The sequence below is a fragment of the Gopherus evgoodei genome, chromosome 18 (genome assembly GCF_007399415.2).
Source record: "Gopherus evgoodei ecotype Sinaloan lineage chromosome 18, rGopEvg1_v1.p, whole genome shotgun sequence".
Lineage (NCBI taxonomy): Eukaryota > Metazoa > Chordata > Testudines > Testudinidae > Gopherus > Gopherus evgoodei.
This window is the reverse complement of record NC_044339.1, coordinates 8,328,629-8,396,356: the sequence shown is the minus strand read 5'-3', so window position 1 is coordinate 8,396,356 and position 67,728 is coordinate 8,328,629. Positions and strand designations below refer to the sequence as shown.

General features: G+C 46.2%; 2 protein-coding genes across 2 annotated transcripts; one reads left to right on the top strand and one right to left on the bottom strand.

The window, feature by feature from the left end:
- Nucleotides 1–17,991: 17,991 nt before the first annotated feature.
- LOC115636918 (group IIF secretory phospholipase A2-like) lies at nucleotides 17,992–22,923 on the bottom strand. Its single transcript, XM_030537636.1, has 4 exons — nucleotides 22,872–22,923; nucleotides 20,389–20,533; nucleotides 19,125–19,231; nucleotides 17,992–18,140 (listed from the first exon to the last, which is right to left on the bottom strand). The coding sequence occupies exons 1-4, from the start codon at nucleotides 22,909–22,911 to the stop codon at nucleotides 17,992–17,994; spliced, it is 441 nt and encodes a 146-aa protein (XP_030393496.1). The 5' UTR covers nucleotides 22,912–22,923.
- A 15,774-nt stretch (nucleotides 22,924–38,697) lies between these two features.
- On the top strand, nucleotides 38,698–67,251 carry LOC115637056. The gene is made up of 13 exons (XM_030537893.1): nucleotides 38,698–39,075; nucleotides 39,208–39,298; nucleotides 41,664–41,716; nucleotides 44,066–44,210; nucleotides 46,590–46,696; nucleotides 48,519–48,696; nucleotides 50,943–51,040; nucleotides 53,391–53,447; nucleotides 57,061–57,205; nucleotides 58,492–58,598; nucleotides 60,500–60,635; nucleotides 66,156–66,329; nucleotides 67,113–67,251. Exons 2-13 carry the CDS (start codon nucleotides 39,255–39,257, stop codon nucleotides 67,159–67,161), a joined length of 1,293 nt encoding a protein of 430 aa, XP_030393753.1. The 5' UTR covers nucleotides 38,698–39,075; nucleotides 39,208–39,254; the 3' UTR covers nucleotides 67,162–67,251.
- Nucleotides 67,252–67,728: the final 477 nt, after the last annotated feature.

The following is a 67,728-nucleotide window of genomic DNA, read 5'->3' as shown; positions in this document are numbered from 1 at the left end:
AGCACCTGGCGCGCATCTCGGGTTGCCAGGCATCTGGTTTGAGTCGGTCAAAGGGACCCTGGCGGCTCAATCAGCACCAGTGACCAGGCCCCTCCAAGGCCGGTTGGTGGCACCGTGGGGCTAAGGCAGGTTGCCTGCCGGCCCTGGCACCCCGCGGCTCCCAGAAGCCGCTGGCACGTCTGGCTCCTAGGCACAGAAGCCGCCACTGGGCTCTGCGTGCTGCCCCCGCCCCAAGCGCCAGTTCGGCAGCGCCTGTTGGCTGGGAACTGCGGCCAGTGGGAGCTGTGGAGGCACCGCCTGCATGGTGCCTAGAAGCTGGACGTGTGGGCCGCTGCTGGGAGCTGCCTGACGTAAGGGTTGCCTGGAGCCTGCACACCGAACCCCTTCCTATGCCTCAACTCCTTGCCCCAGCCTTGAGCCCCCTTCCACACTCTGCACACCCCAACCCCCTGCCCTGAACCCCCCCACCCCAACTCCATCCCAGAGCCTGCACCCCAATCCCTTTCCTCAGCCCTGAGTCCCCTCCTGTATCCCAAACATCTCATCCCTGGCCCCACCCCAGAGCCCATACCCCCCAGATGGAGCCCTCACCCCCTCCTGCACTGCAACCCCCTGTCCCAACTCAGAGCCCCCTCCTGCACTCTGAACCCCTCATTTCTGGCCCATACCCCCCAGATAGAGCCCTTACCCCCTCCTGCACTCCAACCCCCTGCTCCAGCCCAGTGAAAGAGAGGGTGGGGCAGAGCAAGTGATGGAGGGAGAGGGGTGGAGTGGGCAGGGCCTCAGAGAAGGGATGAGGCTGGGGGAGTGGGGTAAGGGTGTTATTATCTGGAAACTGTTTCCCCTCCGTCATTATTTGGGTTTCAGATGGGTATGGTTTGAGATGCAGGTCGTGGGAACTGGAATTGAAACAAAGTGTTCTTTGGGGACCTGTTGCTCCCTCTAGAGCAGTGGTCTCCAACCATTTTGAATTTAAGGGCAACCCAGGATCTACCCCATCCCTTCCCCAAAGTCCTTCCCTGCTCACTCAGTCCCTCCCCCTCCGTCGCTCATTCTCCCCCACACTCACTCACTTTCACTGGGCTGAGGCAGGGGCTTGGGGTGCAGGAGGGGATGCAGGCTCTGGGCTGGGGCCAAGGGGTTCTCAGTGTGGGAGGAGGCTCTGGGCTGAGCCTAGGGCAGGGGTTGGAGTAGAGGGGGTTTGGGGTGCTGGCTCTGGGAAGGGGCTCAGGGTTGGAGTGCGGCCTCCCGCCGAGCAGCACACGAAGATCCCTCCTTGTGGGGGTGTGCTGGACGCTTATAGGAGCAGCATGGGGCCGCGGCAGGTGGGGATCCTGCCTTAGCAGCAACCCTGCTACATCCCTGGAGATCACGATTGACTGGTAGAGTCCCCATGATCGACCAGTCCATCGCGATCGACGGCTTGGTGAGCACTGCTCTACTGGAAGCAGGAGGGCTTTGGTTGGATTAAAGTTGTGCGGGGTTTATGCACCTTGTTTTGACTCATTCTGTTGGCTACCCCGATGCTAGAATATATAAATAAGTGCTTACCCGACAGATCTCACACTACGCAGGCAGGAGTAAAATTATTTGGGGCCACAAAACAAATCTACTATGCTAGGCATCATGTCAGAATGATGGGTTTGTTCCATCATTGGAATGCTGCATCACAACTCAGTGATGTTGTTAATGCATCTTCACCAGGTTGGACTTTGATGTGTGGTTTGTTGTGATGGCACCAGCTCCGTTGTCAGTTTTGGGAGAGCAGCGGGATTATCTTTCAGAACCTGCTGCTTTTTGAAATATGCGGTGCAAAGAAGGATATGTCACTTAAAAAAAATAGATGTTTCTGCTCTGCAGTAGGATTCTGTTTAAAGTTCACAGATTTGCACAATGGCCAGGGTTGAAAATGTAGTGCCACCTATGCAGAGGGTAAAAAGGTCTGAAAAATCAATCACCAAAAAGTAAGAAGGGAAGGAGAGACCAAAGAGAAACCTAGAGGAAAAGAAGAACTAAATAAGGAACCTGTTTCTAAAGAAGATGGATAGAGAAATCCAGGAAATCAGATGTGGGAGGACAGACAAATCAGGAACGCACATGTTTGTATCAGAGTTATTGGGCTTGATTCTCCATTGCCTTTTAACTTGTGTCATTATTGACACCTAGGAAAAGGGAGTGTGAGATACTTCAGAACCAGGATGGGAGCATTTTACAGTCAGTTTAAAGCAACTCTTGCCACAAGTTGCAAGGCAGTGGGGAATTGGGACCACTAACAAAGCTTCGTCCTGAAAGCACAAGTCACCACCACAAAACAACCAAAAGTAAGCACAGATCTAAAGAAAATAATGCACAAGACCAACTAAGGAAAAGAAATAGCATTTGATCTAGATCTAGATTGCAAAAGAATTGTCAGGGGTCCAAAGTAAAAGGATCTTCTAAGACGGAAAAAATACATTTTTTTAAGTTTATCGTCAGGATTGGCATAATAAATATTGATTTTGCTCCGAGGCTGTATAACATCTCTAAATGTTCTGAATTATTTTTAAGTCTTAAGTTTGGACCTCCATAAAAGAACAGCCCTTTTTAGAATTGTGGAAGCCTCGTTCTTTGTGTTTGAATGTAATATATAGCCAAGTTCTCCTATGTTAAATATTGTGCCAGGACCTCAGCTAATGTAAATTGTCATAGCTCCATTGAAGCAAAAGGCGCTATGCCGACTTGTACTACCTGAGGATCTGGCCCATTAACTTTGAAATCTGAACTGAGATTTAAAAATCTCTAACTATGAAAGTAATATGTAGAGTAGTAACAAGGTAATATTAAATTCAGAATGCTTATCTCAGACTTTAGTGAAAAAGTTAAATTTGTTTAAAAAAATTGTTTTAAGTGACTGTTTATATAGATCACTCCCTCCTTAACCATGATAATAGAAGAGATCAAGGATACTCCAGGGGAAAAAGAAGTAAAATATTCAAACAAACAAATGAGGAACACATAGCAGTGTAAAGACAAATGGTAGTGTTTTGGCTTTGGTTATGAAATCGTATGTTTTGCTATCAAGAATTAACACACAATGGGCCAAACTGAAGTCAGTGAAGTTTTACAGCACGGTTGAATTTGGCCATCTGTTACTTTCTTATTCATCTACAAAGATTTCACATTACAGAGCGGGTTTATTCTATGAGACCATGTTCTGCTGCGGCTTGCTATGAGTAACCCTCATTCCTTGTATCCTGTGCAGAAAGAATAGAACCCCTCGGCATTACCACAATGCTGTTGTTTTGCTTTCCAATACGACAAGGAAAATGTTTTCAATCTCAAATGAAATCTTTTCATTTACATTAAAAACAATTGAAAACACGTGTATTCATCTGAGGCCCAAACCTGAAGTTCTCGCTCAGGACCAGGTTCTCAGCTCCATTTACACCAGCTCAGGATATGGTGTTCAGTTTTCACTCAGTTTCTGGGGAGGATTTACTAAGATAAACTCCCACTGAAGTCAATGGGAGTTTTACCTGAGCACGGTCTGTGTAAATATCAAAGAGTTAGTTCTGCCACTCTTAGTTATCTTGAATAATCTCTTATTTATACAAGTAGTCCCCTGGACTTCATTGGGACCGTCCACAGTGAAAGGCAGGGCTTTGGAGCTGAGCTCTGGCTCCGCTCCAGCTCCAGGCAAAAACCTGCTGCTCCGCACTCCAGCTCCAGGCTCCGCTCCAAAGCCCTGTAAGCTATTACCTGGTGCAGAGAAGGGTATCAGAATAAGGACCTCAGGGTTAGGGCTTAATTCTCCTTTCATTCATACCAGTTTTATACTGGTGTAATTATATTGAGTTTGATTAGGTTATTCTTGACTTACATCTGTGTCACTGAAAAGAATCAAGCTCGACCCTTTTAAAAAAAAAACTTTTAAAAACTTCAGCACACCTTCAATTTTGAGACCTGGAGGTACTTGTCTGTGTCTCTTTAACCTTCTTCATGTCTGGTAATGCAGTCAGCAGGTTGTTTGATCAGCTAGCTGTGTTTTGCATCCTCCACTTGTTCTGTAAGGGTGGGTATGACTGTGCGGTGTATGTTTTTAAGGTTGTGTCTTTTTACTGTTGCTCAGGCTATACAAATGATACCCAACTCAATACATTTTACAGCTGCGCTGCAGAAAGAAGCATCTGCTCGATATTATTGACATTTTTATATCTATGCAGTTTCTTTTTTCTTTGTAAATGTTTCATGTTAACCAAATGCTTTATCCATAAACAAACATACATCTCTGAATTAAAAGATAACCGGCTCTCCTAATAAGGAGCAACAAATAGGTAGAGAAGAGAAATACAGATAAACTATCCAACCAGTGTAAGAAGGTCAAGGTGTATTGGCACACGAACATAAATGAGGAAATATTGCTTAACAACAAACAGATTACAATAATGTGTCAGATCAAAGCATCTCAGAATGCTTGTCATATTCAAATTTACTGATCTTCCTTGAGCAGGCATCTTCACTTTGACATGTCTGGCACGCAGATGTTTAGGTTTAACACCACTTCCTGCTTGCTGTGTTGAAAGGATCTTTTATCAGTTGTCAATGCAATAATAAACTGCCCCAAATATTATTTAAACTCCAGGCTAATGGTTCAGCGCAGATACACCATTGAAGAGAAGGTTCGACTTTGTTTGCTCTCTGTTTTCAGGTCCATCACAGAGATGAATAGCCTGTTGATATTTGCTGTGTTCATTGCCTGCTGTGAATATAAGAAAGTCTTTCAAACTGGAACATACAATGAGGTCATTTAGGAGCTCCCCAAATACCTGTAGTCCCTGTGCTTCACCTTACAAAATTCATATCAGGTTTTCTTTTTAAGGTGAAGTTATCATTCTTCTTCTTAATACTTAGTGGTATAGTCTTCTCTACACCTTGGGAAGTAGGTGGTGTTATTGCCATTTTTATGGATGAGGATACCGAGGCGAAGGTTAACGGCTTGATTTAAACAACTGCTGAACACCCATAGCTCCTTTTAAATTCCGTGGGAGATGTGGGTGTGAAAACCCTTCTTAAAATCTGGCCCCATGTGACTTTTCCAAGGTCACTGGCGATTTCAGTGTCTGAATTCCTGGGTCTCTGTCCTGTGCACAGATCTCTGGGTTATGCCTTTCTTGAAGGGCTGCAAAGCTTTTGCTAAAAGCTTTGTGAAGAACCTAAAGATGAGTACAGTTAATTTTAAAGGGAAAGCAGTAAATTCCATTTCACTGCTGATTCCTATGTTTAGGGTTCTGTGTTTTCACTACAACAGTTGCTAATACCACAAGCACCTAATCCAGAGCAAGGAGCTGTTACTTTGTGTGCCATCAGCATCTACAACACCAATGCCAATGTAGAATCATGAATGCAGATCCTGGCAGGTGAGTAAAGAGGAAACTGATTTACAAAGATTCCGTTTGAGCTTGTGTTTATTGGTAACTTCCCAGACTACACATACATTTTGCTATTGCTCTGGGATTTTAAATTATTTTTGTTAAGCTTTGCAATTTACCTATATCTTTTCTGCTTAATCATTTTGAACGTTGGTCCTAGTCCTATAAAGGGAACATTTCCTTCCCTTCCAGTGAATTTAATGTTTCCCTTTGTTCTTTTGCAGATGTCAGCATGGCACATGGGAGTGCTTTGGAGTTTAACAAAATGATTAAAGCTGCTACTGGGAAATGTGCCATGTTTTCCTATTACAGATGTTACTGTGGATTAGGTGGAAAGGAAACTGCACTAGATGTTACTGAAAGGAGCAGCATAATTCTGTCTAGCTACAGAAAACACTTTTCAGGGCAAGAGCCAGCTACTACCTGTCTGGGGTCGGGAAGAAATTTCCCTTATGGGCAGGTTATTTTGTAATTGTCCTTTATGGGTTTTTTGTACCTTCCTCTGAAATATCTGGTATTGATCACTGTCTGAAGCCTCTATTCTTCACAATCACATTCAAGGGCACAAGCTTAACTCTGACTTTAGCAAATTTAAGATACTCTACTGGGAAGCGTGCTGTCACTTTAAAAGCCTACCCAAAAAGGTGGGGGGTAAGAGGGTAAAGTGTCTAACTTTACCTGAGGGACTGGATGTGTGCATCATGGGTACTTGTATGCTGGCACTGAAAGAAGGTTTATTGTGCAGACAACAAGTATATAACTGTATTTGGGTATAGTGAGGTTTGGGTGGTAAGGCATGTGAATCGTGGTTGTCTTGGGCATTAATTTTGCTTTACCTAATGGTGGCCTTTTCCCTATGAGACTTACTTAACTTTTTACTCCAGTTTAGGGTTGAGTTAGGGGGAGAAGGTGTGAGATGACAAAAGTAAAATACCCCAATTCTCATATATAATGCAGTGTAGAGAAAAATTTGAAACTTTGTGACACAGGCCTGATTTTTGTATGTTTCTCCCTCAAGGTGCTGCTATATCCCTGACTGCTGTTAAAGCAAACAAAGAGAAAAGAAGTTTAAGCCTGTACTGACAAAATAGAAGTTCAGCGTCAGTGATGGAAAAATCATCAGCAGTGAGTACTTTTCTGCTGCAGAGACAAATTGCATTGCAGTTTTTTTGTTGCCCTGAAGTCTATCTGCATTTTATCTTTGTATTAATGTTAGAAGGGGCCTGGAAAAGCCAAAAGAATGAAAATTGTTCGAAGGGCTGAGCTAATGTAGCTACTTACAGTATGTGACCAAGGGTAGAAAGAAATGTCAGCGCTCTGTGGTGATGCTACTACAAAAACATCCTAGCATACAGTAATGCCAGAGGGTCAATTCTTTGCCCCAGCGATGTGCAGTAAGATCAGGATATAAATTCCATCCCAAGTTTAAGATAATATCTCTCTCTTGATAGCTTGTATTTGGCCGTATTGCATACTGGGATGTTTTTGCAGCAGCATTCCCACATAGAAAGCTGTTTTTTCTCTTCTTTGTAAGCTGGGTCACATACTGTAAGTAGCTTGGTCTAGATCAGTGGTTCCCAAACTTTAACAGCCTGTGAACCCCTTTCAATAAAATGTCAAGTCTTGCGAACCCCATCCTAAAAATGAATATTTCTAGGTATTTTCTCCTTTACCTGAGTATGACTTATAAAAGCAGTGATCTTGGAAATGTAAAATTTGTTTTCATAACATGCTTGTTACACACTATTATTATTTATCATTACAGTATTTTTATTACATTATGAAAATGGCAACATTCTTCTCACTTTCGTAGCTTGTGTCACTTTGAATAAGCCTGTTATAAGACATGGCTCCTATGTTTCACCAAGGAGTATCAGATGAGAAACAGCATGAAGATATTTAAGAAGCCAACTCAAAGAATTCCTCCTGCACAAGCATTCAGGGCTTGAGCAGTCCAGGCAAACAATGCATGTTACAACAAAGCTTAAACTTGTTCTTCATAATATTTTTAAAAACTGCAAAAAATATCCACCTCCCTTTCCGTTTCTTATAAGGAGTCTTGAAGTTTAAATCTCCTCAGTGTGATAGATATGCTTGCTTTGATCTGCTTAGCTGGTGGTCCCTTGCTGCTCAGAGTACCTAGGGAAGCTCTGTCTGCCGTTAGGGAACTTTTCCCTGAGAACCCTCTGTAAGGGGGTTCACGAACCCCACTTTGGGAAACACTGGTCTAGATAGATAATTTCTAGGTAATATTAAGTGATAGGCAGACTGAAACATACACGGGGTAATACATACTCATGCATACTCATCACTGTGGGGGAATAACATAATAATAATAGTGGAAAATAGTATACAAGGGGCCAAATTCATCCCTCTGATAATTCCATTAACTCCTGCAGATTTGCAGGATTTAGTTGGCGCATTGGCTGGTGTTTTCAGTACTGTTTGTACAAATACTTTGTAAGAATTTCTCCTCTCAGCATTCAGCACTGTCTCCACCCACTAACTAAATCAGCACATTAAAGCAGGTACAGAATTGTGCTTGTTAAACTTTTCTAGCATGTAACCTACTGAATAGTCCATTGTTTTTCTTTTAATCTTTCTAAGAATTCACACCTCCGAGTGATCAAACCTTTATAGCTATCATTATCTTTTCTGTGGCTCATACACAAGGCCTTCAGTTGAAACCACACCTGCTGTGCTGAGTGGCAAGCAAGAAATTCCACCCTGTGGTGGATGCCTAAGTAACTAGCACAGGTAAAGATAAGGAATGTACACAGTAGGGTGACCAGATGTCCCGATTTTATAGGGACAATCTCGATATTTGGGGCTTTGTCTTGTATACGTGCCAATTACCCCACCCCCACCCCCATCCCGATTTTTCACACTTGCTGTCTGGTCACTCTAGTACACAGTGAAACAGCAACGTAAAAACCTTCAGCATGTCAACCATGCTGCACACTGTCAAATCTTGTAGTGTACCTACAAATCGAACTGATTGGGCAAAGACTCCACTTCAACCCCACTTCTGTTCGCTCTGTGACTATAAGACTACTCTGTGGGCTCATTCTCCTCTCACATTGGTGCAAACCCACAATGAGGTCAAAATCGATTCCTGTGTTGGTGGATGGCTTTATGCACTGTTAGACTTCACAAGGAGACCTGTATGTTATTTGGGGTCCATTGTACTCCTCTTGCTTGAGGGTCAAGATCCACTGGGATGCTTGAGCTGAGGGCAGGGCTGGCTTTAGGATGTGCGGAGCCCAATTCGAACAGTTTTGACGAGGCCCCAGCAGGGATGACAAAAAAAAAAATACCCATGTAAAAAAAACACGTGGGGCTTGTACTTACTGGGTGCTCCGAGTCTTTGGCGGCACTTCGGCAGCAGGTCCTTCAATCACTCCGAGTCTTCGGCGGCACTAAAGGACCCGCTGCTGAAGTGCCGCTGAAGACCCGGAGCGCCGCCAGGTGAGTAAAAATTAAAATGGCACCTCTAGCCGGGGAAGGGATTCTCACTGGGCGCGGGGCCCTCTTAGGCGTGGGGCCCAATTCGGGGGAACTGGTGGAATAGGCCTAAAACCGGCCCTGGCTGAGGGGGTATAGATTTGCATGTCAGGAGGCTGGCAGTATGGTGTTCATGGTGACTCTGGAACTAAGCCACCCATCCACCCACCCCCATGCAGCAGAGTCTATGTTTGATGACCTTTCAGGCACTTTGCAAAGATCAGCTGTTTCCCCAGGCATTTCCTCAGGGGGTTGCTTGGGTGGGCAAGGCATTTTTCCTTCTCCATGGAAGTGGGAGGAGAGGTTGTCAATTACCAGTGTGTCGGTGATTCTGACCATTGATGTGTCCTTACATTGTTTTATTCAACCTGCCAAGAAATGCTGTCCGCCAGTGAATACCCTCTGAGCCCCTACGGGCGCTACTGGCTCTGCACACCCCACAGGGGACACCTGTGTGAGGGCTGCTTGGGCTGGGTGACATTCAGGGTGGGAGGGGACATAGGACATGGGGTTCTCATGCCCTAGTGACTCTGACTCATAGGGACCATTGCCACTGGGTTTATGTTTAGTACAAGGGCTCAAACTGGCCCCAGCAGCTCTGAAGTTGGCAGGGCACAGGGCACGTCTCCTTCAGCCCTGTCTCAGCCCTTGTACCAGCACACGGATGAGCTTTGGCCAAGCAGAGGGGCACACACTGAAATCCAAAACATACATAAATTATCCATAAAATAGTACAGGGCAGATAGTGAAGACACTGAAAAGGGAATAAGGGTGATAAGGACTCTCTGAACATTTAATTGGAGGCAAAAACTTGTATTAATTAGAAAAGAGATTAATGATTATACTTAGTACTCCTGATCTAAAGATCTCAAATTCCTTTCCAAACATTAACTAATTCAATGTCATGGCAACTCTTCCCCCTCCATCCACTACAGAAGTGTATATGTAGCTAACACTAATACATGTTTATTAATACAGCTGGATTTATCGAAGTACAGACTTGACAGGCAAGTGACTTGGCCAAGGTCACAGAGCAAGTCAGTGGCAGAACCAGGGCTCAGATTCTCTATTGCCCTGAGCCTTGTGCAGTCATTGCACTTACTCTGCCCTGCTGTGAACAAGGGTTCAAGGTGCAGGGTACTGGAGGATCAGACCCCAGGAGTCCTGACCCAATAACTCCTACAGTTAAAAATGCTTTTACGATTCAGAGAGGCATTGCAAAGGAAAGAATTAGAGCGGGAGTGGATGCAGCACATCTTCCCTTGAATAACAGTCCTAAGCACAAGAGGCCAAGCGCTGCACATACGGGGCAGTCAGGGAGTGGAGGAGAAATACCTTTACATGGGTTGTAAATGATGTGTGCAATAGACTAGCAAAGGCAGCAGTGGGTTGTAGGTGGGAATGTATTAAAAAAGGAGCAAGATAAACGCTACTTAGTAAAGTGACACCATACGTGATGGTTCCAACTCTATATGACAGAGAGCTACCTAGCTAAGAGTAGATCAGGACGTCTACCTTCCATCTGCAAATAGTACTGTGTTGTGCCAATAATCCATTAAATGTCAGATTTGCTCCACACTTACCAATCTCAGTTAACAGAACCTGCTGCCCCCTCGTACAAGGCTGTAGGTGTTTTCCATTCACAGTTCCAGGCAATTCACTGTGTGATATGCCTGTGGTCAGAGAGGAACAAATTAAGAAACACAGTAAAAGAACTGAAAAAGAACACCATGGCTTAACGACCATATTAAAAGAAGCAGTGAAAGATAAAAAGACTTCCTTTAAAAAGTGGAAGTCAAATCCTAGTGAGGCAAATAGAAAGGAGCATAAACAGTGCCAAATTAAGTGCAAGAGTGTAATAAGAAAAGCCAAAGAGGAGTTTGAAGAACGGCTAGCCAAAAACTCCAAAGGTAATAACAAAATGTTTTTTAAGTACATCAGAAACAGGAAGCCTGCTGAACAACCAATAGGGCCCCTTGAAGATCGAGATACGAAAGGAGCGCTTAAAGATGATAAAGTCATTGCGGAGAAACTAAATGGATTCTTTGCTTCAGTCTTCACGGCTGAGGATCTTAGGGAGATTCCCAAACCAGAGCCGGCTTTTGTAGGTGACAAATCTGAGGAACTGTCACAGACTGAGGTGTAACTAGAGGAGGTTTTGGAATTAATTGATAAACTCAACATTAACAAGTCTCCGGGACGAGATGGCATTCACCCAAGAGTTCTGAAAGAACTCAAATGTAAAGTTGCGGAACTATTAATGAAGATTTGTAACCTGTCCTTTAAATCGGCTTCAGTACCCAATGACTGGAAGGTAGCTAATATAACGCCAATATTTTAAAAGGGCTCTAGAGGTGATCCTAGCAATTACAGATGAGTAAGTCTAACGTCGGTACCGGGCAAATTAGTCGAAACAATAGTTAAGAATAAAATTGTCAGACACATAGAAAAACATAAACTGTTGAGCAATAGTCAACATGATTTCTGTAAAGGAAAATCGTGTCTTACTAATTTATTAGAGTTCTTTGAAAGGGTCAACAAACATGTGGATAGGGGGGTCCAGTGGATATAGTATACTTAGATTTCCAGAAAGCCTTTGACAAGGTCCCTCACCAAAGGCTGTTATGTAAATTAAGCTGTCATGGTATAAAAGGGAAGGTCCTTTCATGGATTGAGAACTGGTTAAAAGACAGGGAACAAAGGGTAGGAATTAATGGTAACTTCTCAGAATGGAGAGGGGTAACTAGTGGTGTTCCCCAAGGGTCAGTCCTAGGACCAGTCCTATTCAATTTATTCATAAATGATCTGGAGAAAGGAGTAAACAGTGAGGTGGCAAAGTTTGCAGATGATGCTAAACTGCTCAAGATAGTTAAGACCAAAGCAGACTGCGAAGAACTTCAAAAAGATCTCACAAAACTAAGTGATTGGGCAACAAAATGGCAAATGAAATTTAATGCGGATAAATGTAAAGTAATGCACATTGGAAAAAATAACCCCAACTATACATACAATATGATGGAGGCTAATTTAGCTACAACTAGTCAGAAAAAGATCTTGGAGTCATCGTGGACAGTTCTCTGAAGATGTCCACGCAGTGGGCAGAGGCGGTCAGAGGCATTGCAAAAGAGCAAACAGGATGTTAGGAATCATTGAAAAGGGGATAGAGAATAACACTGAGAATAGATTATTGCCCTTATATAAATCCATGTTACGCCCACATCTTGAATACTGTGTACAGATGTGGTCTCCTCACCTCAAAAAAGATATACTGGCACCAGAAAAGGTTCAGAAAAGGGCAACTAAAATGATTAGAGGTTTGGAGAGGGTCCCATATGAGGAAAGATTAAAGAGGCTAGGACTCTTCATCTTGGAAAAGAGGAGACTAAGGGGAGATATGATAGAGGTATATAAAATCATGAGTGATGTGGAGAAAGTGGATAAGGAAAAGTTATTTACTTATTCCCATAATACAAGAACTAGTGGTCACCAAATTAAATTAATAGGCAGTAGGTTTAAAACAAATAAAAGGAAGTTCTTCCTCACGCAGCGCACAGTCAACTTGTGGAACTCCTTACCTGAGGAGGTTGTGAAGGCTAGGACTATAACAACGTTTAAAAGAGAACTAGATATATTCATGGTGGTTAAGTCCATAAATGGCTATTAGCCACGATGGGTAAGGAAGGGTGTCCCTAGCCTCTGTCTGTTTATCAGAGGATGGGGGTGGATGGCAGGAGAGAGATCACTTGATCATTGCCTGTTAGGTTCACTCCTTCTGGGGCACCTGGCATTGGCCACTGTCGGTAGACAGATACTGGGCTAGATGGACCTTTGGTCTGACCTGGTACGGCCATTCTTATGTTCTTATGAACTGTTACAAGTTCCTAGGTTACCAGGGCAGGATCTACCAGGGACTGGAACTCCTTCTAACTGAGATGCCTCTGTGACCCTCTAGATGTCCATCACAAGGTACATTTGGAGCTGCTGAGATAAGGAAGCATCCCCTATCCCCTAGGGCTGAACTCTCTGTGGGGACATTTGCCAGCCTGTAGCTGGAAGCCTGGTACTGATCACAAAATTGTACATTAACAAAGATAATGGCAATATTGGAAAAGTCTCTAAACGTCATTATCTGTCTGTCCCCTCTAGGCAGTGACCAGAGCCAGTGCAGGAGAGTGGTCTATTTATGCCACAGGAGCACAGCCCTCTGCTTCCAGAAGATCCTGGTTATTTATAGTAAGTCCTGCCAGTTCTATTCAAACAGGCAATGCAAAGGAAGCAAAGCCAGCTGTTAAGCAGGGCTGCCCCTCCCTTAGGGGTTGCAGTTGTTGATTGGCTGCACTCATTTTTAAGGGAGAAATCAAACAAGAAATCCCTGATGCAGAACCCTGAGCCTTTGGAGCAATCCACTCAGCTGCATCCTAAAGCCTTATCCGGGGACCATATATCAATATTCAGAGGGTGAGGGTAGCACATCCATTGGCATGAGATCATAGGTATGTGTACAAGGATGATCACTTTGTTAGCAATCCTGTAGGCCAGTGGTTCTCAAGCTAGGGCCACTGCTTGTTCAGGGAAAGCCCCTGGTGGGCTGGGCCGCTTTGTTTACCTGTCATGTCCTCAGGTTCGGCGGATCCCAGCTCCCACTGGCTGCTGTTCACTACTCCAGGCCAATGGGAGCTGCAGGAAGCAGCATGGGCTGAGGGATATGCTGGCCACCCTTCCTTACAGATGGGAGCTGAGGCACAGAAAGACTAAGGAGCAGATTTTTAACGGTACTTGGGCACCTCACTCCTATTGAAATCAATGGGAGTTAGAAATCTAAACACTCAGCCCTAAGTGACATGTCCAGACTTGCACAGGAGGCTTGTGGCAGAGCTGGGAATTGAATCAAGGGTTTGAGCTAGGGTCCTAACCAGTGGATGGATTAGTCTTCCTCTCCTCCAGCACAGATCCCTCACTTTAGTTACCAGTCCCTGCATTTCTCAAAACCCTCATTATAAAACCTGCAGGCCCCACAGTCCCGCTGCTTACAAGTTATTCTTTGTGGAGCCAGGCAGCAGGAGGGCACAGTCGCTTATAACTGTTCAAAAATTACAAAGTTTAATTATTACAAGAAAACAGAGTGCAATGAGTGTACGTAATGTATTATATTCAGTCATGCCGATCACTGCAGTGATAGGGACCAACCGAGAATGAGTCCACAAACTTCCAATGATTTTCATTGACATTAATGGAAGTTAGGAGCCTACATATCATTGTTTATCTAGGCTTTACAATCTAAATAGACAAAGTAGATACAGGGTAGGTGTGATGGGGCATCTGCCCCACACTGGCAAATAAAGGGTTAACATGGAGTCTGAGGGCCCAACTAGCCTATTCAGTGCCACCTGGAAGAGAAATAGCTAATTAAGGATTAGACCCAGCTGGGGAGAACCAGACTGGGTGGGCCTGTAAGGGAAGGCCTGCAGGGCCAAGGGTGAGACTGCAGCAGGGAGCTTATACCCTGTGACAGGCCCTGAAAGGAGAAGGGGTCTAGGCAGCTGCCAGAGAAGCTAGGAGTCACTTGGAGAAAGTTCTTAGCACAGACAAGCTGCGTGGAGAGCTGAAACTGCAGGGAGAGAGGGCTGGTGAGTACAGCTCCATGACAGACACCTGCAAGCAGGTGAAGGTGGGAAGTAGTCCAGGGAGCCAGTGAGGGTTCATAAGAAATAGACCCTAGCTGCTTCTCAGAAGAATCCTGGATAGGAACTCCCAGGAAAACATTCTCCTACACTCCCCCACCCCCCATGGGAGAGCTGACGTAAGCTATGGGACAGGCCACAAGGACCAGTGAGCCCAGACAGGGGCTGAAGGCCTGCTAAGTGGTCACTGCGTCTCGGGGTTTTTGTTTGAACTTCTTTTAGTTAAGGGGCCTGTGCTGAAAGGCGACCTGGCTGGAGGGCTGGAACATGGAAGATACTGACTGGAGTAGAACTGAACCAGCAATGAGTAGGGAGTGCTAGAACCAAAGACCTGGCCATGCCCTCACCTGACACCAGGAGGTGCTGTGTCAGTGACTGGCAGTGGATTACAGCAGGAAAGCCATGTGGTGGTGGCACATGTCATGTTAGCTCCAGGGTGGTCAGGGTTTTGTTTTGTTTTCCTTTGTGGGGGGAAGTGGGCTTTCATTGGGAGGGGATTGTTAACTGGAAAGTTAAGAGCCAGGAGAGTAGAGCGAAGCAGGGGAGAAAAGGGAGGTGAGAGAGGTCTGAGGGGCAGGTGTGGAGTGAGGCTGAGGTGAAGAGACTGGAATGGGGGTGGGAGGAGGTTCATGTAAACAGCCAATTGTGCATGGCAGAGAAAATCTGTTAAAAACTGAAGAATGTGTTTTCTGTATCTGCAGGTCCCTGTGTGACCTGCTTTCTGCAGCTGTTCTGCTGCCTTGTGTACTCATCCCAAACTCAAGACACAAATCTTTATTCCATGCTGTCACGGACTCACAGATCATGCCCACTCTTGGCCCTGTGCAGTCCGTGGGTGGGGTGCCCCTTTCAATGAGACAGCCCTTCTTGAGGGTCTACTCTCTCTCAGGAATTAGGACCCTCAACCTCCTGGAGCTGCACCTTTCTGAGCCTTAGCACGTTTGTCTCTTGCCGTGGGTCCCCTTAGGGAGTCCACTCGTTCTGGACCTCCGGGGCCTCCACTCCCCAAAAGGGATGATGTAACCTTGTTCTCTAGACTGGAGTGACTCTCAGCCAGCCTAAAACAGAGTTTATTGAGCATTGAACACAGCACAGGAAACTCTCAGGGCCTCAGGCCCAGCCTCCGTCAGCACAGAACATTCCAGTCTCCCCTGCATCCAGGTGGGCTCTGCCTGCTCTTCTTCTCTAGCTCAGAGCCCTCCTTGCTTCCCAGCTGGGCATCTGATGTCACCGGCCGCAAGCCCCGCCTCAGTCCATTTTCTTTGCTCCAGGTAAACAGGGTCACCTGGGCCTACTCTCCCCTCTTCTTTCCTCTGGCCCTCTCTGGCTGGAACCAGCTGGTTAGGTCACCAGGGTCCTCTCTTCACAGCCCATTGTCCTCCCACTGGCGAGAACCGGCTGTGGCTCATGAGCTGGACCTCTGGGTCACCAAGTTGCCAGGTCACCAGTTGCTGAGGTATCTGTCCTCCAGGCCATTGGCTGGGGTCCCAAGTTCCCTCTCTGGTCCTCTGTAACAACAAACTCCCTCTCCCTTCACCTCGTTAAACCAGTAACACCCAGGGAAACTGAGTCTCATCCCCTCTGCATGCAAACCATTGGAAAAACATGGAAAAAACAAGAAAATCCCCCACTTTGTCACACACGCCATCGGTACCTTATGACAGCAGGATAAGGTCAAAATCCACCTTCCATTCTAGCCTCCCTCTACCTCATTTATCAGTTGCTCAGAACTTCCTCAAATACCTTTCTTTAGGGCTGAAATTTCCATACTTGAACTCTCACCAGAGGTGAATTTCTGAAACTCCTTTGAGGGCCTGATATTTTCCATGCTTCTTCTCAACTGAGTGGTCACAAACAACAAGTAGAGTGGGGGTGGGCAAACTATGGGCTGGATCTGGCCCACCAGCCATTTTAATCTGTCCCTTGAGCTCCTTCTGGGGAGCAGGGTATGGGGCTTGCCCCGCTCTGGTGCTCCAGCTGGGGAGAGCGTTTGAGGATGCTCTATGTGGATCACAGAAGCAGCGGCATGGCCCCACTCCTGTTTCTATGTGTAGGGGCAGCCAGGGGGCTCTGCTCTGCATGCTGCCCCTGACCAAGTGCCACCCCTGCATCTCCCGTTGGTTGGGAACCACAGCCAATGGGCGCTTCAGAGGCAGTGCCTGCAGGCGGGACAGCATGCAGAGCCACCTGGCCATGCCTCCATGTAGGAGCCGGACAAGGGACATGCTGCTGCTTCCAGGAGCTGCTTGAGGTAAACACTGCCCGGAGCCTGCACTCCTGAGACTCCCCCCTGCCCCAGCCCTGATCCCCCTCTCACCCTCCAAACTCCTCGATCCCAGCCTGGAGCACCCTCGTGCGCCCCAAACCTCTCATCCCCAGCCCTCACTTCCCCACACCCCAAACCCCTGCCCTGCTCCCTCTTATGCCCTCCGAACTCTGTCCCAGCCTGGCTCTCCCTCCTGCACCCCACAGCCCTCATCCCTAGCCCCACCCCAGAGCCTGCAACCCGAGCTGGAGCCTGCACCCCTTCCTGCACCCCAACCCCTTGCTCCAGCGCTGATTCCCCTCCTGCCCTCCAAACCCCTCGGTCCCAGCCCAGAGCACTGTCCTACACCCCAAACTACTCATCCCCAGCCCTCTCCCCCCACCCCCTCGAGCCCACATCCCCAGCCGGAGCCTTCACCATCCTCCACCCCAGCATGAAGTCCCCTCCCACACCCTGAACTCATTTCTGGTCCCACCCTGGATCCCACACCCCCAGCCAGAGCTCTCACCCCCTCCTGCACCCCAACCCCAATTTTGTGAGCATTCATGGCCCACCGTACAATTTCTATTTCCAGATGTGGCCCTTGGGCCAAAAAGTTTGTCCATTCCTGAAGTTGAGCACTTAGCACAAAGGGGAGGTAATCTGGTGTAGGTGCTAATGCAACATGAGGGCTAGCCTGTGATTTTAGGCTACATGTCTGTGCAAGGTAGGAAGGAGGAGTAAATGCTGATTTACAGCAGCTGAGGATCTGGCCTACAATTTAAATTGGCTTGGTAATATGTGTGTCTGTCTGTCTGTCCGTCCCCCTTTTTGAGAGCCCAAGAGGAAAAGAGAGTACAGCACCGCAGAATAGTCCTCATGGTGCTGCTCCTCATAGGATTTAACTGGGTGAATGGCTCACTAATATCCTGCTTCAGCAACTTCATGTCCCTAGCTACTGACACCTCCACAGACAGGGTGCGTAAAAGCCAGCACCTTCTATTGCTTTAACTGTCCCCAGGGAAGAGATTGCGTCACTTGGTAGCTTGGTGGTCTCTTTGAGGGGTTGAGGAAGGGGCTAGAGTACTTTGGAAAGAGGAAAGATCTGTGCTTTGCAATCTGTTGTGTAGCCAGATGGCGAGTAAAACTTTATTTAGCAACTGGGGGTAGATCCTTTGCAGAAGAAATTGAAGTAATAACGGTATCCTTTGTTATAGCTGCTTGCTTCCTTTCTGAAACACAGGACTGCTGTCCGGTCGCAGTCACACGCCTGCTTTGCACAGGTGGAGTTATTTGTATTCCCTGCAGGAACAAAAGCATTTATCACTCTACAACTCTCGTGCGGTAGCTAAAAGGCAAGGAACCCACTCAGAGGCCAGGCGCCGAGCAGCTTGTTCCTTCTCTGACCTTCACCACTCCAGATGCATGGATGAGGTGTAGCAAAAGAGGAACGAGGCAGCCCTGTTGCTGTAACACTGCCAGGAATGTTGCGACACTGCAGTTGGCATGACAGCAGCTGGGAACACTGCAGTGGTGCCATTGGCACTGGATTTGCTGCTTCGTTGCCAGCTTAGGTGCCTTTCCAAATCAGCAGAGTGCAGCTGATTCTCCCCTGCCTCATGTAGCCCACTGGTGAGTGTGTTACAGGCTCCTGCTCTGTACCAATCCCCAGAGGCTATGTGTTGTTACTGCCCCAGCTGCAGAGCTTTAGCAGCTCATGCATCTCACTCAGGAGGTCTCCAGCTCAGTTCCCAGTGTGTTGGCCAAGATGGCAGCTCTGATGGTAGCAGTCACGCCCACTTGGGCTTTATGGGTATAAAATGCTAGAAAATCAGAATGGCAACATTTTATAAAATGTATTTCATAGGTGTAAATACAGTGACCGATGAGGCCCAGTGGCTCTGGCACTGCAGCACTGGAACGGAAAGGCACTGCCGATCCATCACAGCTGCCTGCCCTGGAACTGGCAGTCAGTCAGTCACAGCTCAGAGGTCCTTAACAGTCGTCCTTTCCACTTGCTCTGCAAGATGTCACCCTAATTGCCTTGGAGGTTGTGAGAAGAAGTAGGTGAGGAGGAACCAGAAGGACCTGAAGTACTGTCCTCTCTCCCAAAGCTAGCTATCCTGTAGATGCTATTTTTTTCCCCAAAAAAACCCCTCTGACCATTTCTGGTTAGGACACATTTGTTCCAATGTCATTGTAAAAGGTTCAAGCAAGAGAACAAGGTCCCAGGTAAATCACCAGAGTATCCGTGGCCATTTTAGCCATGCAGAAAATGCTACTCACAGCACATAACGTCTTCGTCGATGATGGAGTATTGATAATAATCAAAAAATGGGTGACAGCTCTGGTTGGTTAACTCCTTATAGCAGCAATCATGGGCATGACAGCACCTTCAGGAAGACAGAAACACAGGAGTAGGGTGGAAAATGTGACTAGGTGAAGTAACGGCCAACGTCACCACTACTAGAGGGGAGAGTGTGAGTGAGCTTCCCAAGGAACAGAGTTTGGGCTTGGTTTGGAAAAACACCCAGGAGCTCACATGTTTATCCCAAGTGATGTTCTTAGCGCTGCTCCGTGCCTCAAATCCAACTCCTGTCCAAAGCTGGGTGAAACTTTTTGAACAAAACTTTTTTTTCAGCAAAAAATGCAGATGTGGGTTGACTGGAGCATTTTTGTGAATTTGTGTTGAATTTGCTGGATAGTTTTGGTTGGGGGTGGAGTCTTCAAAACTATTTAGGAAAAATTGCAACATTTCACTTCAAAATGAACTGTTCTCATTTTTGATTCATAACTGTTTTAAAATGTCCTTCCATTTTAATTTAAAAAACCCTAACATGCCAAAAATCAAATCTAAACAAAACATTTAGTTCAACCTAAAACAACTTTTTGATTTGCCAAAACATTAAAGTTTGTTCTGGAGGTGGTTGGTTGGTTTGTGGCGGGAGACTGAAACGAAAAATCCTTTAGATTGAAAACTCCCTGGGGCAGGGCCTGTCTCTGTTCTGTGTATGTACAGCTCCTAGCACAAAAGAGCCTATCCCGAACCAGGACCCCATGTGGTATAATACAAATAAATACTACACCTCTACCCTGATGTAACGCTGTCCTCGGGGGCCAAAAAATCTTACTGCATTATAGGTGAAACCGTGTTATATCGAACTTGTTTTAATCTGCCTGAGTGCGCAGCCCTGCCCCTCCAGAGCGCTGCTTTACTGTGTTATATCCGAATTTGTGTTATATCGGGTCGCGTTATATCGAGGTAGAGGTGTATTACTACTAATCACACAGTTCTACTGGCCCTTTTAAGATTCTGGGGATGAATCACCCCAGCGTGCCTTGACTACAGAGGAGTTTTCATTCTCACATAAGCTGGAGAGTTGAGGCGCTCAGCCCCAGAGTGCTAAAGGGCTTAGTGCCGTTACAATCCTAGGATTTAGTTGCCCAGCTAACTAAATCAATGCATTGCTAAAATCAGTATTGATACTAGTAATAATATTAATGGCTGCTAGTACTGATACCAGCAGCATTGACATGAACCAAAGCTTACCAGTCTGTCTTATCCAGAGGCTGCCCTCTCCCACCCAGTCCACAGTGGCATCCATACCCATTGTAGGAAATGAGGGCACTTTTCCCAGTAATTCTCCGGATCATGAATTTGAAATTGAGGAGGCTGCTGTGGATCATGGTCAAAACTGCAAAAGAGCAGAAAGGGCTTTTCAGGACTTTCCAAGGAGATGTTTTGCTTTCAAGGAGAATCATTTCTCTGATCCCTCATCTAACGTACGGAGAGAGGTCAAAATCACTGAGTATTTAGTGACTAAGTGAGGATTGTACTGCTGCTGCTTGCACATTAGCTATAACCCAGCACAGGGAGGAAGGGTAGTCTAGGGGTCAAACCACTGCCAGGGAATCAGGTAGGGTGACCAGATAGCAAGTGTGAAAAATCGGGATGGGGGTGGGCAGGTAATAGGAGCCCATATTTAAAAAAAAAAAGCCCTGAATATCAGGACTGGCCCTATAAAATCAGGACATCTGGTCACCCTAGAATCAGGAGATATAGGTTCAATTCCTGCTCTGCTACAGATTCCATGTGTGACCTTGAGCAAGTCACTTAGGGCTGAATGTGCAAAAGAAGATAGGTGCCCAAACCCCAGTTCCACGACCACTGTAATGCACAAAACTCCTGCTGAAATCCTGTAGGTGCCTAAAGTGTCTGTCTTTGTATTTATTTATTTATTTATTTTGGTTTGGGGGTTTTCTTATTTTTGCAGTACAAGTTCCCTCAGCTCCTGTGTTTGTCTCTGAGCATGTACACTGCTGCTTCCCCGGGGAGTCTAGATGCTTATCTCCCGCCTAAGCCCCAGAGCGATTCACAAACCAGGGGCATTCAGCCACCTCATTGGCACAGGGGCCTGATCTAGTAGGGATGCTCAGAGGTCTCCTCCTAGATCAGGCCTCTTGGGCAAGTTCATACAAAATAGGGGGAGGGAGCAGGGCACAGGATGACAACAATGTCCCTTGAACTTTTAGCCCAGTGGCAGGGGCGGCTCTAGGCATTTTGCTGCCCCAAGCACAGCAGGCAGGCTGCCTTCAACGGCTTGCCTGCGGGAGGTCCAAGGTCCCGCAAATTCAGCGGCAGCCTGCGGGAGATCCGCCGAAGCTGTGGGACCAGCAGACCCTCTGAAGCCGCGGCACCAGCAGACCCTCTGCAGGCAAGCCGCCGAAGGCAGCCTGCCTGCCGCCCTCGCAGCGACTGGCAGAGCGCCCCCTGTGGCTTGCCACCCCAAGCACGCGCTTGGCGTGCTGGTGCCTGGAGCCGCCCCAGCCCAGTGGTTAGGGTGCTCACCTCGGATATGAGAGACCTTGGTTCAAGTCCCCCCCTGCCTGAGGGGGAGAAGGGATTTGAACAGGGAGTTCTCTAACCATTGGGCTATGGCATATTCTGATGTGGGGAAATCCCTCAATCTCTTCTGTTGAATCTGTTACACTGTGGATAACTAGAGTCAATGGTGCATGGGGGATCCTGGTCTCCCACATTCTGGGTGAATGCCCTTATCCCTGTGAGCGAGGTGGAGCTTAGCACACACCCCCTGGTCGGCACCTCCCATTGGCTACCTTAGTTGGCTCCCTGCTGATCATGCTGGGTTTGTGGTTTGGGGTCACAGGCGCCCATCTCTCCCCACTCATTGCAGAAGAGCGTAGGAGCCTAACTCAGGCTTTGTGTATTGCAGTGGTTTCTCCCAGGTACCTAACGCCTCTCGTGCATTCAAACCTTAATCTCTCTGTGTCGGTTCCCTGTCTGTATTAGGGTAGTCATAGCTCTTTCCTTCCTCACGTGGGTTCTGGGAGGATAAAGATTTGGATGCCAGTGTAAGAGAGGCTATATAAGTAGGTCATCTGCCCTGGCGCTGTTTTTTGCCTGTCACTGAAATAGTCTCATGATCTCAACCAGGCCAGTCGAGGCAGCTTGGAAGCTAACTGCAGCTGTGACTCAAACTGATTCCCATAGGTATATCGGGGGGCTGAGCTGTGAACAGATGGGTTTGTTTTGAGGGGCTGTGATGCCCTGTGCTGCACACAGTACAAACAAGCTAGCCCCATCTGCCACGACACAGTTCCAAGGCATCTGATGACGATGTGACCCTCTCCTAGCAAAAAGGAGCATCTATAGTGATAGGCACCAGTGTGGAGGGGAAGAGGAAAGCGTAATGATAGACCACGTCCTGGAAGGTGGCACTGACCCTTAACCCCAGCAGAGAGGCTCAGCAGTATTGTTTCTTCTGCAATTCTTTATAAAGATGGGCCAGAACCTCTGTTCTGAACAGCCCTGCATTGTGAGCAGATTTTGTAAGCCTAATGCAGAGCTACAGTTCACTAATGGGCCCAACCCAGGACTAACTTCAAAATATGATCTCACAGCTTGTGGCTTGAGCCGCTCTGTAGCTTCTTGGCAAGATGGTGGCCACTTTGCTGAGGGATGCCAGTTGGCCTGCCCTCGGGGGATGGGGGTATGGGGTTTCTGGTACTCACTGCTGGCTGCCAGTATTGCCATTAGGAAGAGTTTCCACATGTCCGTGCAGAACCTGAGGAAGAAATAGACTCAGGGGTCATGTCTGGAGCCAAGTGAAATGTTTCGTGTTTCAGATGAGGAGCTTATTTAAAAAAATAATAATACCATTGGGGGTAATGAACTATTTGAAAGTTAGAGAAAAGTATTGATTGAACAAAAAATTGAGGGAAAAAGGGAGCTAGAATTTTTGGAAATGTAGCTGGATTGACTAATTATTTTGGGGTTTTTTTATTTGACCCAAAATGATGACTTTTTTTTTCCAGTTTGCTAGCCCAAATGGGGGGGAGGGGGAATCAATTATTCACTCAGCTCTAATCATGTCACAGGTACGGCCCAATGTCCAGTGGCAGCTCCAGAACAACCCACTGTCTGCAAACCAAAGGCATTGCATGGGTTCCTGGAATAATTCCAGACCAAGACCTCAAACACACCCAGTAACGGAGGGAGTGTGAGCATGCCCCTCGTTACCCAGAGGTGGTGTCCTTTCCTTTATACAGACCTGATGCCTGAGGGATGAATCTCCCATAGCCCCTGCTGCAGCCAGAAAGCTACCTGACATAAGGGGATCCTTAGCTGATGCATCAGCTGGCTGTAACTGGGATGATTCAGAGCATCCTTGGAGTTCATTAGTTCTTTCCCCCTCCACCCTGGAATTCACTGTGATTGTGATGCTTGGAGTGTTCACACAGCTTAGGGTCCATGTGTGGAACTCGCTGCTACTGGAGATGAGTAAGAGAAATGTTGAGAATGGATTGTTAAAAGGTCTGGGTAACTTTATGACCATAGTTACACCTGCAACTATCAGGTTTCAGAGTGGCAGCTGTGTTAGTCTGTATCAGCAAAAACAACGAGGAGTCCTTGTGGCACCTTAGAGACTAACATATTTATCTGGGCATAAGCTTTTGTGGGCTACTATGAAAGTAAGCTAAGGGTAACAATCGTGTTTCAGGGTGTACCGTGCTTTCTAGCAGGGCTCAAGATAATATAGCAATGGACAACATAGCACAACTGGCCATAATAAACCTTCGAGGGGGAGAATCACCTTTCATTGGGAGGGTGAAAGTCTGACTCTAGGCCAGCACAGTCTGACCCAATACGAGAATGCCTGTTTTTTTTACCCAGTAACCCCAAAGCAACAGCTCAGGGTGGCAATGAAGCTGGATCTCCCATGCCATTCATTACGTCAGTGATGAAGTGTCACAGTAAACATTCCAATGCCCAGTCCCATCTGCATTCCAGCCACCCCCACTCCCACCCTCTCCAGGACTCAATTTCCCCTCCTTTCCGGTACTCCCTCCTCATGACACTCCACACACCTCAGTCCCTCATTACAATCATGCCTGTAATTCTCTGTCCATGTCTCTAGCCATTGTTTCCTCTTCATTCCAGCTACCCTTGTCTCCATTATTCCCCTCACCTTTCCAAAACCTCTTGTTCCTGTTCCATTCTGAACCCATCATTCCAATAGCCTCCCGCAGTGAGAGAGAGAGAGAGAGAGAGAGAGAGAGAGAGTGTGTGTGTGTGAGTGTGTGTGTGTGTGTGAGAGAGAGAGAGAGAGAGAGAGAGAGAGACATGATGGTTTGCTCTAACATGAGTTAGAGGCTTGTGAACCTGGACACGCTGCAGAACCTATGGATGGACTGTTGCTCCACTGACATCAGTGCAGCCAGCATTTCGTTCCATGTTTTCTTGGGCATTTAGGACCTGATCCAAAGCCCATTCAAGTCAAAGGAAAGACTCCAATTGGGACTTGATTTCAAGGGTAAAGTTGTTTGGGTTTTTTGGTTTTTTTTAATCTTGATGCTGGCTGTAATTAGCTATTTTTCATGGTCTGTTCTATTGCACCGTATTATCTTGGCAAATGTATTTATCGGCTCCAGGGCTTTGATTGGCACTTTGCAGTTAGACATCAAATACCAATAAAAAAAGGTCTTTTGAGCAGGAGTGCCAAAGAATTAATGTATGGAGCAAAGCTGGAGAAATCTGCCTTTCTAATGGTTTTATATATTTGTAAAAAAAGGAGAGAGAGAGAGAGAGAGAATGCCATCTGGGAACGCCACATGTACAGCAAGAGATCATCTTACCTGCTGGCAGATCCCTCTTGGCTGGAGAAATCGGGCAGAAGAGCCCAAGAGGACACCTCTGGCAGCTACAGAGGCTGGAGTTATGGGGCAGCTGCTGCTAAGAGGTGGGGACCTTCCCTTTGAGGGAGTCAGGAGCTATGGCTGAGATGCACCTTATGCTTGGCTGGTGTATCACTCAGCCCATATCTGCATTCTTTGGTTGATTTCTCAAATAAGGTTATTGCCCAGTCACATGAAGGGAAGACGATCCCATCTCAGGGCTTCTCGCCAGCCACCCGTTTTTCTGGTTTGTTAAAGGTCACTTTTCAGACGTATAAAACAACGGTGCATTAAAGCGAAAGAGCAGCTGGGCAGTTTTGCTTATCTTGCCACAGCAGGTCAGGGGATCACATTTTGGTTACGTTCTTCGATTCTGTTGGGCTATGTAAGGATTAAGTAAAGGCCTGGGTAGCCACTTGCATGGTATTAGGGAGTGAAGGCACAGGCAAGCACTATTTCTCCGCTTGATTAATAAGTTGCCATCCTTTTCCCTTCCCTTCTGCTTATTAAGAATTGATAAGCATTGCAGTTGTATAAGGAATGTGGGGGTCTAAAGGATACTCTTCGTATGAAGCAGTGTTATCTCCCCTCTCCCTTCCTTTCCCAGCTACATAAACGAGCTCGGGGTCATGTTCCCTTCCTCCCTCCCCTGTGAACTGCTGATTTAAGGGAATTTGTGGCACAATTACTGCAAAGAAATGTTTTTTCAAGGTAAAAATGTCTGTATAATATGCGTAATGCCATAAACAGTACATAGGGGCGGGTACATACTAACTTAAATAAAAGGCGTGTGCTGTAACTAATTCAGTGCTTACTCGACAATTGGGTCGAGGGGAACAAGTATCGCAATGAAGAAGTCCCTCTATTCAATCCGCCTCTGGGTCAGCGGCTCCTCTAACAGATTCCCCACTCCATAGCTTCCTCCTCCTCCTTGTGGGGCCAGAAAGGCTCATTTGCCATAAATGTCACCAGGACTCATGAATGCTTGGTGTTCAGCAGTGGAAGTGAGTCTCTTGAAGGCTGAAATGCCAAGTCAAAAAAAAACAAAACTATTTTATCTTTGCTTTTTTCTTCTCCTATAGCAACTGTGGAGGGCCAGAGAGTTTCTTCTGTTTTGTTTTTCTATTTCATCAGAAATTCCAGGGCCTGACTTAGCTTGTGGATCACTGGAGGCCCTGAAATGGGACATTACATCTAGAGTCAGCCTAGGATTAAGTTTCTCCTCCCCACTCAAATTGGCACTGAGAGGGCTGCAAAGTCAGGTGTCAGCTTCCAGCTGTGATGCCATATTTCAGGTCCTCCTCAGATTGGTATAGTCCTCCAGGGAAAAATAAGTCCGCACCTACTATTTCTTGTGTAAAAAATCGACCATCCCGGATAAATTTTTTGAGGCTGCCTATAGGTATCTTAAGGCTCCAATTCTGCAAACACTTACATGTGCTTTACTTTGCTACTAAAGTGAGGTGTCCCTTTGAAATTGATGAAACCACTCATAAAGTTAAGCACTTGCATGATTAGGGCCTAAAGAGAGAGAGAATTAGGAAATGTCTCAGCCTCCCCTAACCAGGTCAATCTCTGATTTAGTACCTATTTGCCATGGCTCTCAAAGGGCTAGATGTAGGGTGACCAGATGGCAAGTATAAAAAATCAGGATGGGGGTGGAAGGGTAATAGGTGCCTATATAAGAAAAAGCCCCCAAAATTGAGACTGTCCCTGTAAAATCAGGACATCTGGTCACCCTAGCTAGATGCGCAGCCCTTTCTCGTGGTGTTGATCATTTCCTCATGTGAGTAAGGGCTCATCAAACACCCGATCCAGCCCCCATTGAAGTCCATGGCAATCTTTCCAGCCATTTCAGTGGGAGTTGTACTGAGGCCTGGCATAAGAGAGAGTTGCATAATCCAGCCCTGCTAAATCATCCAGGAGTTGAACATCCAAAAAGCCTTGTGGTCTTTCCATCATTCTTTTAACAGGATCTTCTATGGCATTAAAGAACTTTACAGCATTTTGGTTTTCAGCATAATCTCTCTTCACACCAACAAAACAGAGCTTTGAGCTGTCTTCTTAATGCTGCAGAGAACTAGTTTCAGAGTCATTATTACACAACGCCCTCATAATTTTTCCCCTGCCAACTGGATTTTGTGAGTAAAGCTATTGGGCCAAATTAATTCCCAGAGTGACCCAAATGCAATCACACCATAGATAGTGTGATGGGGTATATACCCCATCCTAGTTTGAAAAAGGTTAATGTGGGTCTGAGAAGCCAATTAACCCACCTGATTGCACCTGGAGGGTTGGCCAGCCCCAACTGGGAGAGGAGCTGAGCGGTTGCTATAAAAGCAGGAAATCTGGCTCGCATTGTTAAATTAGAAACTGAAATACAAACAAGTATGAGGCACACAGGTTTTGCGATAGCAGTCTTTCTAGCTATTGAGAGGGTGTATGATGATATGCTATGGAGGGAAGGCTTGTTCTACAAAGTAGATGCACTAGAGATAAGAGGAAGAATGTGTGGGACCATGCTGGTTGGAGGTGGGAAAGTTACATCCAATACATATAATATTAAAAACCATACAGGCAACAGTTATCAGCCTGGCCTTATTTAATACTATGACAAATGATCTCCCCAAACAAGTAGTGAGGTAGGTGTTGCGCTGTTTGCAGATGACTGTGCTCTTTGGGTTAGGAGCAGAAATATTGAAGTGGCAGAAAAGAGAATCAGCAAAGTGTTACAAGAGACCTCTGATTGCAGACCTGCATGGGGCTTCAGGTTCTCCATTGCTAATGCCAAAGGATTGGTCTTTACAAAAAGGAAAGTTAAAAAGGAATGTAAACTACATCTGTGTGGAGAACAAATAGACACTGTTAAAAGGTTTGAATTTCTGGGGGACATTTGATACTAAATTATTTGAGGAAGATCATATAGACCAAGTTAAAGATAAATGTACAGGAAGGATTAACCTGTTTAAAAGTCTTCCTGGGGCTATCTGTGTGGTGGATAACAAAATAAGGCTCTGTATACAATCAGCAATGATCAGATCAGGTTCCAGAGGGGTAGTAGCCATGTTCATCTGTATCAGCAAAAACAATGAGGAGTCCTTGTGGCACCTTAGAGACTAACACATTTATTTGGGCATAAGCTTTCGTGGGCTAAAACCCACTTCATCAGATGCATGAAGTGGAAAATACAGTAGGGAGGTATAAATACGCAGCATATGAAAGGATCGGAGTTGCCTTGCCAAGTGTGTGGGGGGGGTCAGTGCTAACGAGCCAATTCAATTAAGGTGGAAGTGGGCTGTTCTTAACAGTTGACAGGAAGGGGTGGAAATCACTTTTGTAGTGCTAATGAGGCCAGTGTAATCCAGGTGGCCCATTTCAAACCCTTGACAAGAAGGTGTGAGTATCAGCCGGGGGAAATTCATTTTTGTGGCTGCCAAGCTTTTAGGTCAGCATCAAAATCAGAACTTAAAAAATTAAATTTAATACAAGCCCAGGCACTATAAATTGTGTATGTGTGTTTATTGCAGTGCCTATAAATGCATTACAAATAACTTGTATTTCCCTAAAAGTCATATTATGAATGAAACTACTGGACCTAGTTGGAGAACACTTCAGCCTCCCTGGCCACTCAATTACAGACCTAAAAGTCACAATATTACAACAAAAAAACTTCAAAAACAGGCTCCAAGAGACTGATGAATTGGAATTAATTTGCAAATTGAACACCATTTAATTAGGTTTGAATAAAAACTGGGAGTGGATGGGCCATTACACAAAGTAAAACTATTTCCCCATGCTTATCTTCCCCCCCCCCCCCACCCCCCGCACCCACAGTTCCTTATATTTCCTTGTCAAGTGCTGGAAATGGGCCATTTTTATTACTATTACAAACAGTTATTTTTCTCTCCTGCTGGCAACAGCTCACCTTAACTGATCACTCTCCTTATAATGTGTATGGTAACACCCATTGTTTCATGTTCCCTCTGTGTGTGTGTGTGTATCTCTATATATATCTTCCTTCTGTATTTTCCACTACATGCATCCGATGAAGTGAGCTGTAGCCCACAAAAGCTTATGCTACAATAAATTTGTTAGTCTCTAAGGTGCCACAAGTACTCCTGTTCTTTTTACTACTAGACCTAACTTTCTGGGCCAAAGTTAATGGGAATTACAATGATGAAAGTGCCAAGCACATATATTGTTGGGAATTTGATAGGTGAATTATAGCACACTGTGTTAGAACTCCCCTTGCCATTTGAGTTAATGTGCATGCAGAAATTGAAAGATAAGGAAAAGTTAAATGAAGTCAGAACTTTTAGTCATGGGAACATTAGTTATGGATGGAAAGTTGCATGCCCAAAGGTGAAAACAGATTTATTTTATAAACTTCAGGGTGAAAAAAAATGGTAGATACTAAAACTGAAGCGTGCCAGTATATAGATGACAAGTGGAGTTGGTTTTGTCAAATACAGAGAGACGGATCCAAATGAGAAAAAACGGAGGCGACACATTTTATATACCAACATTGGGAAAAAGTTTATCTAAAATAATATCAGATTTTGTAGCTGTTATGACAGCCTAACTAGTCACAATAATGCAGGCATTAAATTGGGTCTGGGATGTACACCCAATAACAGTAGTCATTTAAAAAAAACAAACAGATCTCAGTCTCAGGCCTTATGGCAATAAAAAGGGGTGTCTTCGTATGCAGAAATGATTTAATCAATGAAATTATATTTCTTAGAACAGAGTGACTACAGCTGGGGACACGTAGCATTAACTTGGATCCCAGTGCATACTGGGATATCAGGGAACAAAATGATGGACAAAGCAGCTAAAAATGTTGTAAGAAATGAAGGCATTGACATAGAAATATCCTGAGTAAGCAGGAATTTAAAACCCTAATATAGAAAAATCTAAAAGAGGAATGACAAAAACTTCGGATTGCCAAAAAGGAAGAAGGTGTGTGAGGGTGTTTTTGTTTTGTTTTTCTTTTTTAATTGTGTCCTAGGCTTGACGATAGCAACATACTTTTGGGCCTGATAGGGAAAAGTGAAATGACTTTGTTTAGAGAACTGACTGTTTGCTGCTTAAACAAAAATATTTTTAGAATAAGTAGACACACAGAAGGCCTATGTGAGCTCTGTAAGCAATAGAAGAAGCAATCAAATGCCTTTTATAGGTATGTGAGGAGTTGGATAACGAAATGGGAAAAGCTTTCTGAGGAATAATTCAAATGTCTTAAGGTAACAAAAGTTATGTTATTTAGTAAAAATATCCAGGAAGTGGGGTATTTTTAGAAAGGCATTCCTAAGTTACCTGAAGGATTCAAGACACAGTGAGAGAATATGAACCGCTAGGAATGATACCTAGTGGCATTTATAGGTTATTCAGTTAAGTCTGCTTTGCCCAGAAATCTGCACAGCAATGAAAAAGCCCTCCAGTCCGAGCCCTGCAAACCCAAGTTGGCTGACATGGACCAGCAGCAGGTTTTTTTCTTTGCTGTGTAGACATCTTCTTATGTTTCTAATGCTGTCCAGCTGGCCTGATGTAAAACAAAAATGAGGGCTGAGAATGTGAGCCTGGGTCAGAGGATTTTCTGATATCTAATTCATCCTGTGAATCCATCCTGTGAGCAACACAAGTCTTCAGAAGGCTTGTGTGTAGTGAGCACTGTCTTTTGTTCTGTGTCCTCAGATAAACCCAGACTCAGAGTGTTTAATTCAGGGAAAGTCTACATTCACATAGTCAGGGCTGGAATTTCCCAGGGGAACAGGGAAATAATGCTGCTTTAGAGTGAACAGCAGGAAAAAGAGCCAACACAGGAGAACCTAACCTGAAGATTGGGGAAGTTTCCAAGTGCTGAAACCTACTTCAATGTGGGAACATCCCCAACCCAGGGAGATGAGGGAATACCTTCTGCTTGAGGCTAGGCAAAGCACCCATGGTTCTATAGCAAAGTGCCCAATCCAGCTCCCACTGGGAGTCTTTCCTTTGACCTCACTGGAAGTTGGATGGGGCCCTAGCATGACTTTCTAAAACATACTCGACCTCAAGTGACTGGGGTCAGTGCAGGAGGTACTGAGTGAGGTTCTGTGGCCTGTGTCATGCAGGAGGGAAGGTCATAACAGTTGCTTCTGACCTTTAAAATCCATATTGGTGTAATGGTAACCCCTCCCAGGCAAGTGAATGGAGCCAAAGAGAGAACATGAAGAAGTGGGAATGGGAAGTGAGTTTGGAGGCCCTTAGCTGGCACTTCTAGTTCGAAATCTGGTTCAGTTAAAGGTTGACCTTCAATGCACTTGCTGTCCAGATGCTTCGGCATACTGCAGGGAATTCTTCAACTGCAGGGCAGTGGCCCACGGATGGTGTCAGAAATGGCCATCCAGATACACATGTAATCATGGGGCCCGATTTATTCATGTCTCTGAGTGAGATGATAGTTTTGTGCTTGGCTAAGAATAAGTTGGCACTCTGTGGATGAGTCGCCTGCAGGATTTGGCTTTTCCATAAATGGGCCACAGGAAATCCTTCAGGCTCCAGGGCTTTCTGACTGTTTGCCCAGAGGAAAGGGAGAGGAGAGGAGAGATGGGAAGAATAAAGCTTCAGTGGAGCTCTGCCCATTTAAACCAGCCGAGGCTCTGGCCCCCAATGTAATTAACATTTCAGGCCATTACCCCAGGGTAAATTTGAAAAAAAGGAAGCTTTATTTATATGCACACAGAGAAACCCCCCTGCTTCCCCCACTTCACGTCTGCTTAGCTCCTCCTACTCCTTGAAAAAACAAGAGAAATCCTTGTGGCATCTCATAGACTAACAAATATATTTGGGCATAAGCTTTCATGGGCTAGAACCCACTTCATCAGATGCATGGAGTGAAAAATACAGTAGGAAGATATATATGGCATGGTAAAGCTGCATTCATGGTATCAAGGGTGTGGCAGGCTGAATGGTAGAGATGTTGGAATTTGAAATGTTTCACTGAAGCACACAGCATCAGGAGCCTGGGATCTGCATCGCATTCTCCAATAGGCTTTGCTAGTTTTGTTGGTGCGCGACTCGGGCTTTCTTGAAACTGGCCCCAGCTGCTCAGCCCAGTGATTCTCACTGGGGGTACGCAGAGGTCTTCCAGGGTGATAACAGCTCATCTAGCTATTTGCCTAGTTTTACAACAGGCTACTAGTGAAGTCAGTCCAATACACACAATGACTTGTATATACTGCTCTATATACTATACACTGAAATGTAAGTGCAATATTTATATTCCAGTTGATTTATTTTAATTATATGGTAAAAATGAGAGAGTCAGCAATTTTTCAGTAACCGGGTGCCGTGATACTTCTATATTTTTATGTCTGATTTTTGTCAGCAAGTCATGTTAAAGTGAGGGGAAACTTGTGGGTGAGCCAGACAAATCAGACTCCTGAAAGGGGCAGAATTGTCTGGAAAGCTTGAGAGCCCCTGGCCTAGCCTATGCCAGGGCTCAAGGCAGTGCAGATCTGCCCTGAGATGGAAGTTGTAACCACTTCCCTGCTAGCCTGGCGTGTTTCTGCCGTGCCAACCAAAAGCTCAGTGCAGCACAGAAGCTGGGCCCATGTGTAAGATGAAAACCTGCGTCTTTAAAACCACTGATCGTCTGTCACCAGTCTCGCAAGGAGCAGGAAGAAGCCCCCTCTGCTGGGGCCCGTGGCTCTCTGAAACAACAGCCTCTCTGTGCAAAGTCATTCAGTGGGAACTGATACCCCGAGAGGCTTCAGCAGATAAGGAGCACATGGAAAATGAGTGTCATTGTGCAGAATCCCTGATGTGACAGCCCCCGGGGGAAGACATTCTCCTGGCAGCCTTAATTGGCTGCTCAAGAGTGTTCAGCCGGGTCAAAGCCTGATATGATAATAAACACATTAATAACGGTACAGCGGAAAACCTTCAGGAGATCTCCCTTGGGGAGAAAGAGAGTCCTAGCAATACCAGGTTAAAAAAAACACCTGCCCTGGTGTTCATGGAATTTGCATGGGGTGAATTTCACCCAACAGAGATCCAGCCCACAGGTCCCAAGGGATCACTGAGCTGGCTGGGATAGACCAGGGTGCTGTGTGCTCTGGCTCTACCCTCTCCCACCCCTAGAGGAGTGGGTGGGGGGCATAAAACCAGCCATACTGTGGCCACATCCATACCGCAAACTTACATCAGTATAACTACATCGCTCAGGGGTGTGAAATATCCACACCCCATAGTGACAAAATGATACGCTCCTGACCCTCAGCTTAGACAGCGCTATGTCAGCAGGAGAGCTTCACAGAGGTGGATTGTCTCCGCTGATGAGAGACACTCTCCCATAGGCGAAGCAGCTGCAGCAGTGTGACTGAGCCACTGCAGCACTATAGACAAGGCCGAGAACTCTCTGCAGCCCCTTCAGAGCTGGTGAAAGGTCCCTTGGACCTTATGTTGGGTTAGAACCCCCAACCCCTGCTAACTCCCTATACTGGAAATTGCCTCTAGGGCTAACTCACCTCCACTTGCAGAAAGTAGAATGGGATCTTAACCCCATTCAGTCATTAAAGGACTTCATTTTACATCTCAACCAAAGGCCAGCTTCTCTGGCAGCACAGAACCCTGCACCCCAGGTGGGACACTGGGTTTGTGGTACCTCAGAGGGGAGAGCATCACCTACCTAACCACTGTTCTCGGAAAGTCTCAGTGGCTGAGCTCTGAACCCTTCTTAGCTTGGCTCGTGTGCCACACTCACAGCATACAGTAAGGTATAGTTGCAGGCTTGTGACCTTTTTTAACTATAGGGCTGTTGACCCATTCTGCATTTGGAGTGGACTGCTGGGACTCTGTTCTGCTCCTTTGGGGCAGGGGGATTTACATGATTTCTGATGATTAAGTTTAGAGTTGTTCTTTGGTAAGGAAGGCTGATCTTACGGTGGAGGCACTGAACTGGGACTCAGGAGATCTGGCTTCAGTCCCCCAGTGCACAGACTCAGTGTGACTTTGGGGAAAATATTGATGGTCTTAAATGGGGGCTGAGCACTCTTGAAAATCTGGAGCTGAATGTCTGTGACTCCGTTTCCCAGCTGGATCATGGGGCTGACAATACTTCCCTTGTCTATTTAGGGGCAGAAATAGTCTCTTACTATATGTTTGTACAGCACCTAGCGCAATGGATCCCTGCTCTTACTACTGTAAACAATAGTAGTATGCACAGAGCTTTTCGGGTCTGGGTGCTTAAGCATTAATATGTATTTGTGTCATAATAAGTTGGCTAGAGGCCACATTTCTCCTCACCCACCACACTTATCTGAGCCGTCATGGGGCATTTTGTCTGCCTTCAGTTTACCTTCCAGCACAGGAAAAGGGAAGTCTGCACTTCTGATAATGCAGGGGAAACTCCTGTAGCCCAACGTACCGTGCGGCTATGGAGTTCTATAAATATTTCTGTAAATCTGAGAACTATCCTGCTTGGCTGTAACCACACAGAGAATGGGAAGTGTTTTCCTGACCTGCCAATACTACAAATCACACGCCTTTGCCTGCTCAGCCATTGGAGCCCAATTACCCAAGACTACAGCTCTGTGTACCTAGAAGGCTTCTGCTAGTAGCACCTGTGTCTGCTGTGTAAAGATTTCAGCCTAAAGGTTTACAGAGCGCAGCTCTTACCTGTACAGGGATACTTAAAAACAAGTTTTTAGTCACTGGAGGTGAATGCATAGTGTCACCACAAAGCAAATGACCTACATAAACCTCACTTAATCCCTGTGGGTTTAGACTACAAGCTTTTGGGGAAAGGACTGTCCATTAGGGTCTATTTAGGCCTTTGTGCTGGGCAGGGCCACCAATGGAGGCGGGGACAAAGGGGGCAATTGCCCAGGGGTCTGGGCCCTTTTAAATTGCCAGGGCGGGCCGCAGGGCTCCTAGGCACATGTGGGGTGGTATCAGCAGTGACAAAGACAGTGGGTGGGCATGTGGAAGCCCTGGCCGTGCCAGAAGAGCACTTCCAGCAGCACAGCAAGCAGCTCGCTGGGCACCAATGACCCACTTGCTAATTTATACTGTACTGAAGGTTAGCAAAATGCCCCCTTATTTACACAGGTATGTTTGCTTTTAGATAAAGCAGCCTTGGATGTGTTTCATTTAAACATGGTGGTTTGATTAGATTATGAACTAGTTTAGAAAAGCATGTGCCATTGTAAGACAGCATCAGTTCTCTCAGTCCTGCTACATCATACTGAACGATTGGGAGAAGCAGCATACTGGGAGACGTAGGGCCTGATTCTTCTCTTACTGATGTTGGCATAGAAAATCCGTCAAAGTCAATGGAGTTTCAGACATGTAAAATCAATTCCGCGCTGGTGAGGCCACACCTGGAGTATTGTGTCCAGTTTTCATCATCCTACCACAGAAGGGATGTGGACAAATTGGAGAGAGTCCAGTGGAGGGCAATGAAAATGAACAGGAGGCTGGGGCACATGACTTACAGGGGGAGGCTGAGAGAACTGGAGTTATTTAGTCTACAGAAGAGAAGAGTGATGGGGGATTTGATAGCAGCCTTCCCCTACTTGAAGGGGGAGTTCCAAAGAGGAAGGAGCTTGGCTGTTCTCAGTGGTGGCAGATGACAGAACAAGGAACAATGGTCTCAAGTTGCAGTGGGGGAGGTCTAGATTGGATTTTGGGAAACACTGTTTCACTAGGAGAGTGGTGAAGCACTGGAATTGGTTACCTAGGGAGATGGTTGAATCTCCATCCTTAGAGGTTTTTAAGGCCGGCTTGACAAAGCCCTGGTTGGGATGATTTAGCTGGGGTTGGTCCTGCTTTGAGCAGGGGGTTGGACTAGATGACCTCCTGAGGTCTCTTCCAACCCTGATATTCTATGATTCTAAGAGGACAATCAGACTCCTAATGTGGTAGCAAATGGGAGACTGTCACTCTCCAAAATAGTGGAGATTTGGGCTGATGATCAGAGAGTCTAAAGAGTCTGCAAGATTTAATTAGAGTTCTAAGCGTTCCCTTAGCTAATTCTTCTCAGATCTAATATACGTATTTTTGCTTTTGCTTGCTTTATTAAAATAATCCTGAAGAGCTAGCGAGCATGTGCATATGTTCTGCATGTGTGCACCTGCACTCGTACAAGGTAGAAGGGAAAGGAGGGCTAACGACATTAAACAAGAGTAGAGATTTGCTGAATCATATCCAAAGTTCCCAACATTCAAGTGGTTCAGAGTTGCTGTCCTTTAACAGGCGCATCTATAAGTGCCATAATATTGAAATGACGCATTCACCTTATTTTTAGGCTGGCTCTCATGGCACTGAAGGTGAACTATGTCGGTCAGCCTGCATGTTTGCATCTCCCTTCTGAAAATGTTCACTGGATACTTAAGGACTTGTCTTGCATGTGCCCTATCACAGCCCCCTTTCTGCTGTTCAACTCACTCAAACAACAATCATTTTCTGGCATTTCCTTTTGATTGCACTAACATGGCCAGTAGGCAATGTCACTATAAATTAAACACACTGGGCCAGATTCTCCTGGCCACTTTGCTCTGTGTAAGTGGTATGATGTGGCCAGTGGAGAATCCTCTGCCAGAGGTGGCTCTGCTGTCTCCTGTAGAGGTATTCCCCTCACACAGGTGAAAGGGCAGGAGGGGTGTATGTTACGGGAGTGGGGTGGGTGGAATAGGGAGCAGAGACAGCATGGAAGAGCTTAGCTCCATTACACACCATTTTCCACTATAAATTAGAATGGCTCCTGTGCAGCTCTAGCTTGTGCTAAGGTTAAGTGGCTGAGGATCAGAGAGCTGCACTAGCTGCCTGAAACCCCCTTTCTAGACTTCATACAAGTGGAGCTCAGGAAGGGTGGAGAATCTGCCCCAGTGGGCCTAATTCTGATCTCGTTAATATCCACGTAACTCAATGGACTTAGGTGGAGTCACTCCTGATTTATATCAGTGACCATGAGATCAGAATTAAATATAGGTGCCTCCAGCAACATAAGGAACTTGTTTTATCAATAGACCACCAAAAATTGTCAGAGTACCAGAAGCCCAGGCCCTCAAGGAGGATGTTCTGCCACCAGCCATTGAGAGTTTAACCCAGCAGCTGACAGTGGGCCTGTGTGAAGGGACAGGCCCCCACTCTGGTATAGAAGAAGCTAACTACCTCCTCTGGGCCTGTTCCATGCTTTCTAGGGGGCCTGTTGACTGTTTGGCCCTGAGGATTGCTGTCACCGGGCCTAGTGCTAGGCACTGATCTCAACTGGAGCTTCAAGTTGTTAGGATAATGAACAATAAATATATAGAGGAAGAAGGGTTTCTCCACTGATGAGTAGGTTGGGGTGCCTCGTCATTTCCATCAGGGAGGGAAAGTGATACTGAGGTGTTTGTAGCAGCAGATGGAGGACTAGATGCTTTGGTGAGAGAGGGAGAAAGCTGAGAAGGTCTCTGCAGTGGATGTAGATAGAGTGGGCCTTGTTACTAGTTGCTGTTCAAAGTGAATTCTTCTGCAGCCTGAAATTAGAGCTTCAGACCCTAGGAAAAACATCAGAGAGGATACTGTGACAGACTCCACCTCTGTATTCAATCCCTACACGCATCATCATGACCTGTGGACAAACTATGCCTCGGGAGGCATCATTTGAAAACTCCTAATTTGCTGGTCATTGTTGTCTGGTAAAATATGCCTGGCACTGGCAATACCATATGTGAAGTTATAAAATTCCGCAATGTGATGTTAGGAACACACGGCCCTGCCCAGGCAACAGTCAAGTCCATCCTAAACAAAGGAAGAAATATGTGCTTGCTTTAATTTGCATTTGAGCAGTAAATGTCCTCATCAAGCATAGAGGGAAAACAAAGGAAGTTCAAACAGGTGGGAAAAAAGCCAGCAGGGAATATCCTTCCCCATAGACTTGTTGTCTCCTGGGTCTGAGCTAGAAATGTTTTTCAAGAAGGGGACTGAAACTTTAGAAAGGAAGGAGAAACACACAAGGCCCCTCTGTCGGTCTCTCTCCTCCTGCCCACATCATCCTTTGCACCTGAGAAGACACAAGGAAACAGGTGTTAGACTCTGGGTGAGGGTTCCTGGACTAAGAGTTTGGTCAGGAATTTGCTGGAGTATGTGGTGAGACACTTTGCTTTGCAACTAAGATAGCTTCTTAGGTAGATACTCTTGAGCACTTTATTTTTCTTCTATCCATTTCTGACTTTTATGCCTCATTACTTGTATTCACTTAAAAGACCTGGCCTGTTCGTGCATCAAAGGATCTTTAGACTTTTCCATGTCTTACCGTTTATCCATCAGATGGCCAATGCAGAGAGGAACTGCTTAATAACCTTCAGTCAAAGTCAACAGATGTTGGCTGTGAAATGTATAGGCAGTCTAGATGATTGCACGGTCACAAACTCTAGCAAGCAAAGCGGATAAGAGAGAAATCAAATTTCATGCTTCAGGGCATAAGCTGGTAAAGACAAGAATCAGGAAGGAATTCTACCACTCTTCCTTCTGAAAACACCATATCGCAGTGCACAAGTGCCACGTGATTTAGGGATGGGGTAAGGGAACTGGGGCAGGAGGAGGAGCCTGACGTTACTAGCAAGATGGCTATTCATTATCTACCCTTCTCAGGCTCAGCTTCGTGCATCTTCAGGAGTCTAATAACAACTGCCTTTCAAGCCATTGGCTGGACTCTGACATCAGTTGGTGTTGGCTTAGGCTTTAGATGAACTCAGAATTATGTATGTTATCATCCATGATGTCTGATTACTGATTATCTACAATCAGTTTGCAGCATGGCCTCCTCAGTGGCCCAAGCCTGCATGGGAAACTCCCTTTGTGCCTTGAAATGGAGAAGACTAGAAACATTGTTTGACAGAGAAGCCACACAACAGAAGTTTTGTGAAGTCTGAATATTCGATAACGAGGTCAGCACGGATGCGGTCAAGGAGTTCCCAAAGGGGAGGGACAGACGTCTGTGTAAGATAAATCTGTCACTATCTGAGATTAGGACTCACCCTGAGCTACAGAGACTTTCCCAAGCCCAGAAAAGGTGAGTAGAGACCGATCACTGATATTTTTATCATTATTGTGTCCAGTAGTTAAAACATGCAAGAGGCTGTGTCGGATATTGGGAGACATGTGAATCATTACTGGCACTGAATCAGATCCATCCCTGATGCAGGCCAGCTGAAGCTCAGTGGGGATTACACCAGGAATGCATCTGATCTGATGTATCCAGCATGTGGAAATGGACAAAAGAGCAGGATTAACAGGTTAGCAGGGCTCCTGTTCCAGTGAATGCACTTGCTGGGTGTGTACCCGGAGACTCCATCTGGGGCCCTTGGGATCCACAGTGAGCATTACTAGCAGGTTGTCAGGGGGCACGTGACTACACCACACGTCTCCTCCGGGCTGAGGAGCAGCAGCAGAGCCAGGACCACCAGGGCAGCAGTGAGTGAGCGCCTTGGGGAGCCTCTCCTGGCAGCTGGGCTCCGAGGGTAGAAGCCGGCTCAAGAGGGCATCGCTGGCTGGTGCTGGGCTCCTTCAAGGAAGAGGCAAGAGCGCGTCAGGGCACAGCTCAGAGCTGTGCCGCCCACCCTGCTTGGGGCGCGTTCAGCTGTGCAGAGGCAGCCCGGCTTGGGGAGCAGGGCAGGGAGGGCTGCCAGGCAGACAGACAGCACCCCAGCTCCCACAGCTTGGAGAGCTGGGGGCCCAAGTGAGCCAGACAGCTCCTACCAGCTTCCAATCCACCAACTCCTGGCAGAAGGCAGTGGTTTTCAGATCATCGGGTGCACCCTGTCTTAGGGGGATGTGCCCTACAGTTCAAAAACCTCTGTGCTAAATGGAAGGCAGAAATCTAGGGGGGGTGCATGCTGCCCCATTTTCCTGGCCCCATGGCTTTGCACCCTGGGCAGCTGCCCTCCTTCCGGCCCTGGTCCTGGCTGCAAACAACAGAGTGGGGAAGGCGCGAAAGTGAGGTATGAACATTGCCCTTTTCCTGCTCAAAGGCAGAGCAGAAGAGAGAGAGCTTGGGCAAGAAGTCTCCCTGATGAACCCCCCATTGTTCCTGAGCAGTAGGTCCTATCCCTCATTTGCAGGTAAGCGTTTTTGCACTACAGCGCGCCATTTGGCATGGTGCCGCATTGTTCTTTAAGCAAAGCTGGGTACAAGGTGCCAGGTCATCGCAGGATACCGGCTACTTCTCTCAGAGAGTTTCAGTCCAGAAGAGAACTACCAGCTCCTCTAGTCTGACCTGTACAGCAGAGGCCACTAAACACCACGCAGCCTCCCCCACACCACACCCAGCAACTAGAACTAGACAAAAGTAAAACAGCTTTTATGAGATTAAACTATTATGCGCCACAGGCAGATAGCAGGAGGGCCTGAGATGCACCAATGCCCGAGGCTCCTGCAGTACAAGGAATGGTTTTAGTGAGTGAAATCTGGATGATGGTGACCCACACCCACTCCTTTATTTCAGTGCTCTCTGTCCCTTGCTTTCCTCTCCTGTCTCCATCTCCCATTGCTTTCCTGCCCTCCCCGTTCCTTTTCAATTTCTCCCATTCGATCCACAAACCAATACAGATTAGCTGGGGATCTTTTGTCTATAGAGGAACTGACAATGCTTTTACGCTGGCAGGGTCTGTTGTGAACATTTGCAGCCTGTGACCCTGACTGAGCCTTCACTCTCCTAGTCCTCAGATCTACAAAGTGTTTTGTGCCCCAGGATGAAACAAAAGCTGCATGCGGGAGAAAGGAAGAGAAACCATTTATGGTAAAAAGGCCCCCACAGTGAATAGGATCCCTCACTCTGAGAGCAGAAATGAACGTCCTTGCTCGTGCCACCAGTGGAGTCCCACTGGAGTCACTAGTGCCCGGGTGCATGAAGCAGGGGAATTGTGTCACAATCCTAAAGGGGCATCAGTCTCTTTGCTCTAGTGTTGGCTTTCTACCAGCTGATACAACCGTGCACAGTGACCGGAAGGGGGACAATATAGAAAGTCTGCACAATATTAAAATCAGTGGATGAAAGTCAGCCCTATGCAGAGAGCCCACCAGATGTCCATGCACCACTTAAGACCAGAGAGGACTTCAGTGATGTATTAGCTTCCTGCAATGTGCCTACACTGCCTCTAGGGCCAAGCCTCCCACCAGCACAGATAGACTTGCGAGTTTGCGTGCTTAAAACTAGCAGTGTGGATGGTGAGGCTCTGGTAGAGAGTTGGGCTAACTCCCCGAGCTCAGGGACAGGTGGCTGGGTGGGCTGGAGCCCAAAACGCAACATCTGCATTGATATTGTTAGCACGCTAGCACAAGCCTGTCTACCCAGGCTGGAAGGATCACTCCCAGCTGCATTGTAGGCATACCCCTGGGGTCCTGCTGCACACGGTTGGATTTCACCCATCCTGGTTTAGGCTTTGAAGCTAAATCTCCATTTCCCAATATAATCTCTGCTCCTTGTGACCAGGGATCTCATGCTCCATTAATTCAAACAGTCGGAAAGCCTTGCTTCTGCTCTCTCCTCAGCTGCTTTCGAGGCAATGACTTATCCAGGTTGCCCATACCTGGATGTTAATATGTGTCATTGAGTTCTTTGTCTGAATGGAAGATCAGGGTGTTTTGGGTTTCTTCTTCCAGGCCCTGCATGAAGATGAAGAATCTCTTAGTATTTGCTGTGCTCTTTGCTTATGGTAAGTGCAATACAGTCACTGATTTCACTTACAGGTGTAAATCTACTGATGTCAGTAGAATTATAGCAGTGTTAAACCAATGAATCAGACCCAGGCCCACTCATTCTCTAACTTTTTCCAATTAATGGGGGTGGGGGGAGAGACTGGCTTGGCCTGCGGGCTGAAAACTTGCTACAAAACCTGCCTCCAAATTCTGCACATCTGGATCTACTTCTCTTTCCCGTTGCATCAGTATAATACAGGGAGAATTTGACCCACAAGCCAAGATCCATGGGTCTGATTGCCATGTCAAGCAAGGGAACGCACAACTGGGTCCATGGAGAAGATCCACAAGAGATCTACAAAGTCCGTAAATGGGAGTGTGGCCCCAACCAATTGTGGGAGAAGTCAGTGCAAAAGTCCTCAGGCTCCCTATTATAAGTTACTACAGAAAATAGATCACAAGTCGATGCTACCATGAGCGGAATTAACTCTGTGTCAGCAAAAGCCTGCATGTCATGAGGATGAGAGAGAAAGTAGAGTTGATCGATGCATTTCAAATTTTGAAATTTGTAGCAAAATTAGGGAAAATAGTAATGAAACTTCTGCATTATTGTGGGAAGAGGTGGTTTTTAAACTGCCTATAGAGCTGGTTGGAATGTTTTAAAAGCCTGAACCATTCTGAAATTTAGAAAAATGCCAAAAGTCTAATTGTTTTAAAATGAAAGGGGAGGAAGTTTGATTCCCCCACCCCAATGTCTTAAAAGCAGCTGTACTATGGCCCTGCCAGTAGCTGCGTAACCACGCAGAGGTCATCTGAACATGGGGGGGGGGCTCTTCTGAAACTGAGAGAGGCCTGAGAAAGTTTGCAGCACCTTCCCATGCCCCACACCACCTTATTAATGGTACTGCCATGTGAGTAGCAGCGCTACCGTCAGTATCTTCCCCAACACAGGATCCATCCCTTCCATTGGTGTTTCTATATGTGCCCTCTGCCAGCTAATACACTTTTTGCCTTCTAATGACTCAGTGGCATGATATATAAGACCTTTTGCAGCTAGGATTTCCAGTATGGGCCTGAAGATCTGAATTTTTCCTGCAAGTCTCTTCTGCATATGTCCCATTCTTATTACAGAGTTGTTACCATGGAGCACATGGATTTATGAGGAGAGGCTGAGGGAACTGGGCTTATTTAGTCTGCAGAAGAGAAGAATGATTGGGGATTTGATAGCTGCTTTCAACTACCTGAAAGGGGGTTCCAAAGAGGAGGGATCTAGACTGTTCTCAGTGGTACCAGATGATAGAACAAGGAGTAATGGTCTCAAGTTGAAGTAGGGGAGGTTTAGGTTGGATATTAGGGAAAAAAAATTCACTAGAAGGGTAGTGAAACACTGGAATGGGTTACCCCTAGAGAGGTGGTGAAATCTCCTTCCTTAGAGGTTTTTAAGGTCAGGCTTGACAAAGCTCTGGCTGGGATGATTTAGTTGGGAATTGGTCCTGCTTTGAGCAGGGGGTTGGACTAGATACCTCCTGAGGTCCCTTCTAACTCTGATATTGTATGATTCTATACCAACATACTACTCCCAGGGCATAGGGATTTGCCTGCCTTTACAGGACTATTCTTGTGCAGTGCTAATCTCTGGGATGATCACGAATAGCTGTAGAGAATGCAATTTGAGTTATAGTGTCAGGAGCCCACTGATCATCTTATTAGTCTTCAGCCTAGACCCAAGCATGTGGGTTGCAGCCAATATAAACTTTCACGTGATGTGGAAACAGTTTGTGCAATACAGACCAGCAGCTAGAGCTGATAAAGGACGAGGAGGGGAAGATGATGAGTAAGGGCTGCATCTGAGAGTGATAGAGGGAGCTGACATACGTGTTAATGACAGATATTAGAGAGATACATCCAGTCACGTAATATCTCTCCCCATCAGCCTTTCTGTCCACATAACTGTACCCCTCACGTGTGTAATGAGATGAAAAGAGCCACGGCTTTTGATTCCTCTCTTGCTTACAGTGGTTGTGGAATTCTATTGAAGACAATGGAGCTCCTCCACATTGACTCTGTTATAAGGAAGAGAGGGGTGGGGCCCAATTGTCTAATATGAATCTAAAAACAGTTTTAGATGTGAGGAGAATCAGTCCTGATGATCGGGTGACCAGAAAAATTGGGATAGGGCTGGGAGGCAATAGGCACCTATATAAGACAAAGCCCCGAACACTGGGACTGTCCTATAAAATTGGGACATCTGGTCACCCTACCTGATGAGCTCACAAAGCAGCTTCATAAAGGAACAGGAATGAGTGTCATTTCTTTTTGGGAATACCTCCTCTCCCAGTGTTGGATACCCTTTGGCTGTTTTCCAGGCACAGTTATAACACACGGGAGTCTCTGGGAGCTTCAAAAGATGATTAAGCAAGTCACTGGGAAAAATGCCTTATGGAATTATTCCAAATACGGCTGCTACTGCGGATCAGGAGGTAAAGGGACGCCAAAGGATGGCACTGATCGGTAAGTTGCTGTCTTAAAAAGTCTGCCAGGAACATCAGTTGGGATAACACTTGCAAAAGGGCCTAAAGGCCAGATTTTCAAAGGCATTTAGGTTCCTGCAGATGTGCACCTAGTGGAATTTTCACAAGCACCTAGGTGTCTAACTCCCCTTGAAATCAATAGCATTTAAGCATATGGGTAGCTAGTGGGATTTTCAGAAGTGCCTATCTGCGTCTTTAAAAAGAACAGGAGTACTTGTGACACCTTGTAGAGTAACAAATTTATTTGAGCAGAAGCTGCAGCCCACTTCATCGGATGCATAGAATGGAACATATAGTAAGGAGAGATATATATACACATACAGAGAACATAAAAAGGTGGGAGTTGCCCTACCAGCTCTAAGAGGCTAATTAATTAAGATGAGCAATTATCAGCAGGAGAGAAAAAAAACTTTTGTAGTGATAATCAAGATGGCCCATTTCAGATAGTTTGACAAGAAGGTGTGAGGATACTTAACATGGGAAATAAATTCAATGTGTGTAATGGCTCAGCTTCTTTAGGCACCTAAATACTTTAGAAAATCTGGCCTCAGGGCTGAACTCACTTTTGAAAATCTGGTCCCAGGGCCAAACTCACTTTTGAAAATAGAACATAGGCTCCTGAGTCATTTAAGCACATCTGAAAATGTTACCCCAAGTCTGTATTTACCCAAGATGTTCTCCATCAAGTAAGGCCAGCAGGCCAGGTACTCAGCTTGTGTAAACTGGCATGGCTCTCTCAAAGTCGCTGGAAGTATGTCAGTCTATACCCAATGCATTTGCAAAAGAGAGATGGATTTGAGTTATTAAGGAGGCAGGATTCATAAAGAGAGGTTCTTCCACCAGCTCATCCAAGGAAGATAGCTGAATCTACCTGCCCATATTTCCTAGAATGGGGTGTCCCCATGTGTTGGAGTTAGGAGGGAGGCTACCACCTTCCTTTGGGCTTAAATGCAAGAGCATTTTTTCCCTTCTGGGATCGAAGAATTAAGGAATCAGAACCATATCACTCCATTGGGCTTTTTAAGAGACGCTTCTCATTGGTTTCAGATATTTCTGTTTTAAGGATGAATGGCACAATAAAGCCCCTAAGAAACGTACCTCTGGAAAAGGCCTGTTGGATCACATGGGCACACTCTAAGGACCCGTGCATAGCTGTTCACTATTTTAAATTTATTTGCACACTATCCCATGTCATTTTAAATGTCTCAAGCAATGGGGCTTCTACCCTGGGTGGACTGACGGAGAATAGAGCATGGGGCACCGTTTTCATCCCTCACCAGGGAATGAAGAATTAAGGCCATGAGCATTAGGAAAAATCAGGCTACAACTGCCCCCTCCTTCCCCCCTGTTGAAAGTTATTTTACATGCTGAGGTCAGAGTCCCTTGAGCTGACAGCTGGCTGTTCCTACCAGACCTTCCTAACACAAGAGCATCCTGTGCTGGAGCTTAGAGACAAAGCTTGAAATCTGCTCAGTGGCCTGTCTGAAGAACAATAAAGAAAGCAAACTTGATATCTGTGCTTTCTCTCAGGTGCTCAGTTTAGTTACCCCCACCCCACTCCACCCCCTCCACCCAACATATCATGTAGATAGATGGGAAACAAGTTGAGAGCCTAAACCTGTTAATGTCAGTGGTATTACTCCTGATTTACTCCAGTGTAAGAAGAGAATCTGGCCCATAGTGTCAAAATGTGTCTCTCTCTTTTACATGCACTGGAAAAGTGTTGTGGGAAATTGACCACACGGTTGATTTTGGATCAGACAGCCTGAGGCTCCTTTATTTCATATAAGCATATATGCAGGGAGAGTCAGCATGGCCCCACGCAAGAGGCAAACTGCTCTGCTTTCTACAAATCTTACCAAGCTTATAAAGGTTAAAACCGCAAAACATAGCACGCTCGTTACACATTTTAATTTGGGATACAACGCTAATCACAAGCAAGCTGACCAATTACTTTTCCATTTATGGTTTTTCCTGTTATTGCCATTTCTAGTCAAGTTTGTGGTTTGACTGTTCTAACACCCTTTTTCTTGCGGTCTGGCTATGCAAGGACAGCTGTTGCAATTTGGCATGTCCCGGGGCTTTCTGTCCTACCTCCTGGTTCCCCCCTTTTCCCAATTTCAGTTCCTCTTTTTTAGGGCCCTGACCACATCTTTCTGCCCCCACATGCCCTTTGTACAGAAAAGCAAGTCTAGCTGAAGCTCTAAAATTTCATAGCTTTGCTCATAGGCCTTAGGCCTTGGCGGGGGGGGGGGGGGGATCACTTTTCCCTGACAGTGTCAAAGGGGATTTTTTTTTTTGCTCTTGTTTTACACCTACGTGTACGTGTCTCTTTGCTGAGTTCTTCCTTCTCCCCAAGGTGCTGTCAGTTGCATGACTGCTGCTATGAGAGGCTCGAGGATCATGGATGTAATGCCAAATTGAACATCTACAGCTACTTCTACCTGAGTGAAAGGATATACTGCGGTGAGTTGGCTCCTGGACAAAAAGATGGTGATTCAGTTTTGTTTTTTCTCCTAAATCAGCAAATTGCTTTGCTACTTGGCTTTTAAAATCTGTATCCCGAGCCCAGTCCACCAGGGTTTTTGTTCTTATAAATAAGGAACAGGACAAGAGAGCCAGAGTCACTGGCTGGCTGAACCTCAGGATGCAGGCCCCAAATCAAGCAAACACTTAAATCCCAACAACAGAAAAGAGGCAGAAGGGGGGAAAACCAATAGAAATTTCATTTGCTTCCCACCGCGAGAAGGGTGGAGAGAGGAAAAATCAATGGGACGAATTCAGAGGGGAGTCTCATTGGAACTGGAGTAAAATTGGAGTGATGCAGCGGTGAATGATGCTCCGTTTCGTTTAGAAGAAGCATAAGCTAGTGTAATGCCATCTGGGATTCCCTAACACTCGTTTAGATTCATGCCCACTTTTTTATCATATAACTTATACACTCACCTGAATCTGACCCAGTAACTTTACTGAATCACTATCAGAGATGGGAACTTGCACAAGGGATTAATGACTAGAACAGATGCTATTCCCTTTGGGTATGTCTGCACTGTGAGTCCTAGGGCCTGAGGCTACAGACTTGGGCCTGTGCTACAATGCTAAAAATAGCTGTTTGGGCTTGGGTTCTGAAACCCACCCCAATTCTGGGCTTCAGGGGCCAAGCTCCAGCCCGAGCCTGAACATCTACACAGCTACTTCTAGTGCTGGCCACAGCGCACGCCTCACAAGCCCAAGGCTGTAGATCCAGGCTCCAAGACTCGCTGCCATGGGTTTTCTTTGCCATGCAGGAATCCCCTAATGTGCTTAAAACTCAGTCCTCTGAGTGAGCCACTTAGGAACAACAAGGAATCAATACTGATAGATCGTGAACAGTCTATGGTTGAGTTGAAGAGGGAAGAACACTGACATTCTAATGGGCTTCCTTTATGTGGAAAGGGCAAGTAGGCTACGAGGCTAGGCACTTTCTTAACCCCCAGAATAGAATATGCGATCAAAGGAGAGCCCTGTTACCCATTTTATTATTGCATGTTTGTATTACGATAACAACCAGAGGCCAGGCAATTTAGAGACGGAACCTGGTTTTTACAATGTGGAGGAAACCTGCTGGCTGGCTGAAGGTTTGAACACAGCTGGCTTGCCCGTGTTCTGGAAGTGGAGCTACCTCTGCGTGTCATGATAGTTTGCTGCTTTATCAGTCACATCCCTGTGCATGCGTCTCAATCCACTAAACTAGGATGCTGGGCTGAGGGCTACTCCCTAGGGACTTGTCTAACTGGGAAATTCCATTGCGTTAGAGCACACCCCTGTGGAATCAAGGTAATTGAGATGATGTTAAACGCAACAGTCCCTGTCTACGGTGAGTACTATGCCATGTTTAACGCTGCATCCGATACCGTCCTGCCACAAGTTATAACATGATGGAGTTTCACATTTGTAGACCGGCTCCTAGGTGTCAGCATGTGCTATCTTGGGGTATGACTCCACTGCCATCACAGGATGAGATTGTAGCTCATGTAGACATACCCGAGCTAGCAGTTATCTAGCTAGCACCGGTAGTGATAACAGTGAAGTCACAGCAGTGCAGGCTGCCCTGCAAGTAATTAGAGTTCTTGGGTTGGCCTATGCTGAAATGACACTATCATGGTTTCACTTTTTCAGGATCCCAACTAGCTAGATTAAAGCTATCTTGAGTATGTCACATCCTGGGATTACAGTGTAGACATACTCTTATATGGCCCCGTCACGGTCTCTGCAGCCAGCGTTGCCAGCCTCTCTTCTTCTCCCCAAGGCCCTCCTCTCAAACACGCATCCTGTTACTGTTTGTCGGCAGACTTGAGGAGCTGGTGCAAAACGGAGAGCTGCCGGTGTGACAGTGACTTTGTGCTCTGCTTGAAGAAACACGTAAGCAGCTACAAGACAGGTTATCGCTTCTATCGAAAGAGCCTCTGTGGAGGTGAGGCACCCAGGTGTTAAAAAGTTGTACAGATGCTTTGCCTGCCATATCAACGTACTCTATATTTGCACAAGGTATAAGCAATGAAATGTGATTGTTTTATTATAATGTCTGTTTATTACATACACACATTTCTAGATATACAACTTTGCATGGACTGTTTAATGTATTTCATAATGTTTTTGCTTGGATCATTTTATAACTTTGATCCCATTTATATGTAGCAACATTTTTTGCTGTATTTTTTTTAAAAATTGAAATTAAAAAAACAAGCAATCACGTGTCTGAACTGGGATTGGTGAATGGAATGATTTCATGATTTTGTTACTGCTTTTGACAGGATAGAAATCTCAAGAACTGCTTCTGAATAGCCAACATGATCCACCGTAAACCATGTCATGAATTAGGGACTTAATGAGAGGGACTTTATTCTACTCTGGTTTAATTATGTTATTAATCAGGAGTAACTTTCTGCAAGTCTATGGAGATACACTGTGCCAAATTGTCCTCTGTTACACGAGGGCAAATCTGGAGTAAATTAGATGAAGTATTTTGTATTTACATACGTGTAAATGGTAGGAGAATTTATCCCACTGCAGTTAAAACAGTAAAATCAGGTCACTTCATTAGTTGCTTTCTTATTTACATATATGTTCCCCTTTTGCAATGCTGGACAGTGTCATCCTAGCTGAAACTTCCAATCTCAGCTGCTCTGGTGCCATGTGGTTTCATGCCTAGTTTCAATACAAAACACAAACTTTTCCAGAGAGGTATATTGCCCCACCATGCAGTTTTTGTATTAGCCAGGTCTTGAAAGATTTAGAGTATTTCGGTTAGGTGAGGTTGGAGGGGGGTGGAGAGGTTGCTTAGTATTAAAAAGCATGTGAGTTGGAAGAGTAGCATAACAACTCACTTGGGAGACTAGGTTTTCTGCCAGATCATTGGAAAAGAGGGGAATTCTCTCCCTAGTGCATAACTGTCCGGCCATCCAGAGTATTATGAAATTCAGCTGTGTGTGCTAACAGGCTTCCTGGAGAGCAGGAGATCAGGATATAAAAGGTAAGTGGGTGACCAACGCGATCCAGAAGCTACTCCAGCTGTGGAGACGTTCCCAAGCCCAGTGCAGGTGAGAATTACTGATCGTCTTCACTGTCCTTATTCTTGCAATATTTTATTTAGCTTAGCAGTTCTCAAACTTTAGCAACCTGATGACCCTCATTTTGATTTAAAAATTTTCAAGGACCCCTCAAGCCTACCACTCAGCCCCAGGCCCCACCCCTCCTCTACCCCTTCCCCCAAGGCCCCACTCCTGCCCCATCTCTTTCTGCCCCCGCTCCACTCATTAAGAAACCAGCAGGATTATTTGAAGATACTCCTGATTTCAATCAGGAAGTTGTGTTGACAACACTTGTGAGGTATGGCTTTGATGAACTCTGGCTAGATAAGCAGCTTCTGTTTGCTCTGTGCTTCACAGAAGGTGAGTTTTGAAGGTGAGCAAGCACAAACTCCCAGAGAATTTGTGAAAGAAGAGATTCCCTTCTGAGAGATGTGATTTAACCAGAGCAGTGAAATGATACTGCTGGGAAGAGCTAAGGTGAACTATTTAACACAGCATTATATAGAGATGTTCTGGAACCAAAGTCCTTCATGAAACACATCAGAGGATGTGGAGAAATGCTTTGTTAAGACCAGAGAACTTCAGATGGATGTTACTGAACAGCAATAAAGCTGTTGGCCGGGAAACTTCAACCAGAGAAGGAACTTGGGGTTGTGCAAAGTTAATCAAAGAGGTTACAAGACCACAGAGCCATGTATGGCAAAACAAGGGAGTTCGGGGCAGCTGTACATCAGTTGCCTAAACCCTTGAAATTTTGAAAGCAGAACTTAGACTTTAAGTGTAAGAGTCTTGAGACATCTGTCAGCTCTGGTACTAAAGCCACAGTAACCATGTGCAGTTACAACTGTGACATTGCCAATGCAAGGCCCTGTTTTCTCTGTTGGAATGTTCAAAGGCAGCGCCACCTCTACTCTGATTGGTCCCATTTTCAAAAAACAATGCTGACCAATCAAATTACAGTCCAGAGAGTATGTCCAAACGTGGACCCCCCACATCAGAATGGAATAAATAAGCCTAATCATCAGTCTGCTTCCCGTATCAGAGGGGTAGCCCTGTTAGTCTGGATCTGTAAAAGCAGCAAAGAGTCCTGTGGCACCTTATAGACTAACAGACGTTTTGGAGCATGACCTTTCGTAGGTGAATACCCGCTTCGTCAGATGCAGTCTGTTTCCCCATAGCCAACAACTCTTGGAGAAGTACACTGGATCCGTAGGCTGGCTGCTGAGGACTTTCTGTACAGGTAACAAACTACGACTTGTCATAGATAAAAGGCAGAGTTAATCATATTTTTAAGACAGTAGTGTTAGTAGAACAAGCCTTACAATACTACTGGCTGAGGACCACTGGCCTGCAGTGTGAAGGAGGTTAGGCTAGATTATCATAGTGCTCCCTTCTTGTGTTAAAATCTGTGAATACTACCTCATGTTAAAACAGGCCACCAATGACCTGGAGAGTTCACCTACAGTGCCTCCATATGACAAGTAACAAGGACTTTTATATGTACGTTTCTTTTCAGTCAAGTGGCCATTTGCCATATTCTAGGTTAAATGTGTGAGTTACAAAGTTTGTAAATAGCTTGGTTATATGGTGCCATTCAGGGGCACTGGAACAATTTGTATAGTGTGGGGGCTGCAAGCCATTGAACCAAACTGTAAACCCTCTATATGATGGAAACCACTTCAAGCCACAGAATGCGGCTGCATCCCCAGCACCCCTAGTTCCAGCACCTCTGGCATGTCTTGATCCCATTAAATTCAAGGAAAGTTTTGCCACTGATTTCAATGGGGTGAGTGTCTGGGCCTTGATCCATTGTGTAGTTGTGTGTCAATAACAAATTTCATCCTAGCTTTATTGTGATTTGATCTTTTTGTTATATTTTAACTCCCTGAGCCAGATCCTCAGATGGTGTCAATCAGCATTGCTCCATTGACTTCAGTAGAATTGCACTGATCTACACCAGCTAAGGATATGGCCCCCTGCATTAGATTCATTCATTTGAACGCTATAAAGGCCATGTGACTTCTATCATATGAGCATATATATTTTACTCCCAGTGAGTACTGATTTCACTGCAAATTCATGAGAAACTCAGCATGGGTAACTGGCTAATTACAGTTGCTTAGACCTTGTGTATTTTATACTGTATCTATGTTTTCAAAGGGCCTCCACCCCCGTTAACAAGGGGCCTCACACCCAGCAGTGGAACCATTGATAAAACCTGTGTAACCCTTCTGCCAGGGCCGGGTTCAATATCTATGGGTTCCTCTTCAGGAATACCACACAGAACCGGCTTGATCCCCCACCTAGTAACCTGGGAAAATTACACACCACCCCTGGGTGCCTTTGAGCAGCGATCCTTCCCCTTTCACAAGCACAGAGTCTGAGTGTAGAAAAGAAACTTTTAATGAAAGGAGGCAAGTCACCCAACATTAATTGGGGAAAATGGCACAAGCAGGATTCATAATCCTAAAACTGTGAGCAGGATGCCCACCCCAGAGTGCATGGGGCAGTCTTCTGCCTCATGTTCTTGAGTTCTACAACCAAAAGTTACTTTTCTGTGCTTCCTTCTGCTCCATCACCACACCACACCCCACTCACGGAGATTGTCCTTGGTCAGTGAGGCCCCAGGGTTCAGCTGTGAGCTCATCTCCCTCCTGGGGAAGAACACACCTTGTTTGCTCCCCCATCTGAGCACTTGCTCTGGTTGGCCGCCCCGCCAGCCACTTGTTCCACTCCCGCTGGCCAACTATCAGTTACCTTCTGCTGCCACCTGCCTCTCTGCTGGTCAGTCTCTTACCGATTGTCAGCTCTTAGTGATTTTCAGCTTTTAGCTGGCTGGGCAAAAACTGTCCTACCACACGTGATGTCAGCTCTTATTTAAGTACTTAAAATAACAAAGGCTCCCAATGGAGTCTATTTTGTACTATCTTTGAACAACAGTGGGAAGAAACAGGTTAAGCCAGACTGGGGATTCATCCACCCCTCCTGGTTGGGACTCCTGTCCTGTCCTGTCCCGTCCCGTCCCGTCCCGTCCCGTCCCCTCCTCTCTTACTTCCACAGGGGTCTGGCACTGGAGCCCCTGGCTTAACGAGGTCCTTTCAGCCAAGGGTGACCCCCTCATTTGGGACAGGTTAAGCACAGTTTTGCTCCCCTTTATTCATACAATAAAAACAACAACGTTGATAACAGCATTTCACTACCCCTGCATTCAGTACTCAAGTGATCTGTAACCCAACACCAGCCAAAGTTGATCACTTTAAGCAACACCTATCTGCCGGATATCTAAGTAGAGTGGGTGTGTTCATGTAAATACAGTTTGCTCCTGATGTCTCTCCGCCTCCCAGCTAGCTGTCAGGGGAGTTCATTCAGACCCTGCTTACACCTCCTTCCCTTTCTTTTGTTAACTGCAAGTCCCGTACTCCAATAAAAGGCCCATTTAGCTCAGTGGGAGATTACCTGACAAAGCGTTCCAGCATTGAGCCATATGCCGCACAAAGCATTCCATTGGGCCATACAGAGAATCTGTTTTCTAAAGCCTGCTAGAAAACCCCTCGAATAGATGATCAAGGTGGATTTGTTTTTTCTTCCAGGTCCTGGCCAGAGGAAGATGAGGCTTCTCTTGGCATTGGCTGTGCTGTTATCCTGCAGTAAGTGCAGTAATTTTGCAAACCCTCTAATATGTGCTAATTATACTGGGCCTGATTCTGTTCTTGTTGACATTGGAGTAGATTCTGGGTAACCCACTGAAGTCCGTGCAGTTGTCCCAGTATAGAACTAGTGTGAGAGTAGAACCTGAGGGTCGGATTCTGTGTTGCCCAGCGCTGCTGGTGCAGCCAGCTAGGTGAGGATTGCCACACAGTTAGAGACTCCTCTGGTGGCATAGAGCCAGTGTGGCAGATCCAATGGCATATCCCTGCCAAGTGCTCATGTAGGGGGCATAGCCCAAGGGGATGCATGCTTCCAGCCTCCTGACTGTCCATTGCAGACCCTTGTTAGAGCAGCTGTGGGGACCATCCTTGTCTGCAGCCAGCCTAGGACTGGGTGGGCTATGAAGGTGTCTACATCTGTCGCATGCACCCACCCGCCTCCAGCTCCATGCTACGCTCTTCTCAGCTGCTGTTTAGGATTGGGGTGGCGTGTTTTGGGGATCCCCCACACCAGTAAGAGGTTCTGTCACCACCTGCCTTGTAACTTGGGTGCCTGAATGCCATGTGGCTAGGGCTTGGAGCCCTGACACCAGTAGCCAGCTGACGAGTATAAAGGTCTCACCCTGGCTTCCACTCACCTAGTTACTCCAACAGCTCTTTCTACCCCAACTCTCCCCAAATCCATCCCCCTAAGTTCTTTAACTACCAGACACTTGGATCTTTCCCTTCTGGTTCATCACCCCCGAAGGTGTGAAAACAGCCCCCGGTTCTCAGCTCATTTTGGCGCTCGTGCTCCACGCAGTTTGCACCCCCAGAGACCTGCTTGGGGTACAAAATAAAAACCAAAAGTTGATTTTAATAGGGAAAAAAAATCACAGCTTTGAAGATGAGTTAGTGAAGAAAAGCAACACCGAACATTACACAGAAAATAAACCTGCAGCCACAGCTTCCGGTGTTGCACTTTACGTTAGATTAAGTCTAATCTGTTACCTATTGCCTCTAAACGGTCTTCCAGTGTGTCTCCTTTTATAGAGGGGATCCAGCATTTCACGAAGGGCTTCCTGTGAGAGATTGGCCCTCAGTTTCTGGATGAAAACTGCAGTTTCAAGCCTCTTCTTTAAAAGGCTTTTTTTCCTTTCTTTCTCCTAGCATGGTACCTCACGGTTATTTAGGTATGGAAATTCTAGACAGGATGTCTTAATGTTTTCCCGTTAAAGTGAATGGCCCATCGTTTGTCTTTTCTCCTGGGTTGTACAATGCTGACTGCTTAGAGCTGGCATTGTGTGAACAACTGGCTTGGGAGGTACCCCTCCCTACCCAGTTGCTTTAGCGCCCTGCTGTGAGGTGATGCTCGAGTTGCTCTATGGTTACAATGATAACTTTCTACACATATGTGCATGCATTTCTTCATAGCCATAACCGAGGTTCACATCTCCTAATGACCCTCAAGGTCAGAGCATTACAATTTAACTCCTTCTTGGGGAATTGTGCACCACTACACATGCACGGAATTTGTCCCCTGCAGATTTCTTGGCTTCCCTGAAGAAAAATGACTTTCTGATGGGGAAGCAAAGGGAAGCCACAAGAGTGGTCATGCAACCATCCCCAGCAGTATATTTCAGGTGCCCAGGGCAGCCGACAGAGAGGTAAATCACTGTGGGGCAGAGGGAGGGACCGGGGAAGACCTGGCTGGTGGCTCCTACCCTGCACTGGGACCAGCTGCTAGACCCGGCTGGCTGGGAAGGACGGGACTTCCTCTTCCCTTGAACAGCATCCGGAGCCGTGTCAGACCCATCCCCAGATTTCTCCCCTGCCTGTAGGAAGCTCTGCAAACACCCGCCTCTCCCATACTTCCTGCACCCATCACTCCTCAGCTGCAGGGGGAGGGATCACTGTACAGGGAGCTGCTCCCTCATCTGCCCAACCCTCATGCATCCAGACCTCCTCATACCCAGACCTTCCCACCAAGCCTGACCCCACCCGCACTCAGAACCTGCCCCCCCCCGATGAGCCCCACTTCTCCTGGACCACCCCAACAAGCCACCCGGATCCCTACCCTACCAAGCCCCAATCATCTGCATCTGGATCCCTGAGCCCCACTCCCCCAGACCCACCTTACGAGCTCTATCCCCCCCACACCCAGACTCCCTCTTGCTGAGTCCCAAACACCTTCACCTAGACTCCCCCTGCAGAGTCCCATTATTGTTGCACCCAGAACCCCCCAACAAACCCCTGTGCATCCAAGTCCACCCCTATGCCCAGATCCCCCACTGAGTTGCCTGCACCCAGATTGCCCCACACTGAGCCCTCTCAACCCACACCTGGATCGCCCCACACTGAGCCCCTCCACACTTGGATCCTACCTTGCTGAGCCTGCCTGCCCACACCTGGTGCACCTGGCATGGAGGGGCAGGGCCCTGGGGTATTTCTGGGGCAGGCCCGGTCCTTGTGCTGTGTCAGGGTTGGGTGCAGCCTCACTGCTGAGTCCATGTCCCGGGGCGGGAAGCTGCGTAGTGATCTCCCACCTCTGTGCAGTCAGTGGCCTGTGCTCCCCACTGCCATGCTGGAGCCTCTACATTTATTTGACAAATAAAATCTGCTGAATTTTAAAATCTTGTGTGCAGAATTATTCATGTTTTGGTGCAGAATGCCCTAAGGAGTAATTAAAAGCTTTCTTAAAAGACCATACTTGATGCATTTCTATACGCAATAGTGTATACCACCAGTTGATTCAATTGCTTATTCTTTCGGGGCCTTGTTCTCCCCTTGAGGTGTCTGGACCCTGATTGTCACATGGGGGTAACCCGTTTCTTACCATGACACTGGCTCGGTAACCATCATGTCACTGGCAGGGCTGCTTGGGAGCACAGGGTCATTCCCACCCAAAGTCATTGACTGTGATAGGAATGATCACCAATACAAACACCTCTGCGAAAATGTCAACACAAAAGGCTAAGCCTTCTAATGCACACACTGGGCCAGAATCATCCTTCATGTAATTCTGTTGACTGGTATCTTACCACGTGGAGAATCAGTGCTATTTCCTATAGGAAATGTCTCCTTCCCTAATGTGTAAGGTGACCTGTGACAGCTATGACAAAATCCTGGACAGACTTCACTGAATGAAGTTTAAGTATCTTAGGAGCTCATTATGTAAAAAATGAACTGTTCAGGTACTGTTAGGGGAGTGTATGTAACTTCTTTTAAAGAGAAGACATTACCCAGGCAAACAATGGGAACTGTTCAATTCAAAGGACTGTTTGAAACAATGGGAAAAGACCAGTATGACAAGTATGTTTCCCAGGGAAATCTCGAGGAGGAGGGTGATGCAAAAACTCTAGGTATACAAAAACTCAGCTTTTTGAAGCTTTGCGTGAGAGGACTTTTTGGCTACTGGTCACCAGCTACATGAAGACAGATCAAAAGACCCAAAAATGGTATAAAGAAGTACCTCATTCACACACTGTGTAAGCCGCCTGGAAATACCCTGATCAGGATGGAGAGAGAGACACATCTCTGCCCAAGAGACTGGGTGTCCTTGCTGGACCACAGCAGGGGAATACAGGTGCAGAGGCCCTGAACTGTGATGTAACCCTCTGCTGTTATTTTGCAGGTGAATTCATGGTGCATGGGAGTCTCTTTGAGTTTCGCAAGATGATCAAACAAGCAACTGGGAAAAGTGCTCTACCGAATTATACCTTCTATGGATGCCACTGCGGTGTGGGGGGCAAAGGAATGCCTAAGGATGCAACTGATTGGTATAGTAGTTACTGATTACAGCAGTATTCTAAAAACGCAGGCATCACTGGTGAATTACGGTTCTATAATCCTTTCTCGAGACACCAAACAACTTGAGCTTGCTGAGTGTCAGCTGCATCCCAGCTGCATCCCAATAGGTAGGACCCTACCAAATTCCTGGCTGTGAAAAACACGTCCTGGACCATGAAATCTGGTCTTGTGGGCTTTTACCCTGTACTATGGAGGAGACAAGCATTTTTCAGATTGGGGGTCCTGACCAAAAAGAGAATTGCAGGAGGGTCACAAAGTTATTTTAGGGGGGTTGCGGTATTGCCATTCTTACTTCTATGCTGCCTTCAGAGCTGGGTGGCTGGAGAGAGGTGGCTGTTGGCCAGGCACCCAGCTCTGAAGGCAACACTGCTGCCAGCAGCAGTGCAGAAGTAAGGGTAGCAATACCACAACTCTCCCTTCAATAATCCTGTGACACCTTCCCACACAACTCCTTTTTGGGTCAGGATCCCCACAATTACAACACTGTGACATTTCAGATTTAAATAGCTGAAATCATGAAATTTACAATTTTAAAAATCCTATGACTGTGAAATTGACCAACATGGACCATGAATTTGGAGGGCCCTACCCATAGGCTTTGCAGAGTGAAACACGGGTACAGGAAATAGAAAGCAATAGCAGAAGGAGAAAGGAAAAAGGGTTAAGCCAGGGAGAAAAGATGGGATCGAATTCATCCTTATTGTAACTCCACTGAAGTTCATTGAGTTACTTTAGGAGGCATGTAGCCTGATTTGTGCTCACAGGAGTTTTGAAAGAAGACTGAGGTCCAGATCCCCAGTTGAGATAAATGAAAGTAATTCCCTGGAGCTACACTGATCTACAGGAGCTGCGGACCAGGCCCTGAGAACAGAACTGCAGAGGGACACAAAGTCTGTTCCAGACGTCAGGAGATGCAGAAGAAAAGGCTCTCACGCCAAGCCCAGACAGAATGTGTGGGAAAACAGAAAGACGGCCAGTAGAGGGAGCAGAGAAAGTACAGTAATAAGAAAAGCAAAGAACCGTGATATCAGAAGGTTTAGAGTGAGAGGAGAATAAAATCCATTGACTTCAGTGAGACTATTTGTATGAGTAAGTTTTGCTAACTGCTTAACTCTGCTTAGCCGTGAAGCTGCAGGATCTGCTTGTTTCATGTAACTTAGAAACCGATTGAGGGGCGGGGTGGTTGAGGAGTGGGTTGTTTTGTTTTTCCCACATACTATGCTGTGTATCAGCTTCAACCTGATTCTACCTACAGGTGTTGCCTGCATCACGACTGCTGCTACTCACAGTTGACGGCTCAACGATGTCATGTCATAACTGACAAATACCATTACACTTACAGGAGAGGAGTCATAACGTGTGGTGAGTAGCCAGGCTCATAGAAAGACAGGCACTTCCTTTGTCTCTGCTCCCAAATCAGCTCATTGCTTTGCTGTGCCACTGACTTAAAATCTGTGGGGTCAGAACCTCAGCTGGAGAGCCTTGAGTTCAGTACAGCTAGGCCAGCTTCCCCCAGCTGGACATCGGATTCACAGTCCGACTCTAGACAGCCAAAGGTAAATTAGTTTCAGAGTAGCAGCCATGTTAGTCTGTATCTGCAAAAAGAACAGGAGTACTTGTGGCACCTTAGGCCTGGTCTACACTGGGGGGGAGAGGGGGAATCAATCTAAGATACTAAGCTTCAGCTACGAGAATAGCGTAGCTGAAGTCGACGTATCTTAGATCGAATTAAAATTACTTACTTCGCATCCTCGCGGCACTGGATCGACAGCCGTGGCTCCCCCATCAACTTTTCTTCCACCTCTCACACTGCTGGAGCTCAGCAGTCAACAGGAGAGTGATCGGGGATCGATTTATCGCATCTACACTACACACAATAAATCGATCCCCGATAGCTCGATCGCTATCCGGTGGGTACTATAGACATACTCTTAGAGACTAACAAATTTATTTGAGTACAAGCTTTCGTGGGCTACAGCCCACTTCATCAGATCCATAGTATGGAACTTATAGTAAGGAGATATATATACACATACTGAGAACATGAAAAGGTGGGAGTTGCCCTACCAACTCTGAGACTAATTAATTAAGATGAGCAATTATCAGCAGGAGGAAAAAAAACTATCATAGTGATAATGGCAAGAAGGTGACAAAAACAGACTCCAAGGAGAAACTACTGAACTTGAATTAATATGCAAACTAGATACCATCAATTTAGGCTTGAATAGAGACTGGGAATGGCTGAGCCATTACACACATTGAATCTATTTCCCCATGTTAAGTATCCTCACACCTTCTTGTCATTATCACTACAAAAGTTTTTTTCTCCTGCTGATAATTGCTCATCTTAATTAATTAGCTCTTAGAGTTGGTAGGGCAACTCTCACCTTTTCATGTTCTCTGTATGTGTATATATATCTCCTTACTATATGTTCCATTTTATGCATACACTGAAGTGGGCTATAGCCCACGAACGCTTCTGCTCAAATAAATTTGTTAGTCTCTAAGGTGCCACAAGTACTCCTGTTCTTTTTAAAGGTAAATAAGAGGAAAATAAAATGGAAGTGATAGAAGTCATCTATATTGGGATTTCAGACCAGCAGAGAGAAAGAGAGGCACACATTCATCTTGATGGTGTATGCAACCCCCTTTATCCGCATTCTGCAAACATCTGCCCGTGCTGAAGTGTTGTTCACACGGTTGTGTGCCAAAAAGGAAAGTGCCACAATTACTCGTGAGTGTGCACGGGTGCCAGGATTTTGCACAAACATTCACAATGGAAGTGTTCACAAGCCATCTTGAGAACTTTTATAGCTTTGGAACACTCTGTCAGAGAGGGGAAACAGCACCAGGTGACTTCAATGAGTAGTGAGAAAAGAGAATTAGGAGCAGTGGTGACAGGCACCAACAGTTACACCAAATGGTTTGTTAGCAGCCCCTGGGTTGGAATATGTTTTGAAGGAACAACTTGTCAGCTACTCTGGAACCATGAATCTCTAAAGCAGAAATGGTGCTTGTGGAGGAAGGGGAGTGGGGTGGAGATGGGATTTTCAAAAGCGCTCAGCATTGGCCTACAACTCTGCCTTCACTGAAGCCAATGGGAGCTTTGCCATTGGTCTGGATGGGAGTAGAATGAGCCCAATGCTGAACACTTTGGGAAATAATGAATCAGTGGCTGACTGCAAATAATTCACCCAGCTCTGATGCTCCTGGAGTTGGTGCCTCACTCCCTAAGCAATGTGCTTCTTCCCTGGTCTTCCCAGGTCCAGGCAGCTGGTGTAAAAGGAACATCTGCGAGTGTGACAAGGCCGCTGCATTGTGCATGAAGCGCAACTTAAGGAGCTACAACAAGAAGTATCGCTTCTACTCCAACATAAAGTGCACAGGGAGAAAGCCAAGGTGTTAAGCAAAGGCTCCTTGCAATTCTCATTAAGCCATCCCCTATTCTCATGAATTCAGCATTTCCACACTGTTAAGCAATCAAGTGCTTGACCTGAGATTGGGAATTGCTTCCTATCAAGTGGTTCTTGGCTGCTCTCTCCCTAGGCTACTGTCAGGCAGAATCCAAGGAACTGCTCTTAAATAAGAGACCCGATGTGCCTTAACTGCATCACGATACACAGGATCAGAAGAGAAATTATTTAGAGGGAGAAAGCAACACGTGTCATGTTTTTGATTAAAATATTAGGAAGAACTGGTACGTGTCCTCTGCCATGGTAAGTTATGATGGGAGCCAGAGGGAGTCTCTCCATTTCTTCAATAGTCTTTGGATTGGGCCTAAGTGCATAAGTGAACATAGAAAAATATTGATTTCCTTTGCTCTTGCTTCAGTGCAGATTTGCTTTCTGCTGCTTCTGAATAAAATGGAAGAGTGTAACCGTGTTCTTCTCTGGGTTGTGACTCAGAGGCATTCGACCAACCTGAACTAGTCACCATTCAGCGTGAGTGAGAAAGCTGGAAGCAGCTCCCCCTTCAATCACTTCACGTGGCTGATTGGCTTGAAATGATTGGCCAATTTTCTCTGGGTTCCGTCACCCTCCTGTCTTGAAGGAGTTCAGTCAGTTCGAGCACAAGGGAGGTGGATCTCAGGAAGGCTTCACCCCCAGGGAGAGTAGGTGGCATAACTAGCTCTCCTGTCCCACCTGGGTGTTTATGCCGGAAGGACAGCTTTAGATAACAACGGGCACCATACGACCCACGTTGTGAAGAGACTACTAAGGAGATGCTCTCAAATGATCACATCCCATTCCAAAAGGCGCCACCCTCTTTTTACCCTTTACCCATCACAAGAGAAGTCCTGGGCACTCTGTCATGTCACCTTAACCAGGTTTTCTTCCTTGGAGGTCCTTCCTCCATAGTTTCCATGTTCAGCATGCCTGGTGGAGACAAGAGAAGTGCTCCCACTCTTGGCGCAATGAAAGTGCGAACAGTTGGACCTAGTCTAGTTTTACCTTCAAACCCAAGCATTGTTCACAAGCACTGAAGCAAAGAGCCCAGTGGGACAGAAAGGGTAGGAGTGACTGGGTTTTCCACCTGGCAACATATCCTGGAGTAGGGTGACACATGCTTATGTCCTTATTATCATTTAATTATTGAAAGCCAACAACGTGCTCCGCAGTGCACAGACGTAAAGGCCGACATCATATCTCTTTCATGGAGCTTACGTTCTGTACTAGACAATGCAGCTCACGCACCCAGTGGATATAGTGCAGGACTAAAGGTTAAGCAGTGTTTTGTTGTGTTTTTAAATGATAGCCACTCAGTAGCTGATGCAGAAACATCTGGATCTGAGCCAAATAGCTCAAATCATCTACAACCTCCACTCCTCCGGGAACCTTCAGCCAGACAGTTCTGCCCAGTCCAGAACCCAGATCCAGGTCTCACTGCCATCAATGGGATTTTAGCAGGTGAATTTGTCCTGAAGTGCATTAAAAGTAGATTATTTCCACCCAGTTACGACAAAAACCCCAGCTTTAAATCCACCCTTAGCCTCAGGTTCAAGCATTGTTGAGACTCGTTGGAGCTGAGCGACCTGTGGAACTCAATATGAAGGTGCTGCTAATCCCTTGCAGCTCACCTGGGGTGCGATAGAGGTAAATCAGGACTCAAGGGACAGGGGACAGGTGATTGTTCCAGAGCTTACAGATGTTGGCACCTACATACTAACTTGAACTATTGTGCCCACAGGTTGTCTGCATGCACTTACTGTCTGTGCACCTGGGCTGCCTATTGTCAATTAAGATAGGAATCTCCACCCCCCGGGCTGGGGCTCTGCTAGTGTGTGCCCCATGAGTTAGTGCGTTCAGTGGAACAAATCAGCAGTTGTAATAGCCGTGGGAACAGACGATGAAAACACTCTCCGAATTTGGGCATGGAAAGGTTGACAATAACTCCATGTCAAAGTGCAGAATCTCATATGATTAGTTAGTTTGGAATTACTGTAACACCTAGGACCTTAGTCATGGATCAAGGCTTAACTCCTTAAAGGTATTTTGACACCTACCTCCCACTGAGGTCAGAAACCTAAATACCTCTGAGGCACCAGGCCCAGAACCGTCCTGCGCTAGGTGCTGTACAAAATTATTTGGAATAACTGCAGGGGGAGGGTACTTTTGCTGTGCTAATCCCCTTCACATCTTGGCCTACGGTTGTAGCACCACCACCATTTATCTGTGTTTAAACATAAACCTGCAGTCCTCACGCAGGCCAAACTTCCATTGGGTAGCCATAGAATCATAGAATTGGAAGGGACCTTGAGAAGTCATCTAGTCCAGTCCCCTGCACTTATGGCAGGACTAAGTATTATCTAGACCATCCCTGACAGGTGTTTGTCCAACTTGCTCTTAAAAATCTCCAATGATGGAGATTCCACAACCTCCACAGGCAATTTATTCCAGGGCTTAACCACCCCAACAGTTAGGAAGTTTTTCCTAATGTCCAACCTAAACCGCTCTTGCTGCAATTTATAACTTTATAAATGTATTCTCTATGCCATTATCTAAATCACTGATGAAGATATTGAACAGAACCAGACCCAGAACTGATCCCTGCGGTACCCCACTCATTATGCCCTTCTAGCATGACTGTGAACCATTGATGACTACTCTCTGGGAACAATTTTCCAACCAGTTATGCACCCAGCTTGCAGTAACTCCATCCAGGTTGTATTTTCCTAGTTTGTTATTAGAAAGTCATGCAAGACAGTATCAAAAACCTTACTAAAGTCAAGATATACCACATCTACCACTTCTCCCCTTATTCACAAGGCTTGTTACCCTGTCAAAGAAAGCAATCAGGTTGGTTTGACACGATTTGTTCTTGACAAATCCATGCTGACTGTTACTTATCACTTTATTATCTTCTAGGTGTTTGCAAATTGATTTCTTAATTATTTGCTCCATTATTTTTCCGGGTACAGAAGTTAAGCTGACTAGTCTGTAATTCCCTGGGTTGTCCTTATTTCCCTTTTTATAGATGGGCACTATATTTGCCCTTTCCCAGTCTTCTGTGATGTCTGCCATCTGCCTATCTTCCATGACTTTTCAAAGATAAGTGCTAATGGCTCAGATATCTCCTCAGTCAACTCCTTGCATATTCTATGATGCATTTAATCAGGCCCTGGTGATTTGAAGACATCTAACTTGTCTAAGTAATTTTTTACTTGTTCTTTCCCTATTTTAGACTCTGATCCTACCTCATTTTCACTGGCATTCACTATGTTACACGTCCAATCACCACCAACCTTCTTGGTGAAAACCAAAACAAAGAAATCATTAAGCACCTTTGCCATTTCCACATTTTCTGTTATTGTCTTTCCCATCTCATTGAGTAATGGGCCTAGCCTGTCTCATAGACTCATAGACTCTAAGGTCAGAAGGGACCACTATGATCATCTAGTCTGACCTCCTGCACAATGCAGGCCACAGAATCTCACCCACCCACTCCTGTAACAACCCCCTAACCTATGTCTGAGTTATTGAAGTCCCCAAATTGTGATTTGAAGACCTCAAGCTGCAGAGAATCCTCCAGCAAGTGACCCATGCCCCATGCTGCAGAGGAAGGCGAAAAACCTGCAGGGCCTCTGCCAATCTGCCCTGGAGGAAAATTCCTTCCTGACCCCAAATATGGCGATCAGTTAAACCCTGAGCATGTGGGCAAAACTCACCAGCCAGAACCCAGGAAAGAATTCTCTGTAGTAACTCAGATCCCACCCCATCTAACATCCCATCACAGACCACTGGGCATACTTACCTGCTGATAATCAAAGATCAATTGCCAAATTAATTGCCAAAATTAAGCTATCCCATCATACCATCCCCTCCATAAACTTATCAAGCTTAGTCTTAAAGCCAGATATGTCTTTTGCCCCCATTACTGCCCTTGGAAGGCTGTTCCAGAATTTCACTCCTCTAATGGTTAGAAACCTTCGTCTAATTTCAAGTCTAAATTTCCTAGTGTTCTGTTTATATCCATTTGTTTTTGTGTCCACATTGGTCTTTCTCTTGCTTCTAATGTATTTGTAGAATGTTTTCATGTTTCCTTTTATGTCTCTGGCTAGTTTGATCTCGTTTTGTGCCTTGGCTATTCTAATTTTGTCCCTACATACTTGTGGTGTTTGTTTATATTCATCCTTTGTAATTTGACCGAGTTTCCACTTTTTGTAGGACTCATTTTTGAGTTTTAGATCATTGAAGATCTCCTGATTAAGCCATGGTGGTCTCTTTCCATAGTTCCTATCTTCCCTATGCAGTGGGATAGTTTGCTCTTGAGCCCTTAATAATGTCTCCTGGAAAAACTGCCAACTCACTTCTATTGTTTTTCCCCTTAGACTTGCTTCCCACGGGATTTTACCTACCAACTCCCTGAGTTGGTGATTCTGGGCCACAGTTCTGTCCCTCTTCGTTTGTTGTTCCCTCGGACAATCCAGCACGGTCTCACTCTTAAAGACATGGGATGAAAACTTGGCCCCATTGACGTCAATGGCAAAACTCCTGGTATTTTCAGTGGGGCTGTGATCATTCTTCATTGTTCTGAAGGGAAAAAAATAGTTTCTTGCCAAATTGGCATCAGAATGCAAAGACTCTGCCAAAGGGGCGTGAAACTCCAGCCTGCGAGTTCCTAGCACAGTGAAAGTATTCACAGTGTGAAATTGCCAGGCAGACACCGGAGTCTCTACAGGGGGTCTTCAGCATGATCCCTGCCTAAATACAATGGAAGAGTCCTTCAGACTCAGAGAAAAGAGGGAAACAGGCAACACCTTCTATTACAGACCTGGCCACTCATCTGGATCATCTTGAATTATGGACCTTGGAGAACAAGATCCACCTGGCTGGGGTAGAAGTGGGAGGGACAGAGTGGAGAATATAAGAGAAACCAGTGGCTAGCGCACATCAGGTGTTACTCCAGCTGGCAAGGTCGTCTTAAGCCCAGAGAGGTGAGTGCTTTACAAAAGAGAATGCCCTCTAGTAGGGACCTTGCTACACTGACTTCATTTACCTGGGAAGTGGTTAGGTATCATGGTGATTGGTGCAATAGATATTATTTACTGATCTTTTTCTTGCATTATGGGATCAAGCAGCTGATACCCATTCCGACAAGTTGCAGCTTCTGCTTGTGTCATTGTGAGTTATTCCTTCTAACTGGTAACCGGCCAGGAAAGCAGTCAACTTAAGACAGACTTCCTCTGTGCGTGTGGCCTACCCTTCACTGCGGCTGAGATTGGCTTTGGGACATCGGGGTTCACTAAAGCATGTCTACACTGCAGCTGGGCGTGTAATTTCCAGCTCAGGTAGACACGCCAGTGCTAGCCCTGTTTGAGCTAGATCACTAAAAATAGTAGCCTCCCAGACAGGGCTTTAACTCATGGTGACAAGTGGGTTTGTGCTCCAGAAGTTCAGACTTGCCTCTCTATCCTCTCAGCAGCTTCCTGTGCAGCAGCCAGCTATCCGAAGCCTGCCTGCTAACAGGAACAGATCCAGACAGAGATCGATACTACGGAGTTGCTTGCCTGAGTGAAAGATCCAGGTGTTTCCTCTCCCAGGTCCTGCACAAAGATGAGGAATCTCTTTGCAGTCACCTTGCTAATCACCTGCAGTGAGTACAGCAAACTGGTGACTCCTTAGTCCATGCTAATTACGCGATCGCTTCGGCTCTGTAACCAGCGTTCCCCCCTCAGAACAGAATCCCCAGCATCAGGGCAGCCCGAGTGAGGCTCAGTGCCTGGCACACCTGGCCGCAGCTTGGGGTCTGGACGTCGGGTTTACTCAGCCCTTACCGGGGCGAGGCCCACTGAGGTCACTGGGAGCTTTACCCGAGTGAGGCGTATTAAAGCCTCAGGCCCCAGCTCATGCATGGCCACACACATTTCTGTGTAAGGGCAGGGGAGAGGGTAAGGTATTCACCTTGCCCCTTGCATGGCTGCACAGGGGACTCTTGCACTACAAGTCCCTGTGATCCAGGGAAGTGCTGAACATTCCCGCTCTCCCACCAGAGAGTAAGCTGGAGAAAGGGGCCAGGGAGGAGTTGGAGTCCTGGTCCTGCCACCTCCAGGTCCGGTCCCCGGATCAAGAGCAATGCAATTGTGGGACGTGTCTATGCCGGTCTAAAGGCTTGAATGAGGATTGTGCATCCCCTTTGCAAGGAACACAGCAGTAGAGGGCACAAGCTGTCTGGTGCCCCGTGTAGAGCAGTGCAGCGCCACAGCACCCCCTAGCAAAGGGCTGTGGCATTAAAGCCACATGCTAACCCCCTGATTCAGCTCAGCGTTCTTTCACCAATGCAGTGTGCTCACCATGTGCACTAATAACAACAGGAAAGGGGGAAGTGATCTTTCCTTTAGAGGAAACCATCCTTCCTAGTGCTCTTGCTGGTTTGCAGGTCTGTCCGGAACACAGGGGAGTCTTCTGGAGTTTCGAAAGATGATTAATCAAGCCACAGGAAAAAGTGCCATCCTCAGTTATTATGGGTACGGCTGCTACTGCGGGTCTGATGGCAAAGGGGAACCAAAGGATGCGACAGATTGGTAAATTGCCACTAGATTTTTTTTTAAATATATCATTCCTCAAACAGCACTGTAATCCCATAGGACTGGTCAAATGCACCTTTGCAAAACCTTGCCAAACAAAACACTCCCCTAGTCAAGCCCCAAGATTAATAAAGGGAGAAGTCCTCCAGAGCCTGTCATAGTGAGAGAAGGGGCTGGTGCTTAACTATCCCTATAAAGTGCAGTAGAGTTTACTATCAAGGGTCCTTTGCAGGAGACCTACTGGATGGAAAGTCTCTTAAGATGCTCACTGGCTTCTGCAGAAAGCTCAGTTTCTACCAGCTACTCACCAGGGCATTTCTGATCTTTAATTATGGATCCTCAGATATGGCCCTGATTCAGACATGAACAAATACATGTATTAGTGGGAATGTACCGGATATGTACAGTAAATCCAACAGATGCTTAGGCAATGGCCAGACATGCTCACATAGAAAAGATTGGCTATAC

Coding starts and splice junctions, on each gene's coding strand:
- LOC115637056 (XM_030537893.1), top strand. CDS start 39,255: ATGTATCCAGCATGTGGAAATGGACAAAAGAGCAGGATTAACAG. Junction 41,717..44,065: donor TGCTGTGCTCTTTGCTTATG/GTAAGTGCAATA, acceptor GCTGTTTTCCAG/GCACAGTTATAACACACGGG. Junction 58,599..60,499: donor GAGAGGAGTCATAACGTGTG/GTGAGTAGCCAG, acceptor TGGTCTTCCCAG/GTCCAGGCAGCTGGTGTAAA.
- LOC115636918 (XM_030537636.1), bottom strand. CDS start 22,911: ATGTGGAAACTCTTCCTAATGGCAATACTGGCAGCCAGCA. Junction 20,534..22,871: donor GGCAATACTGGCAGCCAGCA/GTGAGTACCAGA, acceptor GCTCTTTTGCAG/TTTTGACCATGATCCACAGC. Junction 19,232..20,388: donor CCTCTGGATAAGACAGACTG/GTAAGCTTTGGT, acceptor GTCTTCCTGAAG/GTGCTGTCATGCCCATGATT.